The following is a 66,511-nucleotide window of genomic DNA, read 5'->3' on the forward strand; positions in this document are numbered from 1 at the left end:
TCATTGTGTATTAACGTACGTATGATATAAACTAGTAAGTACTACTAGAGTAATGAATTTTTATTCATTACTAAGAATTTTCTATTAGTAATGAATAATAAATACTCCCTCCGTTTCTCCATAGTTGAGTCATTTTTCTATTTTGGGAAGTTTCTTCATAGTTGAGTCATTTCTCTATATAGTAATTTTTTTCTCTTTCTTACTTTACTATATCTTACTTTATTCTCTCTACTTTATTCAATTTCTACTTTATTCTCTCTACTTTTTTTCCTCTCTTACTTTTTTTTATCTATTTATTTAACACATTCAACATCCATTTCCTAAACTCTGTGCCGAAAAGTTTTGTCTCAACTATTAAGAAACGGAGGGAGTAGTTAGAGTAGAGATAAAGTCAAATAAGGCGCTCCGAATCGGACGTTGTTTTGCAAATATGATAATAAATAGTTAGAGTAGAGATAAAGTCAAGTAAGTAAGATAATAATAATATACCACTCTCTTCTGTATTGTTCTTTTCTTACTTTACTTTATCTCTACTGTAACTATTTATTATTATTTTTGCAGAACAACGTTTAAAAAAACGTCTCACTTATAGTGGAATAGAGGGAGTACCAGTTTAATATTATAACTACTATACATGCACAATGTATAATTCTCGTTTTATTCATTACTAAGAATTTTACATTTTTCCCTGATGTATAGTTCATTACTTCAATTAAAATGTAAATTCTCTTCCTTTACAAATCTAAATACAAGCATATTAACTTGATAAAAAGAAGAATATAGCCACGTGTACTACACGTGTCTTTAAACTAGCATAGATCAAATGAGTTGAATTCTGGCAACCTACCTCGATAAATGTAGCTCCAAGTTTACCGACACGTCACGCGGTTTATCCGCATCTTATTGAGTAATGCGGGTCCCACTCCCTCTCTCCACGTCAGATGTTCATATGGTCAAGCAATCCACTGTAAGGCGGACATGCCCAATAGCCCCGCCCCAGTTTTTGTCCATAGCCCCAATTTTGTTGTCCACAACTCCAAAATTTTATTTCCGCCACTGTAGTGGACACCTCCAATAGCCCCCAAATTCCAAATATAAAATTCTACATTTTAAACGGCCGCGTCCTCGCCACGAACGCGGCTATTCCGCCGCCCCAATAGCCCCCAAAAGTTGTCCGCCCACCTTCCCCACTATAGCCGCCCGCCCACCGCCCCCAGACGCGGCTATAGCCGCGTCCTACCCATAGTGGACGCTCTTATTATCGCCTTTAATTATCAAATAAAATTCGAAAAATATAGACTAAAATATGTTACTCTTCTCTTCATACTAAATATGATGTTATAAGTTTTATTAATTTTTTCTTAAAAATGAAATAAATTGTTTTATTAATGATAAGATGAAACCTTGTGTTTTACTTTTATCAAGATAAGTTTGATATAGAATGCTCAATTTTAAGTTTATCAACGTAAAAATTTTTTAAAAATTTACATTTAGTCGCCAACATATACTCCACCTGTCCCGATGTATATTGTCAATTTTGAATTATCATATATATTTAAAAATAATACTATGCTCTTAATTACTACTATAATTTATACAATTATTTTATTATGCCATTATTTATATCTCATGTTCATGTATTATTAGCATAAACACCAAATAAGTTTATTTTTAATAAAATAAATATATAATTTAATTTGAAAATGTAGACTATAATTTAAAACATTTAAAAATTGTCTTTCTTAATAGGATTGGACAAGTAAATTACTTTGAGAAAACAAGTTACTCAACTAAACTGGCGTTATCATTTCTAACTAAACAACTTTTTGAAAGTTAATACTTTTGTAATAAAAAAATAATATCCAAAAATGCATTTAAAAGATAATATAAAAATAATTACAACGAAGAAAAAATAAATTAAAATAGAAAAGAATTACAACTACCGACGACCGGCAACTGGCCCTCTACGTCGGAGTATCAATTACTCAATTTAAGATATTTATTTTTCTATTTTCTCACTTTCCACGAAAAGAGTAGTTTTTCTAGTTGCAGAGAGAGAGGTTTCTGTTTCTATATATTTTGAGCTGACACCAAATTATAAAGAAATCAGTCTCTCAATTCTCAAAGAGGAATCAGAAATTCAAAGATTGTGGCTGACGTTATCATTCTCCGCCTATATATACTTGTTTACAAGATCAAAAACGAAAAAAAATCAACAATGGATATTTTGTGGTTTAAGGCGGGGTTCCACGCTATGGCGGCGCCGCCTATCGCCGCCGCCTCCGAGATCCGCCTCAACGACATGCCGTCGGTCTCGGCGGCGCAGCCTAAGAACTCGCCCTGGGGTTTCACTTTCCGGCACCCCCTCAGATCTCTGTGGCCCGGCGCCAAAAGCCGGTTTGAACCGGCGATCTCAGCCGACGACGCCGTTTTGGTTGAAGAGAGGGATGAAGTTAGGGAAACGGAAGAGGAGGGGCGGAATGGGAATGAGAATTGGGTTTTTAAGATTTTGCATGTTAGATCTCTGTGGAAAGAGGGGGATAGTAAACACGGCGATCTGGCCGAGGAGTTGGGGGTGAAATTGGAAGGAGACGGCGGGGATTGCGGTGGAGAGGAAGAAGGATGCGATGTTTGCGACTACGATGATGATGAAGAGAAGATTGAATTTGATAGGGAATCGTTCTCGAAATTGCTGCGGAAGGTGCCTCTTGCTGAAGCTAGGTTTTATTCGCAGATGTCTTATTTGGGGAGTTTGGCTTATTCAATATCACAAATCAAGGTATGATTTGTTTTGCTTCATTATTGTAAGTATAATCTATCATTGTAGGAATGATGATTTATTTGTATGATCTGTGTGATGATCATTTCATGAAACAACAGTTTTGGAGATTTTGGACTAATGTTGATTTTGTAGGATTTAGGGTTGTAGAATCTGATAGCTTCTGTGATTCAACTTTTATTTAATTCCTGGCCGATGTTCAATTGAAAATTTGGGAGCTCTGTGCTTATTTCTTGATAATTATGATGAATTATAGATTGAACCATAGCCTTTTTAGTTTGATTTCTTGATTCATAGTTGAATTCTCTAGTAAATTTATGCTGATTGTTTTTTTGTGGAATGGCATTGCAGCCAGGACATTTGCTGAGACACCATGGACTAAGGCTCGTGACTTCATCCTTGGAGAAGAAGGAACAAGCGTTGAGAGTCGAGAAGGAGAAGATCTCGGCTGAAGAGGAGCAAACAGGACTGACGACCTCTGCTGAAGCTGAGGATGTTGAATGCCATGGAACAGAGAGTGTAGACGCTGGTGAGGCGAAGGCTGATGGAATAAGACCATCTGCTGCCTATCAAATTGCAGCCACAGCGGCTTCCTATCTGCATTCCCATACCAGAAGCATTCTCCGTTTGAAATCATCCAAATCAGCGGTGGATGATGAGGATGTGGCTTCGTTGATGGCAACCACAGACTCGGTGACTGCAGTTGTTGCTGCGAAAGAGGAAGTAAAGCAGGCTGTTGCAGATGATCTCAACTCAATAAAATCCTCACCGTGTGAGTGGTTTGTTTGTGATGATGATCAAAACGCCACTAGATTCTTTGTCATACAGGTAGGGTGATGATGTCGTTGGTTTATCCACATTGCAACTAGTTTGTTATATGTTAATGTTGCTAACTTGAACTTTGCAAACCTGTTGTTTTCAGGGGTCGGAGTCGATGGCTTCATGGCAAGCTAATCTATTGTTTGAGCCTATTCAGTTTGAGGTAATTATACATAAACTACAGTTGTTTGCCTCCACTGTTGATCAATTTGTGTTTCATAACAACGAAAAAAGCTGATGCATTACGTCTCTCTTTAGGGTCTGGATGTTCTCGTGCACAGAGGTATCTATGAGGCTGCAAAAGGGATTTACGAGCAAATGCTGCCTGAAATCCGCGACCATCTCAAATCTCACGGTGAATGTGCTAGATTCCGTTTCACAGGGCACTCACTCGGGGGGAGTCTGTCATTGCTCGTAAATCTGATGTTGCTGATAAGGGGCGAAGCACCTCGTTCTTCTTTACTTCCAGTGATAACTTTTGGGTCGCCATCGATCATGTGTGGCGGGGACCGCCTGCTGCGCAATCTGGGGCTGCCTCAACATCATGTCAAGTCGATCACAATGCACCGGGACATCGTTCCAAGAGCTTTCTCGTGCAACTATCCCAACCATGTTGCTGAATTTCTCAAGGCCGTGAACGGGAACTTTCGTAATCTTTCATGCCTCAACAAACAGGTATGAATATGATCCATTTTGATGCTTTATTTTGTACCTACTGATCCATTTTGATGCATAAACTAACTTAGTTTGACATTCTTCCATCAACAGAAGTTGTTATACACTCCAATGGGGGATTTCTTGATTCTCCAACCCGATAACAAATTCTCGCCCAGCCACGACCTCCTCCCCTCAGGCAGCGGCCTATATCTGCTGACCTGCCCGGAAGCAGATTCTGGCGAGGCAGAGAAGCAGATCCGGGCCGCGCAGACGGTGTTCTTGAACTCGCCTCACCCACTGGAGATCCTGAGTGACCGTGCTGCATACGGAAACAGTGGCTCCATCCAACGAGACCACGACATGAACTCTTACTATAAATCTGTCAGAAACGTCATCCAGCTCGAGATCAAGCGCATCAGGAAGGTGAGGAGAGAGCGCCGCAGGAAAGCCTGGTGGCCACTCCTTGCACCGGGCGGGATCAATGCCGGAATCATCGTTACTAGGCCGGGAAGCATGGTCGGGCGGGGGCAGCTGAACTTTGCCGGCGTTGTTCACACGGGACGGGAATCGTTGAAACGGTTTAGTCGGTTGGTTGCCTCTCAACATATGCATCTGGTTGTGGTGTTCTTGTTTCCTGCTAAATTGCTGATAATGGGAGCCTCTGGTTTGGTCAAATTCAATTGATCAAAAACAGTTTTTGCAAACTTTTGGTGATGATTTTTCACAAAGGTTTGCAATAATACTAGAATTAGATGATTCTTTATTCATTTTGCCAATGGATTGGCAATAATCTTGGTTTGCAGTGGGAAATTGCAGACTGCAGTTAGGATTATGGAAAAATGTACACGATCATTATTCTTATATATATAAATATTATTTATGTCTAAATGTATACTTATACTGGTTGCAAACCTTATTAAATCTTTTTACTAGTCATTTCTCGTCTTGAACCAACATAATCTTCTCATTCTTGATCAAACTTAGTATTAAATATGTAAACTTGTAATAATAATAATTGATTATCGATTTCAAAAATGGTTGTCCATATAAATTACAAATTACAACCACACAGTTGTGAGCTTGTAACGTTAAATTGACCAACTTTGATTGGCATGAAAAATGTTGTTACAAATTACGAACTTGACTTGATAAATGTTTATATTCATGTATAAATGCTTACAAAATACAGTAAAAAATCTAAGAGCATGCGCAGCGGTGGCGTCCGTCGCCACCGCCGTCCGCGCCGCTGGCACGGACGCCATCCGCCGCCGCTGCGGACGCACACGTGGCGCGCTCCCATTCGTCAACGGCATAGCCGTTGTGTTTAAACATTTTTAATTTTTTTTAAAAATCGGTAATTAATTATAAATAATGCTAAAAAATAAAAAAAAATATTTTCCAAATCCCAAAAATATGGCCGTTTTTTTCCCGTTTTTTCTGAATTTTTTTGATTTTTTTGATTTTTTTTCCCAAAATCATCTATAAATACACACATTCATCACTCATTTATCACATCAATTCATCTCCCATTCATAATTCTTATACAAACTATCAACACATTCAACCTTCACTCAAAACATCAAATGGATTTCACTCATCTCATGGCGGAAGCGGAGCGCGAAGAACAAGAATACTACGAACAACATCGTGCCGCTTACGAAGCATATGTCGCGGCGAATACCCCCGCTCATCCTCCTCAACGCACTAGATCAAATCGCCGCTACATCCATCGTGACCGGGAGGGAGCCCACGAAAGGCTCGTTGCCGACTACTTTGCTGACCATCCGCGGTTTCCGATAGATTACTTCATGCGCCGTTTTCGCATGTCAAAGCGCTTGTTCATGCGAATTGTCAACACATTGTCCGCACGTGTTAAATACTTTCAAACAGGTGTAGATGCAGCCGGCAGGCAAAGTATCACGGCGTTGCAGAAGTGTACGTGTGCCATCCGACAACTCGCTACTGGGCAAACAGCCGACATCTTTGACGAGTATTTGCATATCGGTGAGTCCACTGGAATCCTTTGTTTAAAGAATTTTTGCGAGGGCGTTCGTTCTGCTTTTGGGGATGAATTCCTTCGGGCACCCACCACCGATGATTACCAACGGTTGCTTCGTTTTCACGAATAGTCCATGGCTTTCCCAGAAGGCTTGGCAGCATTGACTGCATGCATCGGAGGTGGAAGAGTTGCCCGACTGCTTGGAGGGGGCAACACTTAAGCGGTCACAAAGGCGGCGGCCCAACACTTATCCTTGAGGCGGTCGCCGACTATCGCCTATGGATTTGGCATGCATATTTCGGCGTTGCCGGATCCAACAACGACTTGAACGTGCTCTATTCTTCACCACTCTTCAATGATGTGATGAATGGTGTAGCACCGGCGATCGACTTCACCATCAACGGAAATACATACCGCATGGGTTACTATCTCGCCGATGGTATCTACCCAAGGTGGTCGACGTTCGTGAAGACGCTCCACAACCCGCACGACCCGAGACGGGTTCTTTTTGCGCAGCGTCAAGAGTCAGCGCGGAAGGATGTCGAAAGAGCCTTCGGGGTCCTTCAAGCTCGATTCAACATTGTGAAGGCCCCGGCTCGGCTGTGGTACGTGAATAATATCGCCGACATGATGTTCACGTGTATTATATTACACAACATGATTATAGCCGACGAAGGGCCGAGGGCGGCTAGCTTCTACGACGAGGACGAAGCCGGAAGCTCAACAGCGAGGTCTCCCCCACGCCGAGGCGAGCATACGACGGTTGGCCAGATGATCGAGACAAGACACACAATGCGCGATACTCGAATCCACAATCAACTACAAGAAGACCTAATCAACCACATGTGGGCGAAATTCGGCAACGAGTAGTGGTTTTTTTAATTTTTAGGATTTTAATTATGTAATTTTTAATTTTTAGGATTTTAATTATGTAATTTTTAATTTTTAGGATTTTAATTATGTAATTTTTCATTTTTAGGATTTTAATTATGTAATGTTTAATTTTATTTGTCATTTGTAATATTTATTGTGGTTTTTAAATGAATTTTAATATTATGGAAATGTTATTGTTTAATTGAATTTTAAATTAATTGTGCTCGTCCTTGCGGAAGAGCACAGTTGTGGGTGTTGTGCTCTTGCCAGAGAGCAGACATGAATAGTATCGCCCGGGCCCACAACCGTGCCGCTGGCAAGAGCACGGTTGTGGATGCTCTAACCAAACTTGTGTTGGAATGTCAACTGATTTGAGAAATGAAGCACAAAGTCAGGAGAAGTTATGCAATCCAAAACCAACAGTCTTCTCATTTTTTTTAACATTCATGGTGATTCAGTTTAATTACTTTTGAGTGGCATTAAGAAATTATTGTGAAGAACTATCTCTCAAAAGTAATTACTTGAAATCACTAAGCTAAAAAAAGTTGGCGTCATCAAGAGGAACTATTGCTATAAGAAGAAAGAAAAAAAAATTATGAGTTGGATATAAATTTTACTCCTAGGTAGGGAGTACTAAATAACTGGATATTTTATTTATTACACGAAGTTGGATAAACCCCAAAATGATAATGCAGTCCAAGTGGAGTTGTGACCAATCAATTTGGAATATGCCAAACAAGTCGTCTAGAAAGAACTGTTGGTTCTTATAGTTGCAAGGGTGCGTTTGAAGACAAAATAATGGTCCACAGTCTAAAATGGCGCAATCCATGGGATTAGTTTTTATCCATCCAACAAAGCAAACACATCCTTCCTCATTTGACACATGGGTATCCAACCTAATTTGAATAGTCATTTTCTCGTTTCAATTGGTGTTATGCATTTCGACATCAACACGTTGAGACAGAAAGAGAGATTGTGAATATAATCAAATACGTATATAATTTTCATGAAAATATGTTTTTGAAAATACCTCGTATTCTTGTGGATATTCCCTATGTCACTAACATTAAAAAGATAAGTTTGGGTTAAAAAAGAGTTCCTAAAATGGAAATTTTGAGAAGCTCCAGACAACTTTTCACGATGGACGGAACATGCCTTTGTCACAACTAGGAAGTCTTAGAAGTTTATAAAAAAAAAGATTTTGAATTAAGTTCTATCTATCTCTCTATTATTTATCACAACAATACAAAATGTATGGATTTAAAATCAAGTGAGGGGAAAATCCGTACGCAACAACTACAAGTTGAAATAGACTTAAACAAAAATATCTAATTTTTCTTTCAATATTTTGGCTTGGTGTTGAAGAATATCAATTTCCGTTATTATCCACGGTTTCATGTTAATCTTTATATTTTGAAGTAGGAGTTTGTATTAATATTAATAATCCAGGCCTCACGTGTGAAAGGTCTAATAACAAAATATGGTAGTGCTATACATTAAAAAAAATAAACAACCTAAGATCCCATATAGTTAGACAATATTTACCAGCTTTTAATTGAATCTAACGCATCAGTGTAATGTGATTTTCTTAAGGAAAATATAAATGTAATGTACATCTTTTTTTTGTTTTCACGGGGGATCTTTACTTCTTCGTATTGGCTTGTAACGAATTCATTGATTTTTTGTTATAATTATCATCGTTGTTTTTACGCGGAAGATAATTTTCAAAATATTTGGGCTTTGTCCCATTAAAATGACCTGGGTTTAACCAAAAAAGGAAAACGAAAGGGAGAGAAAGTTATGAAATTATGGACATCATCAGTCCATGTTTGGTGAAAAATAAGAGGCCAACTCAATTAAGGGTATATAAGGTTTTTAATTGATACTCGCATAGCCTTCTTGGTATTGGCACGATAGAATGGAATGAGAGTGAAATAGAATGACACTATAAGTACAATATGAAGATAGAAATCCTCTCTTTCATTCCATCTTACTATCAAGCAAATGAATAGAATGAAAGTAAAAATCACATATCGCGTCATCATACTAAAAAAAGACACCAGTGAGTGACATATTTGGTATAGATTAATTGAATGTAAGCTAATCAAGTTGTAAATTATCGGATCATAAATTTCCAATACAACTCTAAAACATTAGAGTTTCGGGCTAGCTCAACATAGAAGTGGAAATTATACCAACATATCTATAACTTCTGATCATGCATTCACTTTTAATTTATAGTCTTTAAACTCTTCACTAGTATTATATTAAAACATAATTTAGTTTTATAATATAAGCTCTTATAACAAAAGTTACACATATATAGCCAACCCATTAGGCCGAGTGATTAGGTGTAGAGTCATTACTCCTTAAGTTATTTGGCTAACTGGACTGAAATTTATCTAGTTTAAAGATTAAACTAATGCAATCTTCTAAATTTAGTGAGCTATTCAAATTAGTTTAGTATGTAGATTTCCAATTGTGTTAACATTTCGACTTGCCTTTCTTCATTTCATTCACATCCTTATCGTTGTCCATTATACTACTGCCGAAGAAGGATCATACGAGAATCAGAATTGAAAGAAACATTTGAAAAGATTGAAAGAAAAGGATTCGAAATAGAAGAAAAATGTGGCTATAGTTTTTCACCAACTAAATAAACGAAAATTTTATTAAAATCACAACTTCGATATCGATGTTTGCGTTCTAATAAATACACGTTTTAGATTCAATAGTTGCGCAATAATTAACGTACGGATTTAGTGTAATTATCCCAATAGCACAAAATTACAAAAAAATGCTGTCAGCCGAAATAAATTTCAACCACACAGTTGCAACTTGTAACGATTTTCATAACGCCATCAATTTTGAATGGCACGAGACCAATCTGTAAACTTGACTCGTCAAATGTTTCTGTTTGTTACCTAATCTAGTGTTAGCCTACGCCCTATGCGCGACACATAATTTTTTATTCTATTTAATTAGACATTGTGAATAAACTAAATAAAAAAAACAGCACTATACAAACAATATGTTAAATAATTATAGATGCAATTTTTTTTAAAATTAAACTGACATGAAAATATTTGTTAATTATGACACTTGTAGGTCTCCACAACCAATAAAAATATCATCGATAAAACATACACACTTCAAAACTAAAATACTATCAATATTAAATTGTTAATATAAAATATTTAATATACAACTAAAAAGTATGATGAGAACAATAATATCGTCATAAAAGATAAAATGATGTACAAAACAAATAAAATAACATACACATATAAACATTAGAAAGTTTCTATTTTAGAGGGATGGCCCTAAATAGAAATAGTTTCTATTTTTATGTGACGAATGTAGTAGTTCGTAAGACATGAAAAAATTTATATGCGAACAACCTTAGTTGTACAATAATAAGAATAATAAAATAAAGAAAAAATAAATAATAAAATACAAACTCCAATATCCCGCTGACTCTTCCTCTGCCTTATTTTTCTCCTTAATTACTCTTCCAAGTTAATGATTTACGCATATGCGCGAAAACAAATGTGATAGTTTATGATCTTCATCTTCTTTGCTTCCTTTCTTCATTTTGTTACTTTATGTGTTTTCTTTGCATGAAAACTATGGAATGGCGAAGTTGGCGACAAATGTGTAAAGTTGTAGCTTCAAAATATTATACATAGTTAGTCAGAAGCTTACTTGATTTCTATATTCATAAAAAAAGAACTATTATAGACTGGAAAGAAAAATTAAAACAAAACTAACAAAAAATAAAATAAATTAACATCAAGAAAAAACTTAAATATGAACTAAAATCACTGAAAAATAATCTCTCATTGGAAAATGTGTTTTCAGTTGCCCTCTTAGTCGTTGGAAATAATAACTTATCACAACTTTTCGTAATTTGCCTTCATTAACATGTAAGAATTTCAAACAAAAATCAACTATAGATCAATATTGCAATTTAAAAAAAATACATATGAAGGCTTAATCTCACCGGAAAATGCATTTTCGGTTTCCCTTCGATACGCGGTTAGTTGTTAGAAATAATCCCTTGTCACGCCTTTTTTAAACCACCGGAAACTTATTCATCGTTGCCAATCGCCATCATATCTTATTCTCTCATACCCCCTACCTATATACTCTCTCCCTGTAGCCACCACACATATACCAAGCGCAATTAGGATAACACATTTTTAATTAATGGTATTGGTATTTATAGAAAATCATGTGACTTTTGGCATTCTTCATTTTTCTTGGGTCAATATCATTTATTATAAATTAAATTAATGATTCATTATTTTTTTAACCTCTCAAATTATGATACTCACATAACCGCCAAATTTTAAAGTGCATAACTAAAACCGTTTTAATAATTAAGCAAAACACTTTTGCCTAAGAAACCGATTATGCATAGCAATTTATTGTTGGTAAATGTCAATTATTGGAAGCCGTTATGCATATCCATAATGTTTCTAATCAATTCAGTGATGAATTATAGTATTTAAATTTATTATGTAGATTCCAGCAAATAATGGTCTCTTAAATTATTCTATGCATGGGCTTTAACAAATATATAATAAAAAGCAGAAATGACTGTCAATATAAAAACTTGTTAATTACTATAATTCAGTTTATCAAAACTACGTCTCAATTTCAATTTTCTTTTTCTGCTAATCGTTTTACTTCTAATTTTATTTTCTTATATTTAATTATAAGAAAATCTACAAATTAATTGGTAACCGCCATGAATTGATACAAATCTATAAATTATTAAGCAGTTATAAAAGCAAAATAGTGGGAAGATTTTGTAATGTTTTATAGCTACTATCCAAAACTCATTAATATTTAAAATATAACTCAAAACTTGTAAATATTCAAAATATAACTCAAAACTTGTAAATATTCAAATTTATGCCCATAATTCGTAAATATTCAAATTATGGTCAAAACTCGTCTTTTATATAGATGTATAGATTATAAATACTTCCAAGAAAAAAAAATCTTGCCTAACTTTTGGTAAATTACTAAGTTTCAACAATTTAATTTTGGCAATAAAAGAATCAATGAATGCCTTTCCAAAGTTGGTCTTCACAAAAAATATCACAACCCACCTATTAATGATGAAATATAAGAAATATTTACCATAAAAAACAATTAAGCTCCACCTATTTTTAATGAAAACTCAGCAATATAAAAATGTGTAAAACCGTACGAAATTATTGAAGTACAAAGAAGCCCCCCGATGTATAGTGAGCATCAGCAGTGGCGCGGAATTTCCGGCGGAATTTCCCGCGGAATTTCCAAAAACACCTCCTGCCATGTCATACGGACTTCCCACTGCACTGCCACGTCATAAGGACTTCCCACTGCACAGTGGCAGACATCCCCAAGGGCTTCCCGAAAAACTTCCCACAATTAAAAAAACCACAAATTCACAAATTAAATAATTTTTGGAATTAAAATTTCGACACAAATAGGGAAAAAAATTTCATTAAATAAAAAAAAAGAAAAGTACATTTTACCAAATTAAAAAAACATTTCAATAATTTAAAACTACATCAACGACGATCCCTCCGCTACCATACTTCTTCAATAATATCGTTCTGAAGCCGAACATGCGCTTGTCTTTGGTGCATGTCGGCAAAAGCACGGACTCTGTCGACATCGTCATGGGGTATCCCCATGCGTACATTGCTAGTGGCCATGTCGTGGCTTGGACTCGCAGCACCAGCATCATCATTGGTCCAATCAGTCAGTTCTGGACCTTCATCTTCGACAATCATGTTGTGCATGATAATACAACATGATTCCGCGTAAACGCAGTGGAACTGCGGTGTCCTCGGCGGAATTCCGTATCCGTGCATACCATGCACAATGACGGACGTCCGCCATGGAATTCCGGCACGCCGGTCGGAATTTCGCCGGGATGGGCGCCATTGCTGATGCTCTTAGTGATGCAAAAGAAAAGAAAAAAGCAGCTAAGTGTTGATTGATTGACTCATTGAAGGATGAAAAACAATACAATTAGCTTTGTTTAAATAATGGCTGATCGACGTAGAAGAGTATTTTACTATTTTTATAGTTCAAGCTTCACCCATATTTTCATAGTTCCCCATTTATAGATGATTTTAATGATTTTAACAGCATACATATTTTCCTTTCCTCTCCCTACTTGAACCAAATTGCAACTATATTAAATCATAGTACAGATTAGAGAAAATATTTGCCAACTCTCAAATGAAGTACAAATAATCGTATAAATAAATTTATATTTCATTGCCTCGCTATTTTATTTTTCACGAGGGATGTTTATTTCTTATTTTCATTAATTATGGACTTGGGCCCAGAAAAGATATGGGCTACCATCTGCCAACAACATACGTTTCTATGATTTCAGTGGCCCATACAAAAATACATCCCCACTCAATTGAATGCAATGGTAGTAGTTTCTGTTTCTATGCTCGGTTTTGCTTTGTGTGCGCATGGAATAAATTATAAATAAGGAGTAGTAAAAAATAATATTATTTGCAGCAAATTTTTATTTTGCATATCTAATTTTCAGTTTTGATCTGATCTTAATCGACTAAAATTTCCACAAATATTAATGCTGACATAGCTTGTTGATTAATTGACCTGACCTTCATTTCTCTTTATGATACAATATTATTTCTACATCTAATAATGGCATACGAAATGAATAATAACACACCTATTCAGCAAGCCATGCTAATTATAATGTTCGTTGCAATCTATAAATAAAACCAATTAAAGGTTTAGTAATTTAATACACAGATTATACTTATAATTACTTAATACGAGTAGTAAACAGATGCTAGAACAACCAATGGGGCGGCTCCGAAACACAAAGCATGCCATAAAGAACAGTTCCAACTTCCCAAACAAGAGAATGGAAATGTATTATTTTCAAAGTTCAGTCCTGAAATACATAGTACTATTTCTTTGGAAAAAGATATAATGGGCAGATTTTATGTTTGATGTTACATGTAAATACAGCCAAGCATAGTTTTCTCAGTGAAGAGCATATGTAGCAGATTTACAGATTGAGTTTACCAGCTAAATACCATGAGTGGAGGGCAAGGCTACCAAATGAGAAGATATTAGCAAGAGAAGACAATCCATGGATCATCCCGAATTTCTTGTTCATCGCTGCAAGCTTCGGATTTTTCTTCGCAACCTCTTGGTTCTTCGTCCACCCAACTTCCTCCCCAATATTTACTTCTCTCTCGATCTTGTGCCTTTGTTTCATCATCTGCTTGCACCCAAAAAGAAATCAGAGTAGCATGCTGCTTCTTATACTAAAGGCAGATGCAAGATATTAATGATGCTTAGTATTTTTATACTATTAAATTGCTCAAATCAATAAAAAAAAATCATTTTTCTTCACAGAAAGCAGCAGAGCAACAGTAGTAAAGAGGAAAGGAACATTCCCTTGAATCCCCTTCCCTTGAATCCCCTCTCCTAATGGCAATAGCCCCCAAAGATGCAAATAGATATACTAAAACACATTTAAGGTCATGACTATCAAGGCAACAAGAAAAACTTGAGACAAACAAAATCACAATGCAAAGAAGGTCAATCAAGTCCAGCAAATGCAATTCTTGCACTGATTGCAAACAGTTCTAGAAGCTAATTGTTTGTACCTCGATGGTCATGGGCGTAAAGATAACAAGATTGCTCAGATTGAAAGCAAATGCAGCAAGCAGGAAGCCGAGCTGGTACTTCTCAGTCGACCCCGATGTCTTCCATGGGTGCAAGTATCCAAAAGACCCTACTGCCACTGCACAGCACACTCCCACCATGGAAAAGTATGCTGGAAACATCTTGCTCTGTAGGTTCCCAAACTGATGTCTAGGCAGATTCCTTTGAAAAGATACAACCAAAATTGAGTTTTACCATAATAATTTCACAAGCAATAATCAACATAACTCACTTCGAAGTTAGTACTACAAGTAATTCCAATCACCCAATTCACCCCAATCTGATAATCAACCATCAAAACTATTGCATTATTTTACAAAACAGAGAGATGCATAATTAGACAATTTTCGAAATCTATATTCACAATTTTCTAACTTTCAGCGATCAATTTTAAACGAGGCGTAGCAGTGACAATTTCTAAACAATACCACAATTAGGTACCGAGTGAATGCATATTGCTAAAAATAACTTCAACTAACAATGAACAATTAGTCATTTGACTATTTTCAATTGAAAAAAAGAAAAAAAAATACAGATACTTACTTGAACATAATAATGCCGCCGATGAAGGTCACCCAGAGAGCGACTCCCCAGGCGGTAGAGAAGCAGAGAAGGTGCGCCAATTTCAGCGAGGAGAGGAGCAACTGCGAGTGCTGGCCGTCTGACTTAGATCCGAATGTTTCCGGCGAAAAAACAACGCCGATCGCCAAAAACGCCACCGCCGTGAGAAATCTAGTCAGCCACGCCATCTTCACTGGTTGACTGGTTCAGTATTCAGGTGAAATTGAAGTGCAATCCGCAGCTGCTCTATATTGACTACAAGTCTAGAAATTATTCACCAAACTCCGCTTCTAGAAAGCTCGCCGTTGAAGTCTGGCTTGTCGAATAAGAAATCAGACTTTAATGGACTGAATTGCCCTTCCGTTTTCCACCAATGTTTATATAATAAATTTTCGTTTTATGAAACGGGTTAGATATATTGGGCTTGAAGCCCAATATTCGGAGGAATTCTTAACTTTTAAAGCCCAATTGATGATGATTAGTTAATTATACCGCCTAGGCTTTTGCGCTCCCGCCACCACCAAACTCAAACTTAAAAATGACTGGTTCATTCATTTCGGAATTCCCTATTTTGCCCTTCCCTCGCCTTCTTCCTCGACAAGCTTCAGCCAATTAACTACACTTCCATTCCCCAAAATCACTATTTCCACTCCTTATTTCTACCATCCAAATAATTCAAGTCTGATTTTGCCCTTGAAGTGCGTGCAATTGGAGACAGTTTGAAGCACAATGCTGGCAAGCAAGCAAATTTCAGCATACAATGATCCCTCCAAAGCATTTGTCGGAATTCGATTCGTTCTCTTCGGGTTCGATTCAGTTAGAGAAGACGAGGTATCATTTCAACGGATTTTTCTGTTTGGAGTTATTTTTGTGGTCTCAGTTGAAAGAACGGAGCTTTTACTTTTACCTGGAACTCCTTTTTTTTAGGTGCGGGCGAAGCTTTTAGAAGGAGGGGCGGTTGATACTGTGAATTATGGTCCAGATTGTAATCACGTGATCGTCGATAATCTTCTTTATGTGAGTTTCGCCTCTTCAGAATTTGGGTATTGTTTTCAGTTTAATGTATGACGAAAATTGAGACTTTGATATTTAATACTATTGTGTTAATCAGCGTTTGCTTGAAGCTTTATTTACGAAATGGATATGCTTTCATTCATTATGGAAGAGAATAGCACTAATCCAATCGATTTTGATTCCACTAGCTCTAATTGTATGGAAATAGTTGCATAATTGCTGTTGTTTGCCTGTGGTGTAGGATGATCCCATATGTGCTGCTGCGCGAAGAGATGGCAAGATATTGGTGATTGGAAAATGGGTAGATCACTGTTTTGATGGGGGATGCTTGTTGATCCTACTTCTGTAAGTTTCTTGTGTACATCATAATTCTATTTTGTTGTCTATTGAATTTTAAAGTGTTAAGTTGCAACGCTTAACTGCACTATTTCTCGTTCTATTGATGTTCAAGTGTATTGGTTCCCGCGTGTATTGTTCTGTACTTTTAAGTCTAGAGATTGTCGAAGATGATATATCTCGAACACTTTCAGCTTTTCTATTTTAATTTTGTATTCTGATTCCTCACAGGTCATGTATTGGCCAGTAAGAGATCCGAGTGGGATTCCAGCCGCTAAGTCCCTGGTTATGTGCCTGACTGGATATCTAAGACAGGATCGAGATGATGTCATGGTTCTGACATTTTACTTAATCTCTTCTGCTTTTTGTACCTAAACACAAGAGTTCACTGCTCATTTAAATTCCAGTAACATTGTGTCATCTCATTTTATCATAAACTTGTTTCTTGCATAGAATATGGTTGCCTTGATGGGTGCCACTTTTACAAAGCCATTGCTGGCTACCAAGGTTACTCATCTGATATGTTACAAGTTTGAGGGTGAGTTCTGTGATGTATTTTTAATTTGTTGCTCAACACACTGGTGTCAACCGTAATATCCACTTCGTTGTATGTGAATGTATGGAACCACTCTTTCTCTGTAGCACAGATATTTGTTAGCACACAACTCTTTTGTAGTTGGTATTTAGTAAATCATGTATATAATGATGAAAACTGTTTGACAATCTATGAAAGCAGAAGTTTGGAGTCCCAGCACACTGTCCTTTCCAAAAGTCTTTGCTGTATGTTGTTGTTCCGTTAAATTGATCATGATGGCGTCAGCATGGTTCTTCATTTGATTTTGTTGCATCAAGAACACCGCTCAGTACTTCAAGTTTGCACTAAATTAATCTTTAAATGCTTCAATGTTTGTAATTTGTCCCAGAAAGTTTGTAAATGTTATCTACATTCTTATGTAGTATCTATTTGCATTATAGGTATTTTTGTGATTTCGATATGCACCAAAAAAATATTCTATTCTTTAACAGGGGAGAAATATGAGCTTGCCAAGAAGATGAAGACGATAAAGCTAGTTAACCATCATTGGCTAGAAGATAGGTATTTCCAAATTTGATTATAACTAATCCAAAAGTATAATAAGGATGGGATATTGGATTTATTATAGAATTATAAATTTCAGCAGTCTGTCAAGTTGATCTATTATTTTGCTTGTGCATGTTTACAATCTGAAGGCCTGGAAGCTACTTCCAGAAGCTGATTATGCTAAAAGGTGAGGTCCTGACGATGCAAGGTTCTATGCTTTCACTCTCAACATAATAGTGCATTACTTTTAGTGTTTGATTACCATTGCTTCTGATGGAGTTCTCCAGATTTAAGATGAATTAGTCTCTTCTTTCTTCTTCTTTTTTAGTTGAAGATGATTTAGTTTACTTCGACATTTCGCATATCCTGAGTTAATAAGTTCATAAGGTGTACCTCTGACACAGTGGGTTTGAGTTGATGATGGAGGCTCAAGCTAAAGATTCCGAAGAAGAGACAGAAGACATGGCCTCAGTTGATCTGAAGAAGAAAAGCATCTTCAGTCCTCACAGTGCACTAGTTGAGAATAGAAATTTCCAGTCACCTGAACAGCAGGGGGGTTCAAGAACCAGTGGTTATGTGACTGCATGTGAAAGTTTTGCAAATGTTGGAAATACCAGCAAAACCAACTCAACTCCTAGAAAAGTGAATACCGGCAAAACCCAGTCAATTCCCAGAAAAGAGGCCGACTTTGAAAATGCATCATTATCTCGTGATACTCATTGTGAGGATATCGATACTTCAAACACTTCTTGTGCCAGAAGTCCTGCTAAAATGTTCTACGGGGTGCCATCAAATGTACGCAATGGCACAACAAACTCTGAAAACATTGAGCATGTGATAGCTTCAGCATCTGGAAGTGCTAGGAAATCTGTGAATGATGGATTGTCCAAATTAAGTACCAAGAGTACGAAGGCCAGTCTCCCTCTGAGGTCTGAAAGAATTGAAAGTATTTCAGGCAGCCCTTTGTCAACTGCAAGTAAAACTGGGCTTTGTGGAGGTTTTGACATATCAATGGAGAGAGATCTGGATGAGACAGATTCTCATGGTATCAGATCAACATTGAAGGGAAGCTTCTTGCTCCCTAATGAGGGGAAAACTGTTGGATCACACCGTACAAACAACCCAACTGTTCCCCGTGGTAGTCCGAGATCACCAGTTTTAAGCCATTCCCCAAAAACATTAATCAGAAGTGGATTGGCTACAAAACCGACAGAAATGCCGGTTTCTAGATCTTCAGTTGATGGTTCATGCCGAATACCCTGTGATATGTCTCCGTTGAAGGTGCTAGCTATTTGAGAGAAGAAATTACTGATGGTTTTGCCATGCCATCAGAGATAATTCAAGATGGAACTTGATCTACTGGTTTAAACACTCCTTTAAAGGGAGCTTTGTCGCACCTTGATGAGGAACAAACCGGCGGTTTGCCTCGTACGAAGAAAATGACTATTTCACGTAGAGGTTCAAAATCAAGAAGGCTAAGCCGTTCTCCAACTACCCGATCTGGCTGTTTGAGAGAAGAAGTTGGTGGCGCTTTTGTCCGTCCATCAGAAAACATTGAAGATGGAACTGAATCTACTGAAATACAGACTTTGTTAAAGGGAGCCTTGTTGTACCATGATGAGGAACAACCAAGCAGTTTGTCTGGTACGAAAAAGATGAACGTTCCACGCAGTGGTTCAAAATCAACAAAGCGAACCCGGTCTTCAAAGATATTAATGGGAAGTGGATTGGATGCAAAACCAATGGAAATGCTGGTTTCTGGATCTTCAGTTCATGGTACACATCAAGTAGGTGCTGATGTTTCCCCCACAAACGTTACTAGTTGTATGCGGGAAGAAGTTGGTGGTGTTCTTAACATGCTGTCTGAGAGGGATGGAGATACAACTGAATCTGGTTTGATAAAGACTCCTTTGGAGGGAGTCTCAGTGCACCCTAACAAGGAACAGACGAGCAGTTTGCCTGGTAGGAAGAAATCGACTGTTTCGCAGTAAGTCCAAATCAACAAAACTAAGCCGTTCTCAGGAGACATTAGTGGGGACTGTATTGGATACAAAAGCTACAGAAATACTGGTTTCTGGAACACCGATCCATGGTTCACGTCAGTCAGCTGTTGATATATCTCCTCCCACATATTCTAGAGGAAGACCCAAAAAGCGGAGATTGCCTGATTCTGATGTGAAGGACCTTTCTGCGAGCAGGAACAAATCTTGCACTAGGGAAGAAGATATACATCAAAGTGATCCACCGGATGTTAGACCTCCATTTCCGGGTTCAAGCTCTACGGTAGAGAAACTGGATGATCACACTGATTTGAACTCTTCAAAGGTAGATAATAGTGGCACCAAGTCAAAATCCCCTAAGAAAAAGATGCTTGCCAGGAAGTCATTGGGTTCCAAACCAACTTCATGTAAAGAGAGAACTTCAAAATATAAAGGGCTGCTTTCTGCCGTGTTGCAGAGTAAGTCCGCAGGTCATTTGAATGGAGCACACAAAAAATGCTTCTCTTGCTGAGAAATTTGACACCGTCTCTTCAAACCGCAATGCAGATGTACCTGTAGGCGATGAAACTGAAGCTCCAGAATGCAAAGGGCCAAATGAGTTTGACATGGGGAGCAAGAATTCTGCAGAAGTCGAAGAACATCATACAAGCAAGCAATCCAGCAAAAGAACCACACAAAAGAAGGAAGCAAAATCAAGGGTAAAGAAGAGCACTGAAGCTAAAAAGTTGGCAGAGTTGCCAGAATCAACATCAAGAGGTGATGTTGCAGAGAATAAAATAACAGAGGGCAAGAAACGTCCTTTTGCTATATCCAAGATGAATAAATTGAAGGGTCCTACCGAGGAGGCCAAACAAGACAAGAAGAAGACTGTCTCAAAGAAAGGAGAAATGGTTGTGTCAGCTGGTAAAACCAGTAAAAGACCATCTAAGAAACTAAAAGGTTCACATGATGTGGAGAAGGAAAATGAACCTGTTATGCAGCCAATCGTAAGCTGTGATACAGGAGCAGCTTCAGATTCTACTCATAAATCCAAAAAGCCTCTAAAAGATGGCAGTAAAGTCGACAAGGTCAATACCAAGGACCTACCCACCAAGGCCGAACCTGCATGGTTTATATTGAGCGGCCATAGGCTTCAAAGAAAGGAGTTTCAGCAGGTTATAAAGCGATTAAAAGGAAAAGTGTGCAGGGACTCTCATAATTGGTCATATCAAGCAACACATTTCATTGTTCCAGATCTAATTCGAAGAACTGAGAAGTTCTTTGCAGCTGCAGCATCTGGAAGGTATTTCTAGTTAACTCATTATTCTCATAGTTGTATGTGACTGAGCTGTACCTGACTAGATGCATCTACATAACTCGATTTTTGCAGTTGGATTCTCAAAACTGATTATCTAACTGCTAGCACCGAGGCTGGAAGGCTTTTGCCTGAAGAGCCGTATGAATGGCAAAAGAAATGCTTGACGGAAGATGGATCAATCAACTTAGAAGCTCCGCGGAAATGGCGTCTTCTGAGGGAGAGAACCGTTCATGGAGCGTTTTATGGAATGCGTATAGTCATATATGGCGAGTGCATTGCTCCTCCACTGGTATGCTACTCACTTGTTCAAGTCTGCCTTTGTTTTTATCTTAACTATTTTTGGAATAATGTGTATACAATCATCGAATCAGGATACTTTGAAGCACGTTATAAAGGCTGGAGATGGGACCATACTAGCAACCTCTCCTCCATACACGCGGTTTCTAAATTCAAGGGTTGATTTCGCCATTGTTAGCGGAGGGATGCCCCGTGTTGACATGTGGGTGCAAGAGTTTCTCAGACACGAGATACCCTGCATTCTAGCCGACTATCTGGTGTGCAAGCGAGGCTATTCCCTCGATAAGCACGTGCAGTATCAGACTCATGCTTGGGCTAAGAGATCACTCGAGAATCTAGTTAACCGTGTGGAGGCTGTCGAGGACCACCCTAAAACACCGGAAGAGCATCGCGTTGATGATACAGTGTGTCAAGGGTGTGGATCGCGTGACAGAGGAGACGAGATGCTCATATGTGGTGATGAAAGTGGTACCCATGGATGCGGTGTAGGTACCCACATGGACTGCCAGAGGAAGACTGGTTCTGCCATGACTGCTGCCATAAAACTAGCAGCCGGAGTTCCAAGAAACGAGCCAAGAAATCGAAGAAGTGATATGCCTAGTGATCTTGAAATTCTTGCAAGGTTAAACGTTTGGCATAAGGCTTGTGAAGTAGCAAAAGATAGCTGAACATTGCTCAAGTCTTAGCATGATGTTACGCACAAATAGTAAAGATGAAAATCCTTAAACTTATCACGTTTGTTATGTTAGTTTTTGACACTTTGTAAATTTGAGTTACGAGCGTCGTTCAAAGCAAATAAAAGAAATAGATATGTTCCTTGCTTTTGAGTGGAAATAGACCAATATTTGAATTGGGGTAAAATGGTTTCACATCGTGATAATGGGCCTTCTTTAGTTTTGGCCCATTTCCATGTATTTAATAAGTAACATAAATAAACTTTCATTTTTCAGAGTGGAGAAATTTAAAATTTCTCTTAAAAACAAATATGGTAAGAATATGATTCATTTTCCCCATATATTGAATTCTGACTTCTAAATAAACAAAAATTTACCTAGAAAATAGACCTTCTAACGACCATCCCTGAAAAAATACATCTAAATTATGTTGCATTTGACGTTATATTAATTAGGTTATTAGTATTTTTTTATTTTTTTACTTCGGAAAATAAGAGCGGTGAAATTTAGTCAACGGAAACAGCAATTCAAAATTCAAATTGTGTTTTATGTCATGTGCTAATAAGGTTAGCTAAATATGCATATGTCAGTTTATTTTATGCATATCATTATGTCAGTTTGCACATAGAAAATCATCAATTTGGACCTTGAAAAGTCTGTTTTTTCAATAAATTCCAGATTTATTTAAGGTAAACATTCGAAATCTGGATGCTACAAATCCTATAAATCCTACACTTTCTTCTTGTGAAAGGAATCTTCTATTGCGCAATCCATGTCTTATTCTACCTTCGAAATTATAAAATTTTAATTTATGCAGTAATAAAATTGTTACAGTTTACTTAAGCTCTCTAAAAATTGAACAGAAATATTTTCTTTATCCTCAAGAATATAAAGAAGGAAAAAACATTTTTACTGGTCAACTTTTGTTTATGGCATTATCGTTACATTTATATAAGTATCAAATTCAATGTTGTGGTTTTTCAAGGCCAAATCCAATGTAGTTTAAAACTCAAAGAATAAGAATATAAAATCAGTGCGTCAGAAAATCCATTGAATCCTTCAAACTGTAGACTTTCAAAACCTTGTAGTATAACATATATATTTAATTAAAAATTTAATAAACTTAGATGTAAAAGCATATTTCTTCCACTATCTATCTGCACAGCACACAATGAAATTAATTAAAGAGTGATGCTAAATGACCATAATGTGACCGACCATAAAGAGTTAATTTAGTCCATTTATATGTATAAAAAATTAGAATTACCGATATGAACTTATATGTGTGTGAATGGACTTGTGAGTTGATATTTATGTTTGAATTCCATTACGTAAAACACATTAATATTACTGTATACGTTGAGCAACAATCAAGAAATGACAGTAGTAATAAGTTGAGCAAAAACTCCGAAAGAGCAACACTAACATGTTGAGCAACATATAATGAAGATGAAATAAAAGTAAAATCAAGTAGTATTAAACCAAAAATTTGAAAAAAAAAATCAATTTTTTTGTTATTTAATTAATTTATGGCTGGCCATAATGTGGCCGCCTAGCTTTATTCTTAATTAAAACCCACACCTACGGTAGATAGATTTGTAGGGTTAGCTGTATTACTTAATTTCATTACATTTTACAGCTATATGCAACCATGAATTAATCGTCTTAGTCGTATGCTTTAATTAAACATTTAATGCCAAATTTGTCTAATGTGAACGTACTTTTTTGCTCGGATTGATCATATGCATATTGTGGTTAGCTAATCGCACTATTTTAAATTTGTGGATTTATTCTAAACATGTAAACATTTAAACCGATTTGTAATCTTAATCATGTCAGATAAATTGTCACAATCACTTATATGATAGGAGTAAGATCAATTGATTTTCATTTTTGCTTTGACATTAAAATATGGCTTACCATTCACGTTTTTATTAAGAATTTACTGGACACGATTAATTCATACATGTCTTGATATGACAAAAAATATATACTAGTGGCGTTCGGTTTCCTAGATAAAATAATATGAAGATACAATCTAGGATTGATGTGTTAGATTATTTTAGTCATAGAGGGTTAGCTATGACTAATTATTCCATAATTATTCATCTAAGATTGAATTGTGAGATTGAATCCCATGAACCAAACACATTACATATTTAATCTGGGACACAATCTTGCAAACCGAACACCCCTAACAAGATTGAAATTGTTTTGGGATGTGATAAAAACAACACGATAAGATAAAAATCCGATTTAATATCTTAGCGCACCCGCTGGATGAGACGTGACAAAGAATTAGTAATACACTATGAAAGAAATTCAAGAAGTTTTTCCTAGGTCATGTTAGGTTTAAATTTTTTAGCTTAATTGAGAATTGATATGCATTTTGAGCCACTCATCCACAACATTTTTGAAATGTCAACTACAAGTAGATTATGTCAACTCGGGGGTATTATCGTCAATAGTATGCACATCAAATGTCAACAACTTATAGTTAACATTATATGTGTGTAGTTGACATGAATTGTATATGTAGTTGGCATTATAAGTGTGTAGTTGACATGAATTGTATATGTAATTGACAATTTTTTTAAAAAACATATTAAAATTTTAAAAAATAAATAAATAAAATTAAAAAAATAAAAAATTTAAAAAGTATTTATTGAATAAAATGTACCATGAAATTACCATTCTGCCATTTCATAATTAATTAATCTAAAAATATTTTCCATGTGGCAAATTCTGGACCACTCATTTAATAAAAATGAATGGCTGATAATGCATCTCAATTCTCAATTAGGCTAAAAAATCTTAATTGGTCACAACCATAAAAATCTTAATTGATCACGACCCTTTTGTAAGAATATTTATTTTATAAGCTTTGATTAAAATAATTTGGAATTTTGAAATTGTGAACAACTTTAATTTAACAGTTTTAACTTTTAATTTTTTCCAATATCACATCAGTACTGATATATTTCTTCATATGAATTCCAACATCTCAAACATATAAAAAAGTTTGTCAGAAAATGTTTGATATTATAAATACCTCGATATGCTCAGATGCAATTAACTATGTTAGTGCGATTAGTATTTATTCAAGTAATAAGAGAAAAAAAATTACTCTTATTAATGAAGCAAAAATTTAATGTGGGAAATTAAACATCGATTAACTTCTATTATATCTCCACTTCATGAATTTTAAACATCATTTCACTAATACACACTTTGTGCATTTTAACAATCGATCATCTCCATATAATCATATGAAGTTTAATTTAAATTTAAGAAGGATTTATTGCTTGGTGATAATAACTTTGTGCAAGTATTTTCTTTTTTGAAGGAATGAAATTGCAGGTACACCTTTTTGGCCAGCACGTGACTATTGTCACACTTTTATTTTCTTTTTTTGCAATCCAAACTCTACACTACAAGCATCAATATATTCTCTCATTATTGAATCATGTTATTTTTGCTCTTTTTATTTTATACCTTGCTTTACTTTTCATGTATTTCTACTTTAATCTTAATTATTGATGGCATGTAAAGCAGAACATAATTGGTATATATCAGGAATATAATTATATTAATAATAGTCGAACAAAAATTTTAAAAGACCTAAATTATTGAAATATATAAATAAAATTTCTAAGTAGTCTAAACTTTATTTCACATGGTTTTGAAATGGGGACCAGGTAAGATGGCTATCTTCGGATTATTCTCACTAACACCACATTGTTGGGCAGTGGGGAATCATTGTTTTGCCGATTAGTGTGGAAGTGAAGAAATCAATTCTTGGAATAAAATGAAAAGAAAAGAATTTAAAAATTCAAATATAACTGATGAAATTTCACTTCCAAGTAAAGCCACAAATATACTAATATTAGTATTAGTATATATAGTGGAATTATATTGGTAAGATAGATGAGGAAAAAACTTGAAATTTAGCATTACAAAGTCATCACACTCTACCAAAAAAACACACAAAAAGCCAAAGATTGAGAGAATATTTGTACGCCATTGATTTTGAGATTTGTTGCTTCCCATGTCACTTGTGCTTTTGACTTAATTTTTTTGGTAATTTATTGTGTTCATGAAAAATTGCAATTTTGCTTGGAAACAAACCCAAGGCTTAGAGCATTCACTGCAGAGAGCACCCCGTTGTCCGTCCGTCCGTGCCAGCGGCATGGCACCGCTCTCCGCCGCTGCGCTCTTGCCGCTGGCACGGCGCTGCTCTTAGCTAAGAGCATGTCCGTGCCAGCGAGCAGGGCGACGTGACGCGTTTCTATTGGCCGTTGGCATTTTTTTTTAAATTGAAAATAATACCAAAAATTTCATTAAAAAAATTTGGATTCCCAAAAATATACAGATTTTATTACCATTTTTTTGAAATTTTTTTTGAAAATTTTAAAAAAAATCCCAAAATCATCTATAAATACACATATTCATCATCCATTTGGACGAAATTCGGCTACGAGTAGTGGGTTTTTTTAACTTTATGAATTTAATTGTGTAATTTTTAATTTTTAGGATTTAAATTATGTAATTTTTAATTTTTAAGACTTTAATGAAGAAAATTTTAATTTTTAGGATTTTAATTATGTAATTTTAATTTTTTTTAATTTGTAATATTATTCCGGTTATTTTTAATGCATTTTAATATTGTGGAAATGTTTTTATTTAAATTGAATAATAGAATGGTGAGACCCTTGAGCATATCCCCGCGGAAGAGCACAGATGTGGGTGTTGTGCTCTTGCCTAAGAGCAGAGAGTAAAAGTGGGTCTGGACCCTCATCCGTGGATGCTCTTAGAGCATTCAGTACTTTTGAGGAATTGACCATACCTCAACCTATTTTCTCATATTATCCATGACTCCTAGCTCAACTGGTTGAGAAGGGAGGCAAGTATACCGCCCATCCAGGAGGTCTTGAGTTCAAATCCTGGATGGTGCAACCTGGGATTAATTTCCCCTGTGGGCCTTTACAAGGCTTGTTGCCTTGGGGCTTGGCAAGATGATGAGCCTTGACCCGTCCGGGACAGCGTTGGTCTACGGGCAGAACCCGTCGGAGGGTGGCTGGTCTACGAGCCTGACCAAGGCTAGTTCACGAGACCGAATCCGGCTGGAGTGAGGCTAGTTCACGAGCCACGAGGGTTGGGAAGGGCTACTTAGCTTGCCAAATGTATCACGAACTCCGATGTATATGTGTGTAAAAAAAACACCTATTTTCTCATATTGTGTGTAAATTGGTGTTGTAGTGATAGAGTGGTTATAGGTTAATAATGTGGGCAAGTGTCTCGGGTTCAAATCTGATGTGATGCTGTTTTAAAAAATTTTATCATTGGTATATAGAAAAACCAAATCTAGTGTATATCAAATTTAATGTATATGTGTGCATGGCTGCATGTATGTTTTAATGTTTATGAAATGAGTCTGATATAAAAAAAATCATGGGAGGGTTATATTTTTTAACAAATACTACTCCCCACAACTTTTAGTGGCATAATTAAAGTATATGTAGCTAGATTATTGATTGGTATTAATATTGAATATGAATAAAGATGTGTCACATGGGAGAACAAACACAATAATAGATCCAATAAACCTTTTTGATGATTATCTGTTGTTGTATTTGTGTGATGTAAAAAAATTATGAGAAATATCAGAGCAGAGTGACGCATGCTTGAATCAATAAAGTTTTTACTTTTTACCTTGATAGCAGTAAAGTTTTCTTTATGTAAATTTTTTACCAAAAGCACGAAAAAGACGAGAAAGGCCGTACCGGTGGCAGTGTGTCATAATTTACCTTTGAAATGGGTAGGTGGGGTAAGTAATTACGATCAATAAAAGTTACTGTAATTAAATAATTATAAATATCTGCATTTTCTTGTATTGAGTGCTGATAAGCCACTTTCCACAGTACATTATCCATAGCCAAATGTCTCACCAACATAGTCAAACTGATTCATAGGTAGCTTGAGCAATTTTAATTACACTGCTAGTTCCATAAAAATAAACTATTTTTTAAAAACACATAAATTTGTAATTGGAAAATAAGAAAAAAGAAAAAAAATTAAATAGTACTTCCTCCGGTCTCCATTAAAAGTCTCGTTTCTTTATTTTTGTCTTGTTTCCATTAGAAATTTCATTTTACTTTTATTATTTTTGACAAGTGAACACCATATTTCACTGACTCACATTTTATTATACAATCAATACAATATATAAAAGTGAATGCCCATTCCACTAACCATTTCCGCCACTTTCATTTAAAAATTCAAACAATTTATTAAAAACTGGTGTTGGTAAAAAATGAGAATTCAAATGGAGACTAGAGAGAATATAGTGGGTGTTGGGGCCCATAATAATAAAGAAGTAAAAAATAACAAGAAAAAGTTTTTATTAATAGATACTCTCTATGTCGCATGAGTTTTAAGAAATACTATAAAGAATAGTAGGTTGGAAAGTTAGTGAAATATGAGACCCACAACCACTTTTTTATATTGGTTTTATAATAAAATGTGAGTGAAGTAAGTTAGTGAAATGTGTGACCTACTTATTATTTATGGTAAAAATGAAGTGTGACTCTTATTGTGGGACGGAGGGAGTAGTATAGACTAATAACAAAACAAAAAGGAAACTGAGTCTATTTTTATAGAATGGAGGGAATATGTAATAGTAGAGATGCCCAAGGTTTTCGGTTCCGGCGGTTAACCGGAACCGTGACTTTTTTCTTGAACCGAAACCGCCATATTTTGAACCGAAACCGCCAGTTCTAGACGGTTTCAAACTGGAACAGTGAAAAACCGTCGGAAAACCGTGAAATCTAGCCGGAACCGCGAAAAACCACCGGAAACCGGCGGTTCGAAACCATAAAAAACCGTAAAAACCAGCCAGAAAACCGGCGGTTCGGAACCGGAACTGAAACCGCCGGTTTTCGAACCGAAACCGTGAAATAGCCTCACAGTTCGGTTCCGGTTCCACATTTCTCGAAATCGGAACCAGCAGTTCCGAACTGGAACTGTTGGTTTACGAATCGTGGACATGTCTATGTACTAGTAATAGTAATAACTAGAGATTAAATGTGTTGAATTTGGCCAAAAAGTTAAATTACTCGATTGCAAATGAATACATCTCAACTTGGAACGAAAAAAAAAATATTTTTCATTTTATTGTTTGGAGATTTTAAATTGTCTTACATTACGGGCACAAATAATAATGTACAATGCATGACGATGGGGAAGTTTGATTACTTTATATTTTGGTGAATTGAAAGTATATTGCTAGTATGCCAGAAACTAGGGCTGGCAAATCGTGCGGATTGGGTCGTTATCGGGTTAACCTGATAATGACCCAACCCAATAAGGCCTAACCTGAACCCGACCTGTTAAGAAAACTGTAAATCCGAACACGAACCCGACCTGCTACCTTCAAATTCGAACACGACCCGCACCCGACACGAACCCGTTATCGACACGATATAATATGGGTTGACACGACACGATAACAACCCGAACCTGATATTACACGATTAGAACCTAATATTAAACGATTAAACCTTTATTTTTAACCTAATTTACACAATTAAAATTCGTTTTATACTATTTAAACCTAATTTATAAGAAATTTAAAAATTAAAGTAATATATATATTTTAAATAATAATAAAAATAATAATATTATTTCTTAATGGGTTACCTGTATCCGACCCGCGTCCGACCCGAACCCAACCCGAAATTATCGGGTTCTTAATGGGTTAACCCGATAAAGACACGGATCCAATAAGACTTGACCCCAACCCAATAATTTCATGCGGATTCGTATCATATTATTGTGTCGTGTCGAAAATTGTCAGCCCTATATGAAACTGTACTTCCTAGTTCCAAGGCCAAAAAATTGATTTCTTTGTTTCTTGATGTACGGAGGTTATAAATTTTAACTTATTCAGAACTTTGTGGCAACTGATGATTGGCAATAAACAAGAGAAGATTATGGAGTAATAATTTGTGGATTTAAAGTGGATTCATGACAATGTGTCTTTTCTACTAGTATATGCCATTAAACCCAAGATCTAGACATTGATGCAAAGAGGTTTCATGCAATGAAATCCTCGTGGAATGTGAGGGTAATGTAATGGGGAGTTGTGTTGGATAAGGCTGGCATTCATTTTTAAAGTGATGAATAGTGCATTCACACAGGACATGAGATATCAGCCAAAAGCCCAGAATGCAAAGCAATACAGTAACACTGTACAAATGAAAATGATTTTTTTAAAAAAAGGATGGAACTAGTAACAAAAATTTTATCCTGGGAGGGTAGTACTAGAGGTTTAACGATTTGTACATTGCTACCAGAATCAGATTTCTCCCGCCGTCCTATTAACATTTCAAAACCACCTTGATTATTCAACTTCTTGTAAATCAACAGCTCAAAGCTTCGTATTTCACCGGAATTGGACGGTTGAAACCGGCCTGCGCCAGCAGATTACCGACGACACCGATATCCCTGCAGAAAACGCCTTGAAAAACTGATGGTGGTGGAGTTTTGAAGGCCTTGCTTTCCACCCCAACCGCCACCGGCATCGCCACCCTCTCAGGCGGAGGCGGGGCCGGATGCTGAACTGCTGCGGCCCCCTTCTTCCTTTGCTTCTCAGCTGCCTCCTCATCCAAAATGATCGACATCACACTGGTGTATCCCCTCTGCACCAATCTATACAGCAACAACGAGGACATTTTGGCCCGATCACGGACAGAATCGACGTCTTTCTCATCCGCAAACTCGCACCTCTCGATGAAACTAGACGATTTATCCGGCTTGTGTTTGAGCGTGAGCAGGAGATGAGCTCTCTCAAGCTCTGATCTCGAACAGCCTCTTCTCAGTCCAATCAATGCGTAGTAATCTACGTTGCCGGTTTCCCCGGAGGCAAGTCTCTGCTTCAGCTGTTGAATTTTGGCTGCTAAGGAGCACAATTTGCCGGGAATTTCTCTGTATTGAACGCTCTGCCGCTTCCAAACGGAGCCGGGCAGTTTCCGGTCCCGGAGAATTGAGTTGTAGAGCAGTTTCAAATGCTCCAGATCATGGAGGCTATCGGGCAAGCATCGGATGGTCTCGAACAAGCCGGCTCGTACGGTGAGGGCGTCGATGCACGAGGTTTCGAGGGCGAGGGCGCGATTGCAGTCGGCGATCGCCTCAGCGATCCGGCCGGCGGACTGGAAGGCGGTGGCGCGGTGGACGTAGCAATCCGAGAGGAACCCCTGGGGTGCGCCGCGGCGGCCGTCGAGGATTTTGGAGAAGTGCCGGATGGCCTCTGCGTAGAGGCCGGCGTCGAGGGCGGCGATCGCGGCGGCCTTGCGACGGATGAGGAGTTTGATGTGGCAGAGGAGGTGGGAGATGCTCTCTGACTCGGTCTTCGGCGGGGTTTGGGGCTGGTTGCTGATCAGATTCTCGCCGGAGCGCGGGAACTTGTTGAAGGAGAAGATGTCGTCGGAGAGAGAGATGCTCTCGCGGCGGAATACGGCGGTGGCGAGGCGCTTTCCGGTCTGGAGGAGTACCATTGCCTCCTCCATCAAGCCGAGATGGCAGCATGCTTGCCCCAATATCGAGTACCTGTTCGATGAAATGCGTTAGATAACAGAGTCAATTCAACAAATCTGGTGATTAATTAAATCTGGTGAAGACAGATCATCGTTGGTGAAAATTCTGGGCATAGAAACAGACGAATTTGAATTTTCGAATAGGATCAAAACGAATTAATAACGAGTGGATTAGGTCAAGCATCATTAATTGCAAACAGCTCGCTTCGCGTAAAATTCAAGCTTCCAAACTTAATTACTCAACAATAAACAAATCGGAGAGAAACAGACGGAGGATTAAGGAATTTACCTCCATTGCCCTTCCTTCTCGACGTTTTTACAGAGCCCAGCCATCACTTTCTTCCTCAAATCGGAGACGGAGAAGCACCTGAACGCAGGCTCGTCCCCACTCAGTGAGTCGCCGCTGGAGGAGAGGAGCTTGACTCGCTCTCTCGATAGCTGAGTCGACGAGTTATCCGACGAAGCGCTCGACGACGAATCATCAGAGGAGACTATCTTCAAGCTCGGGATATAATCCTGCAGCATATCCGCCACCTCCTTGAACCGCCGGAGATGCAGCAAACACCGCGCCTTCAGCTCGAGCGCAACCTCCATGCGCGGCGCCACCGCCAGCGCCGCCTCCAGGAGCCCCAGCGCCGCCGCAATCTCGCTCTGCTCCTGCGTCGCAATCAACATCCTGGCTTCCCTCACGTATCTATCCACCATCTGCAATACATCACTCATAATCAATATCTCCACCACAAAATCATCAACAATAAATAAATCAATCAAATTTACAGCACCTTTTTGTTGGTGAGCCACCAATGCTTCCTCTCTCCGCCGGCGAGAGACGGAGATGCGACAGCCATGGATGGATTGCAATAATCAACCATTAAAAACTCTCTCCTTGTTCAAATGTGAGTGAGAAACATGGAGTAGTGTACATACCTCTCACGGGAGGAGAGGCGATTTGTATTCGAGAGAGAGAGAGGAGAAGAAGGGTTTTTAACAAGAAATGCCAGCTTTGACCAGAGAGAAAGCTTGATCCCTCTATTTCATCGCTGGCCTGGCGACCAGATTCTCTCTTTCCCACCTTTTAGTTTTAGAGTGAGAAACCTATATTGCTTGCTTATACTCTATGCGCTGTATCTATTTATATTCATTTTTTTCTACTTATATTTACTTGTCTTCCAGTTATATTCATTTTCTTACTTACTCTATTAATTTTCTCGCTATTTCTAATCATATCCTTTTGCCGTTACAAAAACATTGTTTGTATGCGATTGCAATAGGGTTTAAAATTTTAATTAATACTATTCTATATTTTCAAATCTTTTGATAATTAGACAAAAATTAATGCTAACCGACAATTATTTTAAATTGTTACTCGATTTGTATGTAATGAAACAACATTCGGGGTTGACATAATTGTAGGTCAATATTCCAAATTTGGAGATTATTTAGTTTGTTAGTAGGATCATTTAAAATTAAATTGGTTTGCAAATACTCCTATATCGTACAGTTCCAAGGAACTACAATATTTTCATTTTGTTTCTTTGCTTATCAATTATTGAAGAATAGTATTTTAATAAAAAGGTTATGTACCTTTAATTCGCATTTTTTTTCTAACCAAGGGGGCTTAATAATGCATATATCCACTTAATTTTATGGAGTTTATGTTAATACTCCCTCCATTACATGAATCCGTATCCTCATTTTACATTATTTCATTATTTTTATATTACTTGAGTCACTTATTATTAATTACTCCCTCCGTTCCCGATTAATTGTCACTCTTTAACCCGACACGAGTTTTAAGAAATGTAAAGAAAAGTTGGTTGAAAAAATTAGTGAAATGTGGGACTCACATTTTAATATTGATTTTATAATAAAATGTGAGTGAAGTGAGTTAGTGTAATGTGTGACCTACTTATCATTTATGGTAAGAATGAAGTTGGACAATTATTGAGGGACAGATCGAAATGGAAAAGAGTGATAATTAATCGGGGACGGAAGGAGTATAACTTTATGTAAAAAAATAATTCAAATAATATGATGCGACTACGCAAACTAGTGTAGTACTATTAAATTGAGCTTTGGATAAAAAATTTGTTACACTTTTCGAACTGATTACTGAGAATGAGTATATTTACTTAGTTATTTCACGGTGACAGTATATTAGTATTTTGTAATAATATCATTCAAGTATTGAAAAATTGTACCACTAGTTCAATAATTGTACCTAGATTCGTAATTAAGTCGAGATTAATAATACCTTTTGAACTATGTATGGTTTAATTTTGTTTCGATCAAATTTGGTTAATATAGATTAATCTATGGACATTTGACATTTTCACCACTCAAAAAAGAAACGTGGAATAGTAGGATAATATTTTTTTTCTATCTTAATTCTCAACGCGTGATATCATGGCATGGATCTTGCAATAATTTGGAAATATCAAGTCAAAATTAATAATCGTCTGAATTTGACTTCTGCTATCAGAACTTGGGATATTTAATCTTATTTTAAGGGAATACTGTACATTCTAATAAATTATGCCTATCAATCAATAAACAATTTCCTTTTTGCATAATGTGGTGAAGAGATGGCGTAATGGTCACACACAAACACAAACACACTAATATGCATAATTAGTTAGCTAAATCTCTTAATTATACATGCATGTATTTGGTTTGATAGTTGGCCATATCGGCTAGTTGAGATTGTTTATTAAGGAAAAATTGATTCAATAAATTATTCCAAATCCAATTGTAAATATATCAGACTTAGCTAACAAATTAATTAGCGAAAATAAACTTCATATTTACTTATAAAACAATCTTATAAATATTTAAGATCCATAAATGTCATGCAAAACAATAAATTTGCCTTGACTTTATTTAAACGACGATTTACTCCCAAACTTGCATATAATTAGGAGATTAGTCGTTTTCTCAATTTTATGTCTTCCTCTTCTTCGATCACCTCAACAATTGGATGTTAGATTAAATTGACTCCTCTATTAAGCAATTTATTCCCAAAAGAATAATGAATTAGAAATTCAGTTTATGAGAGTATATCTGAATTACATCAACAGAGATAGTTAGTTATTAATCATGAAAAATGAGAGCAGTCTTCTCTTTAGTTTTCCAAAAGTTGAATGGTATTGACACAATTTTGTGAATTCAGCATATATCATAGATCCAGAGGTGCCATACATCTCATACCGCAACAGATAAATTGAAAAAATTAATAGAATATCCAAATTGAAGCATCATAATATCCACTTTGTTTATTACTATAATTTTTTAAAATACTCTGTAAATCATAAATGAAACAAGCAAAATACATTGTCACATAGTAAAATCTAAAAAAAATATACTACTAGCATATTGATGAGGGTTGAAGAAAAGAAGTATTCCCCAAGACGTAAACCACAAGAATCAAGCCCTTTTCTTTTTCTCTCTCAATTTTTTTAATCCCAATTTTTTTAAGCTCCTTTCCTTTAAGATGGGTTCTCTCTTTTTTCATCATTTGCTTTAGATTTCACTCAAATTGATTAATGAGTGCACATGAATCGTAGTGGATATAGATAAATAAATGGATGGATGGATAGAAAGCCATATGACCTTGTCTCTCTCTTAATATTTTCTCTATTTATTTATCATATTTCATGTCTGATTTATCAATGGTGTGGTATTCCTATTTGATTTGGACATATTTAGGCTAGAAACTTTATAGTTGAATTTAGGAGAGAAAGATAGATTATTTGAATTATACGAATTCTAGTTTAAACCATATAACTCTAACAAATGTATTATTAGTGTGAGACTCCTACAAATAATTACAAATATATGATTAAATCCGAATAATTGACAAAAAAAAATGGGACGGGAGACAAACACACACAAAGAGGCCACCTATTTAATATTCTTGCTTTGCAAGTTCCTAAAATTTACAATCTCGTTGGCATGGGACCCACCCCCACTTGCCACATCACTAAATGCACCAGGCAAACTTCCACGTGGCATGACCTGATAAGTGGTCCCACGCACTTCGCTACCATTGGCCTGGTATTGCCCTTTATTGCACCCACTAGATGCTCAATGTCATTCTCTACTTATTCGCTTTTTTGGAAAAATATTGCCTTCATATTAGTACTATTATTGTTTAAAATCATCTCAACATATGATCCCTAATTAATGTATAATAAATATTTGATAATATCATAAAAATATATCTAATCGCATATTTGATTTTGGAAAATTGACTTTTCACGCTTGAGGCCAACGTGGGTCCAGTCTTCTTCTACTACTATAATAATGCTAAATCGGCGATCTATTGATTGAATGGAGGAAAACATTTTATTAATTCAACTTTGTTTCATCTTTGGCGACTTGATCTAGTTTAATAGACAGAATTAAGTGAACATGTCACTATCTGGGGTTTTTTTACTTTTACATTATTTATTTTATATTGTTCCAAATTGAAATTTACATAAATGATATTGTACAAAGTTTCATTTATATTTTATTCTACTACATTCCGTTATATTTTGATACCGTCAATTACCTATGTGGAGTACAATTTTTTATTTCATGATTTCATATTGGCATAAAATGTTTTATCATTGTTTAGTGTTAGTTTATAAATAGGTCACACAACGCATTAAAACCACAAATCAAGCAAGACTAAGGATATATAAGAGCGCTAAACAACAAACTGAAAGCAAGAAATTTTCACCTCTTTCCCGCTGTTCTTTATAACAAGCATGGAATATTAGAATCAGTAAATAATACTCCTATGATGGTTCCGCGAATTTCTGATGTTAATAAATGCTGGTAGAGAATGAAGATTATGACACAGAATTTACGTGGTTCGATTTACTGAGGTAAATCTACGTCCACGGGAAGAAGGGAGGGCAAGATTGTATTGCTTGATCTGGGATTACAGCTTACAACACAGACTTGCTATATGATTTTATCTCTAGAGAGCTTAACCCTTTTCTATCTGATCTAAGTTCTATTTATACATTGAACTAAGGTCGTGGTTTGCAGCCCCACTAACAAGATCGTGGGTGAGCAATAACTGCTCAATAACTGCTTCGTACCACTAAATAGATCGTGGGTATAGCGGAGGTCGTGGAGGCCTTTCATGAGTCCACTAACTCCTAGTTCGGTCGAATGCTGAGACCGAACTGCTGGACTTTACCGATCAGCTCTTGCCGATCTGAGAGGAGAGCTTGACTGGTCGGCTTTTACCGAGCTGTAGGCTGAGTCCGAACTCTTTGGTGCCGAACAGATACTCTTTCTTGGGCTCTGGGCTGATGGGCCGTCACTGTTATTGGGCTTGCCATTAGGGTTTAGTTCGTACCCCATCACTACCCCCCCGAAAAGCGAAGTGAATCACTTCGGCGAGGTGAGTCACTTCGGCATTCTGGATAATGGTAAGGGGGAGGCTGACGTCAGGGGACGTGCCTTGCGCGTGCCTGCATTAAATGCGACAGTAAAATCCGGCCGTTGAATCCTGAAAAGGTGGGATTCGAAACGGCGCAACGATCTCGAAATCTTTCCCGAATCTGATAAGTATGCTCCTTTTTCCTCATTTGAACACTTTTGCTGTTGCGTCTTCTATACTCTCTCTTTTTCGAGAAATTTTCTTCCGCTTTCAAGAGCTTCTTCAGACTTTCTTCATCTTCAAAAAGTAAGAAAAATGTCTTCTTCTTCTTCGGAGTCGGGTAGCGGTAGGAAAGGGGATAAGGGGTCTTCTGGCCGGAAAGAGTCCGGGGAGAAGACCGTAGAGTATTTCCCTAGTATTTTGAGTAAGGATACTGTGATATCCCTACCCGAAAAATACTTTTTTCCTGGGGGGAAGGCGGTGGTACCTGACGGTGATCATAGGGCTGACTCCCCGCCGGAGGGGTACGCCACCGTGTACGAGGCCTGCTTAGAATGCGGGCTTCGTTTCCCCCTCCCTTCTGCCTTTATAGATTTACTAGATTTTTTTCAGCTTCCTTTAGGCCAAGTGACTCCGAACTCTTGGAGGCACTTGTCGGCCTTCGCTGCCGAACTCCGTAGGTTAGGAAGGGATTTGTCTTTGAAGGCGATCCTTAAATTCTTTCAATTTAAGAGGAAGGGGTCTTGGTTTTACTTGATCCCTTTACAGCCCTTTAGAGCCTTTTGTAAAACGAAGTGGCCGAAGTGGCAAAATCGCTTCTTCTACTATGATAGGACCGCGGCTCCTAGTTTTCCCTGGAGAGGGCCGGAGTCCGTTATCCGTCACCCTCGGCCTGAACCGTTGGACGAGCTCGATGGCGAGCTCAACAAGATTCCCATAGTTAGGAAACAATACCCGGAGTCTGAGCTCGTCAAGGGCGACGTCGTGTTCGACATCTCGTCTTCGGACGAAGAGGCCGAGGGTGAGGATTTCTCTTTATCTTTATGCTCTACTGCTTTAACGAAGAAAACCTGACTTTGCTTTCTTGCTTTTTGGCAGTGTACATGCTGAGTAAGGCTACCCGAAAATCTTCGGAGTCCAAGGAGCCGGAGAGGCCGAAAACGACCAGCTCGGCGTCTGATGCCGAGAGGACTCCGAAAAGGCAAAAAACCTCTTCGGATCCGAAGAAGCCGGAGTCGACTTCGGCAAAGGGGAAGGGGAGGGCCCAGAAGCCCCCGAGAGTGCCAGAGAAAGATGTGGTCTTGGCGCCTCCTTCGGAACATATCTGTGAGCCGTTTTTATGGCCCACGGACTTCGCCGAGGTGAACTCTCTTCTTGATTTTCTGGCCTTGCTTTTTTTTCTGTATTTTTTGTGGCCCCTTTGTTGACTTTTTTCTTTATCCATTTTCAGAGGAACGATATGCTCTCCAAGCTCGTCGCCGTCGAACTCTCCAAAGCGTCCAATGACTATGCCGAGATGCAGAGGAAGTTGGCGGCTGCTTGTCATCGGGCCGAACAGGCTGAGGCTAACTTTGAGAAGGCCAGAGCTGCTAGGATTTCGGCCCAGGATGAAGCTCAGTTTGCCAAAAACCAGCTCGTCATCCAGCGAGAGCAGACGAAGCGGAGCGATGCTGCTGCCGTGGTTGCCCAAGGGGAGGCTCTCCGTGTTTACACGGAGAAACTCTTTTTGAGCAGCCAGTTCTCGGCCTTTGTCGGTAGCCTGGTAAGGCTAATTGCCGATAAGGGCGAGCAGGGGGCCGACGTCGTGCTGCCTCTGTACAGCCGAGAGATAGCAGCTCGGCTTCAGAATCTGCCGCTCCTTGAGGAGCTCGCTTCATCCTCGGTCCTGCTTTCTGCAGACTGAGTCCGGAGTTGTCGAGCTGATCGGGACGAGAACCTGGAGGCTATCTTTGCCTCCTGGGACCCGTTTCACCCGCTTCGACTTACAACGGAGAGGGTGAGGCCGAGCCGCTGGAGCTGGAGGCCGAAGTCGAGCGGGCCGGGCATCCGGAGAAGGAGGCCGATCAGGAGGCGGAGGCGAGGCCGGCAGGAGACGAGGCCGGGGCTGAGGTAGTTCAGGAGAAAGAAGCTGAACCAGACCAAGGAGCCGGAGACGAAGCTGGCGAAGTATGATTTCGTCTCCCTTCTCTTAGTCTAGTTTCTTCCTTGTAAAATGGCCTTGAAGCCCTCCTAGTGTAAAAAATTTTCCTTGTGAATGAAAAATTCTCTACACTTGTCTTCGTATAGCTTTTCGTACTCGCCTTTATTCCTGTAGTATTTTACTATCTGCTCGGTACATCTGCCGAACTAATATAGCTGCTTTGTACTCAAGGAGATGGAGATACTTCACTGGAAACGGCTGTACTCTTCGGCTTTAGACGAAGCTGAGAAAAGAGCTATAGCCGATCAGACGAAGAAGGACGAGCTTCTGGCTCGTTTAGTGAAGCTGGAGGCCGATAATAAGGACTTAGAGTCCGATAAGAAGGATCTGGAGGCCGAGCTGAATGCGACCATTGCTGAGAGGACTGCGTACGAGGATTACATCCGTGTGCGCGGGGGCTTGACCATATCAGATGTTCAGAGTCGAGTTGACGAACTGTGGGAGGAATATCATGTACTCCGGAGGAACAATGCGCTGGAGAGCTCGGCTTGCCAACAAGTTGTGAAATCATTACGGCGCTGGGCTTCTCGGTACGACATTGTTCTTTCTCGGCGCCCCTCCATAGAAAGATTCCTTCGGCATATCGTGGCAACAGATGCTCGCACTCCAGATCAAACCTCTGGTTCCCTTGTTCAAAATCCTACTTCCAGTCAACAACGAACTCCGGAACAGCCGGAAACGTCAAGACGAGAACGGGCTCAGGAACAACCGGAATCGTCAAGACAGGGACGGACTGAAATTCGCCGAGGAGTTGTGACTATGAGCGAGCAAGATCAGCAGATGATTATTGCAGAGACTCTTCATCGCCGAGGTGTTAGGACTTCTCGGGCTCGGGGAAGAGGCGTTGGGTCGAGGATAGCATCTCGTCGACCTGCTTATTCTTCATCTGCTCGGAACAACCGAACTCGGCTTCCAGAGGATTTTGCAGATAGGTGGCTTAACTTCAGCAACCCTGGACAGTAGAATAGTCCTTTGTAATAGCGTAACGCCATTTTGTAGGGTAGCTGAGTTGTATGCCGAACTTTGAAAAATGAAATTTTGTTTTCGCTTCTAACACTGTATTTACAGCTTAGCGAAAAAATTTCATCGTACTTGTCCTCGGTCTTATGAAGTAAACTTCTTTGACCGGACTTGGTCCTTGGTCTTATGAAGTAAACTTCTTTGACCGGACTCGTCTTTGGTCTGATGAAATAAACATCTTTGACCGGACTCGTCTTTGGTCTGATGAAATAAACATCTTTGACCGGACTCGTCTTTGGTCTGATGAAATAAACATCTTTGACCGGACTCGTCTTTGGTCTGATGAAATAAACATCTTTGACCAGACTTGGTTTGTGTTCTAATTTGGCGATTTTTGTCGCCGGGATCGAACTTTCCCTTGTCCTAATTCGGCGAGTTTTATCGCGTGGATCGGACTTTCCCATTTAACCGAAGTGGTCTTATGCAGTAAACCTCTTTGACTAGACATGGTCGTCCCCGGTCTTATGAGGTAAACTTCTTTGACCGAACTTGGTCGTCCTAATTCGGCGAGGTTTATCGCGTGGATCGGACTTTCCCTTATTGCAGTTCGTTTCAGACGAAGTGCTTGTTAAGCTGAATTGCGGTCTTGTATCCTCCTTGGAAGCTTGGACTCACAATCGTTGGCTTATTGCAGTTCGTTTCTGACGGACTGCTTGTTAAGCTGACTTGTGGTCTTATATCCTCCTTAGAAGCTTGGACTCACAATAGTCTTTAATAATCGATCTAAAAAGGGGATCAGTCTTTAAAGAACGATATACCTTGGTACCATTTGTAAGAGACGACAAGCACATAGAGACAAAACACAGAGAGAAAAAATGAAAAAGACGAAAGATAAAAAACTTTAAACTTTTTATAAAACGACAAGTAAAAGGTACAATTAAAAACAAACAAATAAAAACATGTACCCCTATGACCGAACTAGACACAAGACAGACTGACCGGACCTTGTCTCTTACAAGTGGAACTTCTTGAGGTTGGAGACGTGCCATGTTCGGGGTACTTGTTCTCCTGACATGTGAGTCAATTTATAAGACCCTTTGCCGAGGACTTCTGACACCCGATACGGACCCTCCCATGTGGGTTCGAGTTTGCCCAGCTTTTCTGCTCGGCTTACTTCGTTGTTTCTCAAGACGAGATCTCCCACTTGAAATTGAAGCTTTTTCACCCTTTGGTTATAATACCGGGCTACTTGCTCCTTATACTTGGCTGCTTTTATGCACGCCAATTCTCTTCTTTCTTCGGCGAGATCTAGTTCTGCTCTCAGTCCGTCGTCATTCATTTCTGAGGAGAAATTTAGAGTTCGGGGACTGGGTACGCCGATCTCCACCGGAATTACGGCTTCAGTGCCGTACACCAGACTATACGGGGTTTCACCGTTGGAGGTTTTGGGTGTAGTTCGGTAGGACCACAGGACTTGAGGGAGATTTTCTACCCATTGTCCTTTGGCTTGTTCTAACCGAGCTTTTAACCCTTTCACCAGAATCCGGTTCGTTACTTCCGTTTGTCCGTTTGCTTGGGGATGGGAGACCGAAGTGAACCGCTGTTGAATGTTCAGCTCTTGGCACCAATTCTTGAACGTCTTGTCGGTGAACTGAGTCCCATTATCCGAGATGAGGATGTGGGGTATGCCAAATCGGCACACTATGTTCTTCCAGACGAAGTCCAATGCCTTTGAGCTCGTTATCTTAGCTAATGGTTCAGCCTCCACCCACTTCGTGAAGTAGTCCACGGCAACGATAAGGAATTTCATTTGCCGAGGAGCTTGAGGAAGTGGTCCCACTATGTCTATGCCCCATTGCATGAAAGGCCAAGGGCTTTGCATAGTGTATAGATCGGTCTGCGGCATCCTTGGGACATTTGCATGAATTTGGCACTTCGTACACTTCTTGACGAGCTGCACTGCCTCTTGTACCATGGTTGGCCAATAATATCCCCATCTCAGAACTTTTTTAGCTAAAGCTCTGGCTCCGATGTGGCTACCGCACGATCCTTCATGAACTTCTCTGAGGATGTAGTCCGTCTCTTCTGGTCCTACGCACCGCAATAACGGCTGGAGGTAAGACTTTCTAAAGAGGACTCCTTCATGAAGTTCGTACCGAAGTGCTCGGCACGTAATCTTCCGAGCTTCTCTCTTATCCTCAGGCAATTGTCCTTGATCCAGATACTGCAAGATCGGCGTCATCCAGTTCGGCGAGCTGGATACTGAATGTACCTCGGCTTCATCAATGCTTCGATGCATTAATTCTTCCGCCTTTGAGCTCGGATCTGAGGCCAACTTACTTAAGGTATCTGCTCGGCTATTTTCCGCTCTGGGAATACGGATTATCCGAAAATAGGAGAAACTTCGGCTGATGCTTTGCGCTTTGTCCAAATACTTCTTCATTCTCTCGTCACGGGCTTCACTTGTACCCAACATGTGATTTACTATGACTTGTGAATCACAATGGACTTTGAGAGATTTGACGAGCAGACTTTGCGCTAACTGGAGTCCGGCCAGGAGGGCTTCGTACTCGGCTTCATTATTAGTAGTGGGGAATAGGAACCGAAGTGAGTAGGTTACCTCGTGTCCGTCGGGAGCGACAAGTAAAATACCAGCTCCACTTCCCATCTTGTTTGAAGCTCCATCTACGAATCCGCTCCAGCAGTCCGGCGGCTCTATTTCGGATTCCAAGGGCTGTGCTAGTTCGGCATTGGCAGAATTCTTCTGTTCGGCAATAACAGGAATTGCTTGATCGAACTTTGCTTCTGCAAGAAAATCTGCCAAGGCTTGTCCCTTGATGGCTTTCCGAGGTAGGTATTCAATTGTGTGCTCTCCCAACTCTATAGCCCACTTGGCGATTCTGCCTGATGCTTCTGGTTTGGTCAACACTTGCCGAAGTGGCAGATCAGTTAAGACGCATACCTTGTGAGCATAGAAGTATGGCCGCAGTCTCCTTGCTGCATTTACTAATGCCAGAGCAATCTTTTCCAGTGGTTGATACCTGGTTTCTGGACCTCTTAATGCTCGGCTTGTAAAATAGATGGGAAGCTGCTTTAGGCCTTCTTCTCGTACAAGCACCGCGCTGATGGTTTGATCCGATGCCGCTAAGTATAAGAATATTACTTCGGCTTCGGTTGGAGCAGAGAGAATAGGAAGCTCGGCTAGATAACTTTTGAGCTCGTCAAAGGCCTTTTTCTGCTCGGCTCCCCACTCGAACTTTGGTGCCTTTTTCAACACCTTGAAGAACGGCAGTTGCTTTTCGGCTGCTTGGGAAAGGAATCGATTCAGTGCGGCTAGACATCCGGTTAGCCTTTGCACGTCATGTATGGACTTCGGCATTGCCATGTTCTGAACGATTTGAACTTTTGAGGGGTTTGCCTTGAGTCCGTCCTTTGAAACCCAACAACCCAGAAACTTTCCCGAATCTACCAAAAAGGTACACTTTTGGGGATTAAGTTTGAGGTTGGCTTTCTTGAGCACGTTGAGAGTGGACTTGAGGTTGTGCTCGTACTCCGAAGTGCTTTTGCTTTTGACGACTATATCGTCAACATACACTTCGACCTCCTTTCCAATCAGGTGCCGAAAAAGCTTGTCTACCATCCTTTGATAAGTGGCTCCGGCATTCTTTAAACCGAATGGCATCTTTTTATAAGCGAAAATGCCGAAATCAGTAATGAAGGCCGTTTTTGAAGCGTCAATCTCATCCATTAAAACTTGATGGTATCCTTTGTACAGATCAAGAAAACAAAAAATTTCAAAGCCTATCAAAGCTTCTACTTTTTTATCTATGTTCGGAAGGGGATAGCAATCTTTGGGACAGTGCTTATTTAGATCGGTGAAATCTATGCACATCCGCCATCCTCCTTCCTTTTTCTTGATCATGACAGGATTGGCCACCCACGAAGGATACTTCACTTCGAATAACATATCCGCCTTCAATAATTGACGGACTTCGTCATGGATGACTTGACTTCGTTCTGCCGCAAAGAGTCTTTGCTTCTGTTTTATCGGCCGGACTGAAGGATCAATATTTAACCGATGAGTGATTACCTCGGGGGGCACTCCGGTCATGTCCAACGGAGACCATGCAAAGACGTCTTTATACTCCTTGAGGAGCTGGATGGTTTTTTCCCGAAGTAGGGGCGTTCCCGCGAAGCCGATCTTAACCGTTCTGGATGGATCGTCTTCGTACAGCTGAACTGTCATCGAGTTCGGCTCCGGTATGACTTCGGTCATCGCCTCTGACTCCGGCTGCTGTGATTGCTATGCTTGGTGGTGCCGATCTGACTGCTCGGCACTTCTAAGCGCAATTTGCAGACATTCCTTTGCTCTCTTTTGGTCACCTCGGATGACCGCTATCCCTCCTTTAGTAGGGATCTTGATGGTGAGGTGATAGGTGGAGCAAACGGCCCGAACTGTGTTGAGCCAGTCTCTTCCCAGGATGACGTTGTACGGGGACCGAGCTTTCACCACGAAAAACTCAATCATCGTACTGGAGCTAGTAGGCGCTTTCCCCACCGTGATCGGAAGGCTGATAATACCTTCAGGGCGGGTGTCCTCCTGAGTGAAGCTCTTCAGGGGAAGCGGAGCCGGACTGAGCCGAGCTGAGTCCACTTCTAGTTTGTCGAAGCACTCTTTAAAAAGAATGCTAACCGACGCTCCTGTATCCACAAACACCATGTGGATCAGTTTGTTTGCCACTCCGGCTTGGATGACAATGGCGTCTTGGTGAGGAGAGATGGCCGGGACGGGATCAGCAGCCGAGAACGTAATCACTTCGTCCTGCTTCAGCCTTTTATGCGTTGGCTCCTCTCGATTGGAGCCTCTGCGTTCTGACTTTAGGGACGACTTGGTCTTCCCGGCAGGAAGCGCATCAATAGTCTGGATTACTCCATCATATTGCGGCTCGTCATCGTCTTCGGGATCCGGCTGCCTTTTCGGATCCTGAGGAGCGCAGTTCGCACCACTCTGCTTTTTATTCTTCTTTGACTGCTTGCTTTGGTATTTTTTCAATGTCCCTGCCCTCACAAGAACATCGATACCTGCAGCCAAGTTTCTGCACTCCTCGGTATCGTGACCGTGGTCTTGATGGTAGGAGCAGTAGTTATCCTGGGGTCGGCGCGCGGCTGATTTCGTCATCCGCTTTGGCTTTTCGAACAGGTCAGAGTGCAGTTCGAAAATTTCCGCTCTCGGCTTGTTCAGCGGTACGAACTGAGCGGGCGACTTCTCGGGATTGAGACGAGGTCCCAATCTGTCTTGCACCGGAGCCCTTTGAATTCTTTCAAATGGAGTCCGGCGAGGATGCCCCTGATCGCTATGATCGGGCTTCCTTCTGTCTCCTCGGGTCGATGAGCTGTCTAACGACCGTTTGCGACGGTCTGCCTCATCGGCCCGGGAGTACTGGTCCGCAATGTCCCACATTTCCTGAGCTGTCTGCGGACCGCACTCAACGAGCTTCCTGTAGAGAGCTCCGGGCAAGATTCCATTTTGGAATGCCGAGATGACAAGCAGATCGTTGAGATCGTCTACTTGCAGGCATTCCTTGTGGAATCTTGTCATAAAGTCGCTAATTTTTTCGTCGCGACCTTGACGAATGGAAAGCAGCTGAGCCGAAGTGATTCGGGCTTCCGCTTTCTGAAAGAACCTCCTGTGGAAGGCATCCATTAGATCTCGGTAAGATCTGATGCTGCCCTGGGGGAGGCTATCGAACCACCTTCTCGCGTTCCCGATGAGCAGCTCGGGAAACAGCTTGCACATGTGGACCTCGTTGAGACCCTGGTTCACCATGTTATATTGATAGCGCCCCAAGAAATCGTGAGGGTCCACGAGCCCGTCGTAAGTCATCGACGGAGTTCGGTAGTTCTGTGGTAGGGGAGTTCGGGTGATGTCGTCCGAGAACGGAGTCTTCAGTGCTCCGTACACGGCGAATCCGATATCTCGTCGGTATGGAGGGGATTGAGTTCTCCTGTGATTCCGGTACCGAGGAGGAGCTGGAATATGTCGGGGTTGAGGATTCTTTCTCCTGGGAGATGCGACACTACTGCGGTAGTGACTTTCTTGTGCGGAGGGAGAAGGAGAATCCGTCGTTTTCGTCTCCGGCTGCTTTTGGCTTTTTCGCAGGAAGGTTAAGAATTCCTCCTGCTTTTCAGCCAAAAACTGCTTGACAGCCTCATTCAAATCGGGCTGCTGGGAAGACTCAGTGGGACGATTTTTGGAGCGGCTTGTTCCTTCGCCATGAGAACTGGTGGTGGATTTATCCCTAGGCTGTTTTCCCGACCTGTGGGATGGATTGGCTTCCTCCTGGTTCTCACGGGCTGGAATACGGGTATTCTGCGATCTGGTATGCATTTTTTGGGTGGAAAAAATGGATCAAAAATTCGCTTTATCACAAATTTTGTTCTCTGCTTCCCACAGACGGCGCCAGTGATGGTTCCGCGAATTTCTGATGTTAATAAATGCTGGTAGAGAATGAAGATTATGACACAGAATTTACGTGGTTCGATTTACTGAGGTAAATCTACGTCCACGGGAAGAAGGGAGGGCAAGATTGTATTGCTTGATCTGGGATTACAGCTTACAACACAGACTTGCTATATGATTTTATCTCTAGAGAGCTTAACCCTTTTCTATCTGATCTAAGTTCTATTTATACATTGAACTAAGGTCGTGGTTTGCAGCCCCACTAACAAGATCGTGGGTGAGCAATAACTGCTCAATAACTGCTTCGTACCACTAAATAGATCGTGGGTATAGCGGAGGTCGTGGAGGCCTTTCATGAGTCCACTAACTCCTAGTTCGGTCGAATGCTGAGACCGAACTGCTGGACTTTACCGATCAGCTCTTGCCGATCTGAGAGGAGAGCTTGACTGGTCGGCTTTTACCGAGCTGTAGGCTGAGTCCGAACTCTTTGGTGCCGAACAGATACTCTTTCTTGGGCTCTGGGCTGATGGGCCGTCACTGTTATTGGGCTTGCCATTAGGGTTTAGTTCGTACCCCATCATCCTACTACTACTATATTGCTTAGCAACTTAACATTTTTATCAATGTTACTCAACTTTAATTTCACTAAGTATATTCTTAAATAGATTATGGTGAATCACCAACATCATAATTTTAATTCAAATAAAGTACTGCATATATAAATAACTGTTAACTTAAAACAGGAATCTGAGTTATAACTTTTTGAGGCTTGAATTTGTAACTTAAACATCTTATTATTGAGTTACTCATGATATATAAAGACCCAAATGATGATATAATGTGCCAATATTTCAACTCATTTCATTATTGGTCACATTTCAATTGAATAATTTGTAGGCAAAAGGCCAATCATGTGCATTGCCTCATATATAATTTTATCTTCTCTATTGCTTTTCCTATTTAAAAATAAAAAATAATTTTCAACATCATCACACACATACACACTCTTCTTTAAATGTTTCAATTTGAAAGTGAAAACGTATAATAAATACTTACGGATTGGAAGTTGACTATTTTGCAACCAAATTGATTTGTAAAGTTAGCTCAAAATTTAAATAGTGCTAAAGTCTTTTGCCTTTGAGTGATGCTAAATGACCATAATATGGCCCGCCATAAAAAGTTAATTTAGTCCATTTACATGTATAAAAAAATTAGAATTACCAATATAAACTTATATGTGTGTGAATGGACTTGTGAGTTGATACTTATCTTTGAATTCCATTACGTAAAACACATTAATATCACGAATTACTGTATACGTTGAGCAACAATCAAGAAATGACAGTAGTAATAAGTTGAGCAAAAACTACGAAAGAACAACACTAACATGTTGAGCAACATATAATGAAGATGATATAAAAGTAAAATCAAATAGTATTAAACCAAAAATTTGAAAAAAAAATCAATTTTTTTTGTTATTTACTTAATTTATGGCTGGCCATAATGTGGCCGTATAGCATTATTCTTTGACTTTATACATTCGACGTATATAATTTAATTGTTGGATGGTGTGTTGTCCATGTTTAAAGTTTAATAAATGCTTCTTTAATTTAAGAAACTTCATTCAATGCTACATTTGAATTAAGAAATAAGAGTATCCGAAGTTTGGCCTTGTGACTTGCCATTTATTTACATTAAATTGCACATTTTATTAGTTCGAAGCATCTGATTCAGTTCTCTTGTTTCACCTAATATCTTAATAATAAAATTAAGTAGTTTCAGCAGCAACTTACTAGTATTAATTTGTTATTAAAAAAATGAATCCAAATTTAAAGGAAAAAAATACTCACATTTCTTGGTGATAATATGGTAGTATAATTAAATGCAAAAAGTAGTCAAGTACTAAAGTTAAATATAAAAATATTAATTATAAACATGGGAATGAATTGTAGCCACATTTAGATTATATGAAACTTTAACATCGTCGCCATGTGGAAACATTAATGTGTGAAATAGATCAATTACAATGTCTTGATCGAATACTTTATTATTTTCATTAATTTGCCATTTTACTCATTGCACAACCATAACTTCGCCATTTCTTAGAAAAAGAGAGACTTTTCCATTCTCTTATTGGTTTTGAATTAGAATGGTCCCATCCTATTTTACTCATTATTGCCACACACAAAATAAAAAGAAATAATTAAATTTATGATTTTAGAATTTCCCAATAATGCTATGTACTAGTTGAATTTGGTGTCCCCTTTTCAACATCAGGTGGAAAATTGCCCTAATAAAAAAAAGACAAATACGCAGAGGGGACCATAGATAGCATAGGTTTTCTTACATTACAACCATTCCTTATTATTACAGCTAATATTTTCCAGCTTGAAAGAAAAATAGGCCCCCATATTTTTATAGGAATAATCCAATTTTTAATTCTATCTAACCATCACCTGTATTTTGCATCTAGCAATTGTATGGGGCTCTAGCTAGGTGATAGGATAAACCTCCTATCGGGTTGATCGGCGTCCGTAGATCAGCGATCAATAAATGTTTGTCGCGGGCGAGTGCCCGTCGAGCACGGCGGTTTTCTCATTTGGAGAAGAGAATGAACGATAATATTGATATTCTTGATTGATTTCAATAATGATTACAATAACTCCTATTTATAATGCTAATAATAACTTAATGAACAAGAAAACAAAGATATGGAAAACATATGCAAATCATAATTTATCTAATTAATAATGCCCGTATCACTAGGCTCCACCAATTTTACTACTTCACATTTATTTCCTCTTCATGTTAAATGACTACGTATGAAATTCAATCCAATTTCTGACACGTTAGAAAATCGACTAAAAGGACTCTTTGATGATAGCTAGCATAGGAGCCTCTAATCAATATTGTAGCTAAAAGATCATGTTGAGAATGTTATCTATAGTTTATGTAATCGGCTTTTGTCAAGAGTATATAAATCTTCAAACAATGCTTTATCCTTCTATAGCTAATTAGCACACAATAGAAAGATATCCTTCTACTTTCTAGAAAAAAACGTTATTAATTTGGGCATGAGTTTTTAGGCCATGTAGCTCGATGTTTATTCGTGTTAATGAATCAAGAACCTTGTTGTTTCACTCGCGAAGATGATTAAGAGAAGTCGACCCCCTTTAACTTTTATACACTATTCTTATTGATCACAAAAACCTTCAACAAAGTACTACATTATAATTATAAAAGGGGGTGTGAATTTAGCATTTTCAAGTGGCTCACTATTTGGGCAAGTCAGATTCAAATTCGTAAACAACAAGATTATAAATAAATGAGGAGACAGTTTTTCTTTTAATTATCAATAATGCAGCCTGCCCAATTTTGTTCGATGGTACAAATGCATATCTGTTTTATAGGGTGTTGGTACATTTCCCACCACTATTTTGTGAAAATACTATGTTTGATATATAACATTTAATAAAGCATAAGACATATCATTGACATATTGAGGCTGAAGTACAAAACAACACCCACACCATGTTCAAATCTTTGTAATCAACAACATATGACAATTGAAAGAGCTCAATTTCCATTGATGGCCTTGAAATGGGTAATCGCCTATAATTGGCTTTGCGAGTTAGTACATATTTCTTTCTATTATTAGGAGTATACATTTATTTGTGAAACAGCAAAAGAAAGACAATTGATACTTATTTATAAATTATTATTATCATTGTTGTTATAGCTCAAAATTAAACTGATTTTTATTACGCTGTTATAATTAAAAGAATTGCAACTATGGATGGGAACGTTATCAAGGCATGGTAAGATTGTAAATCACGTATACCTTTGGAATATCACAACTATGGAACACCGTTTATTTGGTGAAACATATAATTTCCACTCCAGCTAAAGCTAATAAGTTGGAATAGAATCATCACATTTCATAAATCATGAAAACAAATGAAGAACCATTATTGAATATTGTCACTTTTATGAGTATTAGTATGACTTATAAATGCATATATTAATGAAATGTAGGAACTTATAAGTAGCATCTTCATCCTAAAAAACAACTACATGTATTTATTTTCAATTTTAACATCTTCATCCTAAAATATTTATAATACACGTAGAATTTTATTTTTTGAATTTATCTTTTAGTTTCAACTTGTTTCATTTTCTCTCTTTTTTTTATAAATGGAGTAAGACAAAATGCTCAAATGTGAGCTACAAACAAGACTGTCCATGAAAGCTAAGACAACAAAACAATACAGAAATAACAACGGAACATAAGAGAAAATTAACAACCAAGTCCCAAAACACACCCATGAACTAAGTTAAGCCCAACAAAAACCCAAGCTAGATAAAGATTGTAGCAGAGCAACCACGACAATAAAGAAAAAGCTGAGTATGAGACATATTATACTCATCTAACAACAGAGCAGAATAAAAAACAAAGAAATACAAAGGAATCAATTATATATTCTTCATAAAATAAGTATTGGCAAATGGTCTTATAATTAGTTATAGTGATCAGCCGCCTTTTATAGTGATTAGTTATATTTATAACTAAACGATGAATTTATTCGATAAACGCAAACTATAACTTTCTATGAGTAAGCTTTAAATAAATTATGTTACATTTAACAGTTTTATTTAATTATATTCATGATATTATTTTCATAAGCTTGTGAGGTGCTCGCCTAAATCTACCACCTACCTTAAATATGATTTTTAATTTTATGGCATATTCTGCATGTAGTTAATAAATAAGTACTACCATTATTTCTTAGTATTCCAATGCATAGGTTTAACTTATAAAGAAGAGAATCAAGAACATTGGAAACCATATACCCAACTCCATTTTAAATGAAGACCGAAAGGTAACAAATCCCCCTTACAAGGCACATAGATACAAGGAAAACTAATGTTAATTCCGACCAATCAATTAATTGATCAGATTACTAAGTATAAATATAAAAATAAATAAAAGCCCCCATTCTCAAGACATGTTGGTGTAAGAGGAGGCAATTGTGTGGTGTGAATTCCTAAAGATTCTCTGATCCTATCTCTTATCAAGCATTTAATTACAATCAACACAAATTTACATGAGTATTTTATTAATATTTCATGAAACTTTAATTTTTGGCGGCATGATTATAATAAATAAATCCTTTATCTTGTATGGTAATGGATTAGTAATTCAGCCAATGAAATGCTTGGGCGCTTTATCCTATGTGAGAGTCTGAGGCAGAGTTGGATCTCGCACGTGCCGCCCATGTGCCGAAATCGTGCGAGCCACTTACTTTAAAAAGTAACAGTGACAGCCTCATTTGGCTCTCTCTTTTTTGCTGGAAATTTTTGAAAAAGAGATTGTGATGATTTTAATTATATTATGGGGTTTATTTAATGAAAATCTTTGATTTCTTGCGAGTTGATGGAATATTATGTACTTTGACTTTTTCAGAAGTTATCGAGTTTTTGTAATAATTAGATATTATTCGTACGATATGGCAAATTAGGTACTCCCTAAATATATTACTACTAAGTAATACTCCATCTGTTCCATAATTGGAGTCATATTTTTCCATTTTAGTTCATCTCACAATAAGAGTCATATTTCACTTTTACCATAAATGGTAAGTAGGTCTTACATTCCATCAACTTATTTCACTCATATTTTATTATAAAACTAATGTATGGAGTATAAATGGGTCACATACTGCATTAACTTATTCTACCCACTTTTCTTTATATTTCTTAAAACATATGTCATAACTAAATAGGACTCCTATTTCAGGACGAATGGAGTATATTAAATTATGTTGCGATGTAGTACTTGGCTACTTGCTATGGCAATTCTAATAATATTTGATTTAATTGTTAAATGTATATAGATTATTGAATTTGCCAAGTTCGACCATTTCGCCATTTCTATTTTAATTAAAACCCATATTGTTATTCTTAATACTAATATTTTAAGGCGTGTGAAAGTTTTTAATATATCTTTAATAAAAAAAATCAGTTTTAATACTTTATGGCATATTAAATTGTCAATATATCTTCCAAGTATTCGCTAATTTATAATTATTTACTAGCCATATCTTTAACTAATGCCTATCTTATTACTAAAATAAGCTAGTTTTATATTTAAAATAGTTCAATAGGGCAACAGTTCAATATTTATTACACACTATATATGTCCATTCAGCACTACGTACTTAGATTTTAAGATAACAAATCTTTCTTTATACTCTGTGCCTACAAAAAAATATACTAGTATTATTAATTTTTTTTATATTTATTATGTTGATTATTAGTCTCAATTCTATGTATTTTTTTCTTTCTATCATTTTTATTCACTTTTTTTCCTTTCTTTTATTTTATTGATTGATTGCATATTGAACTTACGTCCACAAAAAAAGCTATTTATCAGAGTATAAAATACATTCAAAATTTCTAAATAAATTATCTCTATTATATTTATAATTATTATACATATCAGTGTGTGCGTGTAATTTAATAGAACTAATACAATTTCGGCCGTTTATTATACTCCATGTGGAAAGAGAAGCCTCAAATTTAGACTGAAAAGTGAAAACCCATAAGTCAAGTTGGAGTAGTACTATATTTTTCAAATCGTTGACTATTAAACAAAAATTGTTCGGTTTTTTGGAAACATGCAAATATTCATTCCTTTCAGTGCAACCAAATATTCATTCTCAATCTATGAACCGACTTTAAATTTTCTATATGATACAATTTTTATTATTATAAATTTACCATCTTTCAATTTATTGCAAAATAACTTCATCTAAATTTATTATGTTAACTTGATTTTAATTGAACAGGGTACATTCAAAAATAAAAATATCATAAGGGCATCCACAGTGGGGCGGACGATAGGCCGCCAGATGCCTCGGGCGCGCCATCATCCGCCACTGTGGGTGCGCGGACGACGGACGATGCGTCGTCCGCGCCCTAAGCTTAGTCCGCAGACGAAACGCGGACGATAGGGCATCGTCCACCCACTGTGGGCGACGCGGATGATGGCGCGGACGATGCAACACGTTTTTGTTTTTTTTCGAAATTTATCTATTTAAACCTCGATTGTAATTCTATTTTTCATACGAACATTTCTCACATCTCTCATCTCTCACAAACCAAAATGAACCACGACGACGACCGGAGTTCCTCGGAGGACGGTAGTCCGGCCTTGACTCGAGCCTTAAATGCAGCTGTGCAAGACGCAATGGCGGAATGCTTAGCCATAATGCAACGCGAGGAGGCGGCGGCGGCAGCGGCATAGGCGGAGCAGATCCCCAGGCCTATTCGACGTCGGACGTTTGTCCTCCGCGAACACACCGCAGCTCACGAACGTCTATTTGCAGACTATTTTGCCGAGCAACCACGGTGGGGCCCGACTGTTTTCCACCGCCGGTTTGAATGCCTCATTACCTTTTTCTCAGCATTGTCCAGACGTTGGAGTCACGTGATGAATACTTCCAGTATTGGGAAGATGGCATCGGCAGACCCGGACTTACGCCGTTGCATAAGTGCACAATTGCACTCCGTCAGTTGGCCTACCGCACCAGCACTGACATGTTCGACGAGTACCTCCACGTCGGGGATACAACAGGCCGCGTGTGCCTGAAGAGATTTTGTAGGGGAGTTGTGGAGGCCTACAGTGACACATATTTGCGAAAGTCGACTGCTGTAGATTGCCAGGACCTAATGAGAATGCACGAGACGACGCACGACTTTACTGGGATGCTAGGGAGCATCGACTGTATGCATTGGGAGTGGAAGAATTGTCCGACGGCGTGGAGAGGCCAATTCACTAGTGGATACAAGGTCAGCCACCCGACGATGATCCTCGAAGCCGTCGCTGACCATCGGCTCTGGATCTGGCATGCTTACTTCGGTGTAGCCGGGTCGAACAACGACATCAACGTCCTCAACTCATCCACCCTCTTCCCCGAGCAATGCAATGGCAACGGCCCGGCCATCGAGTTCACTGCCAACATGCGCCAATACCACATAGGGTACTACTTGGCCGATGACATATACCCAAGGTGGCCTGTTTTTCTGAAGACGACCAGCTGCCCAATTGGTGATAAGAGAGTTTTATTTGCTCAAAAGCAGGAGGCGGCGCATAAGGATGTGGAGTGGGCATTTGGTGTGCTCTAATCACGGTGGGCAATAGTGAAAAGGGTCGGGGCATCTCTGGTTCAAGGAAGTCCTCGCCGATATCATGTATGCGTGCATAATCTTGCACAACATGATAGTCGAACATGAAGGTAGGAGCATCACCGATTGGACCGATGACGAAGGTGCATCTAGCTCCTCCAGCACGGCGACCCCGCCCCTCGCTTAAGGATTACCGACGGGTTTCAATAAGATTCTATCTAGACATGCCTCAATGCGCAACCAACACGACCATGCGCAGCTCATGAACGACATGATTGAAGAAGTGTGGGCCCGTAACCGCCGTCGCCGAGTTTGCGTATTTTTTTTAATTCGTATTGTAATGTATTAATTTTATAAATGAAATGAAGGTTTTTTCCAATTTTTGTAGTTATTTAAATATTCAAACTGAAGAAAATGCTTAGGGCGTGCCTTAGGGCGCCCCACTGCAGGTGGAAGGGAACGATGATAAAGTGCTGACGTGGCGGTGCATAGGACGGTTTTTAGGGCGACCCAAAGTGGATGCTCTAAAACTTAAATTTAGAGCATCTGTAACGCGTCGGGCCGGGCCTTTTATCGCGAGTCCCGGCCCGTCCCATGCGTTACAAGGAGGCGAGTCACGGCCCAGGCCGGTCCCGGGGCCGCGTTCCCGGCCTGGTGAGCGTCCCGCGTCCCGGCCCGGGACAGGGTTGCACAGTGACCGGCCGCATGTCCCGCGGCCCGGCCCAGGGTTACACGCTCTTCGGGCCGGGCCGCAAATCTAATTTTTTTAATTCGATGTCTATAAATACGAGCTTGCGTTCCATCCATTTCAATCCCGCGTTCCATTTCAATACTCTATTATACCCTTTGTTTCGGCGCCAATGGATTGGTTCAACAGCGATCAACGTGAGATGGAGGAGTTCGTTAACTCGAACAATTGGTACATACCGTCGTCGCAACCATCACAGACACAACCTAGTCCGGGAGTCGGTAGCAACGTCGACATTACATCGCCGGTCAACACCAAAGATTTCGAGCTCAGTGATATGGAGCCCGCTCAAGAGCGGGGAAAGGAGAAGGTCAAGGAGGAGGATGGGCCGAAGAAGTACACTCCGCAGGAGACATTGTGGCTTGCGAGGAACTACATCGATGTCGCCGAGGATCCTATCATCGGCAACCAGCAGACCGGCAAGGCTTTTTGGGAGCGGATTGCGCAGAAATATAACGCTGGCCGTCCGAAATGGTCGATCGAGCGTAGCTACGTGAAGCTGCGCAAGCATTGGGGCCGGGTCCAGGCGGATATGAGCAAATGGAATGGAAAGTGGGCCAACGTAGTCCGTATGTGGCCGAGCGGGCACAGCGAGGCGGACCTCGCCGAGAAGGATGCGTTCTTCACTGACGGGAAGAAGACCTTCAAGTACTTTGAAGTTTGGAAGCTCGTCGAGAAGAGCCCGAAGTACACCAGCGGTGCCGAGCCGGCGGCAACAGGTGCGGCGAAGAGAACCAAAGTTTCCGCCTCCGGAAACTACTCTTTGAGCGAAGGAGGTTCGGCGATCGACCTCAACGTGACGGACGACGATGTCTTCTGCTCTTCTCCTAGCATTCAGAGCCGCCCGATAGGAACAAAGGCGAACAAGAGGAAAGCAAAGGGGAAGGCAGTTGCGAGCAACTCCGCTATGGTGCCACCGCCGACCCATCCGTCTCTGGATAAGATGGTCGACACTTTGTCGGAGATGAATATTACATGGCGGATGAGCCAGCTGACGGAGTTGACATCGAGGGATACATCGAAGATGTCGGACGAGGAGATCGAGTTGCACCGTGAGATGATCGTCTACCTTCGCGCCCAAATGAAGAAGTAGTAGTCGTGGCCCGGGTTTCTTGTATTTCAAATTTGCTTCGTCTAGTAATGTAATGTTAATTTCTAATGAACAATGCATTTTCCCGGTTTCAATTGTTCAACGAATTGCGTTTACGAGTTAAATAGGTTGGAGTTGTGAATAGTGTCATTTATTAGTTGCGGCCCGGGCCGCAACCTGCAGGGTTACAGCAGTTGGGGCATGGGGCGCAACTGTAGAGGAATGATGACGTGGAGGGGACTTGGGACAGGAAATGGGGACGGGTTTAATGATGCCCTTAGAGTCTTTAAAATCTACATCACACGCAATAATACCTTAGCCTAACTTTAATATGGGTCCAGTCCACCAAATTCAGATGTGATTAAAGCTGAAAAAATTGATAGTTTTCTTTAAATCAGACACCTCGTTTTGACAAATCCGTGTACTTATCCTCGGACTTAATTATAATGCTTTTTAATAAAAATCAAAACATTAAATATCTGCAGTTCCAGTTCTCATCAAAAGGATGTTTTTGCTACAAATATAAATTCAAAAGCTTAATTTGCAGGCATCATCGAGCCCCACTCTAAAATGAAGCTTTTCTATAGCATTGTTAGCACCCCAACAGCTTTTTCTACCTCTTTAAATTTGCACCTTTTTACTTCTTACTTAAATATTTATGCTTATATTACAGCTAAAAAAACAAAGATCTTTTGGACTTAAAATTTATTAGACCTAAATAATTTGGGCTAGGTCCAATTGTGCATTAGTAGCTAGTACTTTGATAGAGCTGACTATTTGTACAACACAGAACCGAAACAATCCTTTCAGTAAGCAAAATCCTGTCTATTTAGTAGGACTAAAATTGGGCTTATCTGATTGATGGATTTTTAAATACGTTTATAATTTCAATATTATCTCAAGATTCATCCATCCCCTTTCTAACAAATTATGTGTTGAGATGATAGCCAGTTAAAAAACGTGAAAAAAGTCATTTTGAACCTACTTTGACGTTGTTGTTTTGCCTAATGCCGTTTTATCCACGTGTTTTAAAGCGGCGGTCACATCAACATGTAATATGCCAGGAAAGAAAGATGAGATAATTGCGAAAACTTTCATCTTTCTTAATTTATGTTTCAAGTATTGAAAATTACCTAAAAATTCGGATTGATTTAGCGTATCTAAAGTAAAAGAGCAAGGTAATTAGAAAATTGCATATGAATATCAGAATATGAGTTTCATTGTTACATCAGTATTATCTTGTTGCATTAAAAAAATACGTAGTGAATTGAACTTTTAAGCTGTTTCCCAAGTCCCTCATTTTTCATGACCTTGTTCTTGAAATACAATTACAACAAAAATCTTGGCAAAAATAATTAGATCAATAAGCGAATCTTGATCAATCATATTCCTTTCTTTGTCGAATCTTGTTTTGGAATCTCATCGAGATTCCTTAAAATAACCATGTTACAAACACTAATTGAACCAATAAGCCTAAACACTAAAATTACCAATCAACCAAGAATGTTGAGTTAAATGATGACACCAAGTGTGCGGTTGAAGTGAAACAGAATGCTTCAAATCTCCGATACTCAGCGCGTGGTCTCCCATCGGAATTCTGCGAACCCCGGCCGGGCGCAACCAGCTGCGGGCTGGAGCACCGTGTGGGACCCCACCCTCGTCCCCACGTTCCTCACGTCCACACTAAAGCTAAGCGACAGCCGGCTGCACCTGGCATGGGTCACCCTGACCCATTGGCTTGTCGTGTTGGATTGCATAATACCATGTCATTGGAAGCTTCCCACCTATACAATCAACGTTATCACAGGGAATGGTTCTGTTGAGAACTTATCAATTAGAAGCACAAAACATATCAATTGGTGACACAAATGGTATCAGTTGGTAGCACAAATATATCAGCTTGAGGAGCAACTGATATGTTTTGTGTTACGGACTTATACATTTTGTGCTGTCAACTGATAAATTATGAAATTCTCATTTTAAGATAGTTACGAAATGATCCATTTCCCATGATCAAATAACCTAAATGAGTATATATATTTACCAGGATTATGAGCTCCAAACAAGATATCAGCAGTGGCAGCACCACCGGCTTGGCCAGGATAGCCGGCCCCTACAATGGCTCCGATCTTCGGATCATGCTTGGCGAAGGAGACATCAACCGCACCACCGGTCATCAACACAAGAATGGTTGGGCCTTTTGAGGCAGCAGCAACCTTCGAGATGAGCTCCCGTTGACGCCCAGGCAGCAGGAGCCCTGTCCGGTCTTTGAACTCTGCCTCGACAGATTGGTCCAACCCCATAACCATGACAGTTGCATCAGCCGTCCGGGCAGCCTCAATGGCGCCACCAAACAACGCGTCACTAACACAGGCGACATTTGCGCATCCTGGCTGATGAATTGCCCTAGCATACTTCCTTATTCCTTGCAAAGGCGTCGTGTAACCACACGCCACACCTGCATGAAAAATGGCGAAACAATGTAAGACAAAAGCTCAAATAGTGTGTAGGTTTTTTTTAATCTTCTTACCAGCATAATTGCCTATCATGGTGAGAGTAACATAGGAATTAGGTCCAATGAGCGCGATCGGTTGGTGCTTGCGTGTAGAGAGAGGCAGCACAGGGCCTTGATTTTTGAGCAGAACAATGCCTTGCCTAGCAGCTTCTAGTGCTAGTTCTTGGTGGGGAGGAGAGCAGACGTCGTTCGGGCCAAGGTTGCCGTATGGGTGAGATGATGGCTCTCCATCGAACATTCCTAGCCTCATTTGAAGTGTGATGGTGTTGAACAGTGCAAGATCGACTTCGGCATCTTTGAGAAGCCCCTTTTTAACTGTGTGAACTCCCAAGAAAGGCCCACAATCCAAATCCAAACCTTGAGATCAACAAAGTTTCACATCAATCAAACAAAGTGTCCATGATCATGAAATTGATGCTGCTAGATAATGTAATCTTGTTACCTGGTTTTATTGCATCAGCAGCAGCTTCTTCTGGAGTTGAGGTGTAATGCTGACAGAGTCACAATGGGAGACAATGTACCTAATGACATGATCAGCATTTCAACAAGTCAGATTTAATGAAAAGGCTACTTTTCTTGCTTTTTGATGGGAGTGAGTTTTATGGGTTTTGGGATGAGCTGTGTGATAGTGTATTGAAGAAAGCAAGGGTACAAAATTTAATGAGGTGGAAGTACGCATTAATATGCAGAGGGAAGCGAGAAGACGTTTGGATAGCTTGGCATTAAAGTGGAACCTATGGACTGACGCTGCAGGAGAAGGTGAAGCTTCTGGGGAACAATGCCGCCGCCGTGCCTCGCCTCGGGATCAAGGGCTACGAGTGGTGGTCGGAGGCGCTCCACGGCGTCTCCAACGTCGGTCCGGGGACCAGATTCGGCGGCGCGTTCCCCGGCGCCATCAGTTTCCCGCAGGTCATCAACACCGCTGCCTCTTTCAATGCCTCGCTTTGGGAAGAGATCGGCAAAGTAAGATTCTGAATTCCCCATAAAGTTAAATCGTGTAAATTTTAATTTAATTTATTTTAAGTGGATCACTTTCTAGTGTTATTTTTTTTGTTTTATCAATTTAAGCTTTTGAATTTCTGTTCATTTATTTCGAATTGTAGGTGGGATATTTAATACTCAAACGATTTTCATAAAGTTGTTCGCAGTGATAGTTGAATCAGAAACCATTAGAGCACCCGCAACGTTGTGTCACTGCGGTGCCTACGCCGTTCCGGAGGAACGGTTCCGCGGCGGCACGCATTGCAGCCGCCGTGTCGTCGCCAAACCGTGCCCATGTCGTGCCGGGTGTCGTTGCCGCGGCCCGCGGCACGACACGTTCCGCCACGCGCCGAGGCGACGTGGCGGCCTCCCATTCAACGTGTGACGCCCACTCGCTGCTCCGCGAGTGGGTTTCGTCACGTGACGCAATAATTCATTTTTTTATAAAAAATTCAAATTTTAATTAAATTTTTTTTTGCTACGGTATTGTTACCGTTTTTTTAGCCGTTTTGTAATTTTTTTTTATTTTTTATAATTTATTTACTCTATAAATACTCCTATTTCATATTCATTTCACTCACAAACACACATCTATTCCTCTTAAATCCTCTCTATTTCCACCCCAATTTTCATCTCAAATCAACTCTGTTTTTCTTCTCCCAAATTTAATCAAATTAGTTGATCCTTTTGAACAAATGCGTCAAATATTGGAACAATCACTTGAAGAAGATCGACGACGGGAGGCGGAAGAAGCCGCGCCGCCCCAACGACGCTCCCGTACGTACATCCATCGACCCCGAATCCCCCGGAAGCTCAACCGCAAGTAGTCCGCCTCGAAGTGGAGCGCATCCGTCTATACAAGAACGGTTATCTATTCGTGCAATGACACGCGACTCTAGCGCCCACACCCAACTCCAACAGGATCTAATTGGGCACATTTGGGCAAACTTTGGAGGATGAAATTATTAAAATTGTGTAATTTTATTTTTTTAGGATTTTAATTGTGTGCTTTTTATTTTTTTTAAGTTTAAGTTGTAACTTTGTTTTAATGTTGTGTGTTTTTTATTAAAGTGTGTTTTTTTAATTGAATTGAGTTGGAAATAAAAATAAAAAATGAAATTGAATGAATAGTAATTTAAGGAACGGTTAAAGAACGGAGGGTTGCAGGTTTCGTTCCTTAGTTAAGGAATGGAGTAAAAAAGTACAGTGGGGCCCGCAAATAGTAGTTTTAAGAACGGTTCAGGAACGGTATAGGAACAGCGTTGTGGATGGTATTATCTAGATTATATAAACGTTATCTCACGTACTATTCAATTATTATCAGCATTAATAATGATATCTGCTTAGAAGTTTGTGTGAGATCCATATTAATTAGGCTAAGAAAAGTAATTATAAAAAGTGTAGATAGATTAAAATAATGGAGTATATAATTAAGACCATTAGAGTAAAAGTCATGTCAAATTTAATGCCGCCTGCTGACAGCGAGGGGCAGGCGCGTCACAGGATTGGCAACGAGCAAAAATATCTCGCACGCATGTGTGACGTATAACCAGCTAGAGTCCTTTAAAGTGTTGCGAGATATTTTGGTCATTGCCGAACCTGTGACTCGCTGCTTCGAGAGCAACCGGAGATTTAACAAGAAGGTCGAGGAAGGCGAGGGGATTCCTCCCATAGTTATGTAACATGATGCATGCCCCTTAGATAAGGCTCAAGTGAATGTGTCAGTCCCGAGTATTTTTTAAGCAGCATACAAACTACATCCATATGCCCCTTAGACGCAGCATTATGCAGAATATTCTTTTCAATCGTTTCAATTTATTTGCGATTTCAGAATATCTTGCGGTTTGTTCTCTCAGCAGCTTCACTTGTTCCATTCCTACACAATTTCCAAAATTAGGAATTGATCAGACTATATGTTTTCTTCTCTAGTTTATCAAATCAAAATATGTGGTCATCCAAATACTCCCTCCGTCCCAAGCTACTCGCACTTATTTCCTTTTTGCGCGTCCCAAGTTACTTGCACTCTTTCCATTTTTAGTAAAAAATTTCACCTACAGCCGTCATTTTTTACTTTTCTATACACTCATTCGAAAAGGAAAGGGGCGAGTAGCCCGGGACGGAGGGAGTACATTTTAATAACACGTTGTAATATATAGATGCGAAGAGCAGGGAAGTTCTTCAAAATCAAATCAAAGCGAAAAAAACAATCAGAAAATTTATAACTCTCTACTTTCAATTCGGAACTCCAAAAAAATAAAGGTACTTATAGGCATGAGACATGATAAATTTGTGGGATTCTCCCGATCGAAATGGTCGAGATTTGATCACCAAGATTTGATTTACTCAATTTGACAGTCAACACGCGTTGTAATTTGTGTGCAAATCTACGCGGTCAAATGAAACATATTAATGAAATCCATTATCATGTTCTCCATTGATAACTTATTAAGTGATGAATCCGCGAATTTCTGATGTTAGTGAATGCAGGAAAATACAGATCACGACACAAAGAATTTACGTGGTTCGATTTACTGAGGTAAATCTACGTCCACGGGAAGAAAAGAGGGCAGAGTTGTATTGCTTGATATGTTTTCTACAGCTTACAAATACAAACTTGCTATATGGTGTTTTATCTCTAGAGAGCTTAACCCTTTTCTATCTGATCTAAGTTCTATTTATACATTGAACTAAGATCGTGGCTTGCATCACCACTAATGATGGTTGTGGATGTCGTGGAGGTCCTGCATGTAGCGTAGGTCATGGCCTACGATCGTGGCCTGAGCAGACACCACGTGGTAGTGGGTGTGTTGGAAGTTGTGGAAATCCTGTATGGGTCCACTAACTCCTTGTTCGGTCGAATACTGAGACCGAACTGCTTTGGTTGCCGATCTGAGAGTAGAGCTTGATGCCGACCTGAGAGCAGAGCTTGATTGGTTGGCTTTTGCCGAGCTGTAGGCTGAGGCCGAACTCTTACTGAGACCGAACTGCTTTGGTTGCCGATCTGGGAGCTTGATGCCGACTTGAGAGCAGAGCTTGATTGGTTGGCTTTTACCGAGCTGTAGGCTGAGGCCGAACTCTTTGGTAATGCCGAACTCATACTCTTCCTTGGGCTTTGGGCTGATGGGCCGTTGGTGCTGTTGGGCTTGTTTAGTCCGTACCCCATCACTACCCCCCCGAAAGACGAAGTGAATCACTTCGGCGAAGCGAGTCACTTCGGCATTCTGGATAAAGGTACGGGGGAGGCTGACGTCAGGGGACGTGCCTTGCACGTGACTGCATTAAATGCGACAGTAAAATCCGGCCGTTGAATCCCGAAAAGGTGGGATTCGAAACGGTGCGACGATTTTGAAATCTTCGCCGAATCTGATAAATACCTCCTTTCTTCATCATTGAAGCACTTCTGCGACTGCTTCTTCTGCACTCTATCTCCTTTGCGTAAAAATTTCCTTCCGCTTTCAAGAATTTCTTCAGAATTTCTTCAGATTTTGCAAGGAGTAAGAACCATGTCTTCTTCTTCTTCTTCCGAGTTAGGTAGCGGTAGGAAAGGGGGCAAGGGGTCTTCTAGCCGGAAAGAGTCCGGAGAGAAGACTGTAGAATACTTTCACAGCGTCTTGAGTAAGGACACCGTGATATCTCTACACGAAAAATATCTTCTTCCCGGGGGGAAGGCGGTGGTTCCCGACGATGATCATAGGGCTAACGACCCGCCGGAGGGTTATGCCACCGTTTACGAAGCCTGCTTAGAATGCGGGCTTCGTTTCCCTCTTCCCCCACCTTTTGTAGAGCTTCTTGATTTTTTTCAACTCCCTTTAGGTCAGGTGACTCCGAATTCTTGGAGGCACTTGTCGGCTTTTGCTGCCGAACTCCGTAGGCTAGATAAGGATCTGTCTCTGCGGGCAATCCTTAATTTTTTCCAATTTAAAAGGAAGGGATCTTGGTTTTACTTGATCCCCTTACAGCCTTTTAGGGCATTCTGCAAAACCAAGTGGCCGAAATGGCAAAACCGCTTCTTTTTTTATAATAGGACAGCGGCTCCGGGCTTCCCCTGGAGAGGGCCGAAGTCCGTGATTCCTCATCCTCGGTTAGAACCGTTGGCCGAGCTCGAGGGCGAGCTCAATAAGATTCCTATGATTAGGAAACAATACTCGGAAACTGAGCTCGTCAAGGGCGACCTCGTGTTCAATATCTCGTCTTCGGACGAAGAAACTGAGGGTGAGGATTTCTTTTTTATGCTTTACTGCTTTAGCAGCGAAAACTAACCTTGTTTCCTTGCTTTTTGGCAGTGTACATGCTGAATAAGGCTAGCCGCAAATCTTCGGAGTCCAAGGAGCCGGAGAGGCCGAAAACCACCAGCTCGGCGTCTGATGCCGAGAGGACTCCGAAAAGGCAAAAAACCTCTTCGGATCCGAAGAAGCCGGAGTCGACTTCGGCAAAGGGGAAGGGGAAGGCCCAGAAGCCCCCGAGAGCGCCAGAGAAAGACGTGGTCTTGGCGCCTCCTTCGGAACATATCTGTGAGCCGTTTTTATGGCCCACGGACTTCGCCGAGGTGAATTCTCTTCTTGATTTTCTGACCTTGCTTTTTTCCTGTATTTTTTGTGGCCCCTTTGTTGACTTTTTTCTTTATCCATTTTCAGAGGAACGATATGCTCTCCAAGCTCGTCGCCGTCGAACTCTCCAAAGCGTCCAATGACTATGCTGAGATGCAGAGGAAGTTGGCGGCTGCTTGTCATCGGGCCGAACAGGCTGAGGCTAACTTTGAGAAGGCCAGAGCTGCTAGGATTTCGGCCCAGGATGAAGCTCAGTTTGCCAAAAACCAGCTCGTCATCCAGCGAGAGCAGACGAAACGGAGGGATGCTGCCGCCGTGGCTGCCCAGGGGGAGGCTCTCCGTGTTTACACGGAGAAACTCTTTTTGAGCAGCCAGTTCTCGGCTTTTGTCGGTAGTCTGGTAAGGCTAATTACCGATAAGGGCGAGCAGGGGGCCGACGTCGTGCTGCCTCTGTACAGCCGAGAGATAGCAGCTCGGCTTCAGAATCTGCCGCTCCTTGAGGAGCTCGCTTCATCCTCGGTCCTGCTTTCTGCAGACCGAGTCCGGAGTTGTCGAGCTGATCGGGACGAGAACCTGGAGGCTATCTTTGCCTCCGTGGGACCCGTTTCACCCGCTTCGACTTACAACGGAGAGGGTGAGGCCGAGCCGCTGGAGCCGGAGGCCGAAGTCGAGCGGGCCGGGCATCCGGAGAAGGAAGCCGATCAGGAGGCGGAGGCGAGGCCGGCAGGATGCGAGGCCGAGGCTGAGGTAGCTCAGGAAAAAGGAGCTGAACCAGACCGAGGAGCCGGAGACGAAGCTGGCGGAGTATGATTTCGTCTCCCTTCTCTTAGTCTAGTTTTCTTCCTTGTAAAATGGCCTTGAAGCCCTAGTGTAAAAAATTTTCCTTGTGAATGAAAAATTCTCTACACTTGTCTTCGTATAGCTTTTCGTACTCGCCTTTATTCCTGTTGTATTTTACTATCTGCTCGGTATAGCTGCCGAACTAACATAGCTGCTTTGCACTCAAGGAGATGGAGATACTTCACTGGAAACGGCTGTACTCTTCGGCTTTAGACGAAGCTGAGAAAAGAGCTATAGCCGATCAGACGAAGAATGACGAGCTTCTGGCTCGTTTAGTGGAGCTGGAGGCCGATAATAAGGACTTAGAGTCCGATAAGAATGATCTGGAGGCCGAGCTGAATACGACCATTGCTGAGAGGACTGCGTACGAGGATTACATCCGTGTGCGCGGGGGAATGACCATATCAGATGTTCAGAGTCGAGTTGACGAACTGTGGGAGGAATATCATGTACTCCGGAGGAACAATGCGCTGGAGAGCTCGGCTTGCCAACAAGTCGTGAAATCATTGCGGCGCTGGGCTTCTCGGTACGACATAGTTCTTTCCCGGCGTCCCTCAATTGAGAGATTCCTCAGGCATTTCCCGCCAACAGATGCTAGTACTCCAGCTCAAACCTCTGATTCACTTGCTCAAAACCCTACTCCAAGTCAGCAACGAACTCAGGGACAACCGGAGACGTCAAGTCGAGGACGGACTGAAGTTCGCAGAGGAGTTGTGACTATGAGCGAGCAAGATCGGCAGATGCTTATTGCAGAGACTCTTCATCGCCGAGGTGCTAGGACTTCTCGGGCTCAGAGAAGAGGTGGCAGGTCGATTAGAGCATCTCGTCGACCTGCTTATTCTGCGGCTGCCTGGAGCGCCCGAACTCAGCTTCACGAGGATTTTGTGAATAGATGGCT

General features: G+C 39.8%; 4 protein-coding genes and 1 pseudogene across 4 annotated transcripts; 2 read left to right on the top strand and 3 right to left on the bottom strand.

Annotated features, from left to right (window-relative positions):
• The first annotated feature begins 2,034 nt into the window (after window positions 1–2,034).
• LOC121741824 (phospholipase A1 PLIP2, chloroplastic-like) lies at window positions 2,035–5,143 on the top strand. The gene is made up of 5 exons (XM_042134748.1): window positions 2,035–2,779; window positions 3,131–3,607; window positions 3,702–3,761; window positions 3,857–4,273; window positions 4,367–5,143. The coding sequence occupies exons 1-5, from the start codon at window positions 2,219–2,221 to the stop codon at window positions 4,937–4,939; spliced, it is 2,088 nt and encodes a 695-aa protein (XP_041990682.1). The 5' UTR covers window positions 2,035–2,218; the 3' UTR covers window positions 4,940–5,143.
• An 8,885-nt stretch (window positions 5,144–14,028) lies between these two features.
• Window positions 14,029–15,698, bottom strand: LOC121742198 (transmembrane protein 205-like). Its single transcript, XM_042135274.1, has 3 exons — window positions 15,399–15,698; window positions 14,798–15,017; window positions 14,029–14,406 (listed from the first exon to the last, which is right to left on the bottom strand). The coding sequence occupies exons 1-3, from the start codon at window positions 15,602–15,604 to the stop codon at window positions 14,191–14,193; spliced, it is 642 nt and encodes a 213-aa protein (XP_041991208.1). The 5' UTR covers window positions 15,605–15,698; the 3' UTR covers window positions 14,029–14,190.
• Window positions 15,699–15,953: 255 nt separating this feature from the next.
• Window positions 15,954–22,252, top strand: LOC121810315 (annotated as a pseudogene).
• An 8,072-nt stretch (window positions 22,253–30,324) lies between these two features.
• On the bottom strand, window positions 30,325–32,812 carry LOC121741910. Its single transcript, XM_042134863.1, has 3 exons — window positions 32,491–32,812; window positions 31,998–32,413; window positions 30,325–31,721 (listed from the first exon to the last, which is right to left on the bottom strand). Exons 1-3 carry the CDS (start codon window positions 32,578–32,580, stop codon window positions 30,536–30,538), a joined length of 1,692 nt encoding a protein of 563 aa, XP_041990797.1. The 5' UTR covers window positions 32,581–32,812; the 3' UTR covers window positions 30,325–30,535.
• Window positions 32,813–57,993: 25,181 nt separating this feature from the next.
• On the bottom strand, window positions 57,994–60,146 carry LOC121740799 (putative beta-D-xylosidase). The gene is made up of 5 exons (XM_042133427.1): window positions 59,921–60,146; window positions 59,688–59,766; window positions 59,261–59,602; window positions 58,775–59,188; window positions 57,994–58,514 (listed from the first exon to the last, which is right to left on the bottom strand). The coding sequence occupies exons 3-5, from the start codon at window positions 59,493–59,495 to the stop codon at window positions 58,420–58,422; spliced, it is 744 nt and encodes a 247-aa protein (XP_041989361.1). The 5' UTR covers window positions 59,496–59,602; window positions 59,688–59,766; window positions 59,921–60,146; the 3' UTR covers window positions 57,994–58,419.
• Window positions 60,147–66,511: the final 6,365 nt, after the last annotated feature.

Source organism: Salvia splendens, chromosome 7 (assembly GCF_004379255.2).
Source record: "Salvia splendens isolate huo1 chromosome 7, SspV2, whole genome shotgun sequence".
Classification (NCBI taxonomy): domain Eukaryota; kingdom Viridiplantae; phylum Streptophyta; class Magnoliopsida; order Lamiales; family Lamiaceae; genus Salvia; species Salvia splendens.

Coding starts and splice junctions, on each gene's coding strand:
- LOC121741910 (XM_042134863.1), bottom strand. CDS start 32,580: ATGGTTGATTATTGCAATCCATCCATGGCTGTCGCATCTCCGTCTCTC. Junction 32,414..32,490: donor GGTGGCTCACCAACAAAAAG/GTGCTGTAAATT, acceptor GATGTATTGCAG/ATGGTGGATAGATACGTGAG. Junction 31,722..31,997: donor GAGAAGGAAGGGCAATGGAG/GTAAATTCCTTA, acceptor TTCATCGAACAG/GTACTCGATATTGGGGCAAG.
- LOC121742198 (XM_042135274.1), bottom strand. CDS start 15,604: ATGGCGTGGCTGACTAGATTTCTCACGGCGGTGGCGTTTTTGGCGATC. Junction 15,018..15,398: donor GGCGGCATTATTATGTTCAA/GTAAGTATCTGT, acceptor ATCTTTTCAAAG/GAATCTGCCTAGACATCAGT. Junction 14,407..14,797: donor TTACGCCCATGACCATCGAG/GTACAAACAATT, acceptor GGGTGCAAGCAG/ATGATGAAACAAAGGCACAA.
- LOC121741824 (XM_042134748.1), top strand. CDS start 2,219: ATGGATATTTTGTGGTTTAAGGCGGGGTTCCACGCTATGGCGGCGCCG. Junction 2,780..3,130: donor ATTCAATATCACAAATCAAG/GTATGATTTGTT, acceptor ATGGCATTGCAG/CCAGGACATTTGCTGAGACA. Junction 3,608..3,701: donor CTAGATTCTTTGTCATACAG/GTAGGGTGATGA, acceptor TGTTGTTTTCAG/GGGTCGGAGTCGATGGCTTC.
- LOC121740799 (XM_042133427.1), bottom strand. CDS start 59,495: ATGAGGCTAGGAATGTTCGATGGAGAGCCATCATCTCACCCATACGGC. Junction 59,189..59,260: donor CATGATAGGCAATTATGCTG/GTAAGAAGATTA, acceptor TTTTTCATGCAG/GTGTGGCGTGTGGTTACACG. Junction 58,515..58,774: donor GTTTGGAGCTCATAATCCTG/GTAAATATATAT, acceptor TTGATTGTATAG/GTGGGAAGCTTCCAATGACA.